Genomic DNA, 72,089 nt, shown 5'->3' on the forward strand with positions numbered 1-72,089 from the left:
TGCCACCTGTGCTGGCTCAGCACCGGATATGTTATCATATATCTCCCATTAGACAGCCACTGGGCGGTTTATCAGCAGCCCAGCACAGGGAGCGCAGCAGAGTTTGGCTGTGGTATCTTCACTCCGCTCCATCCTCCGTTACTCCCCTTTGCAGCTGCAAGGAGGGCAGATTTTGTTGCCTAGGGAACTGTGGAGGAGCAGTGTCCGTGTGTACCAGCCATCCTGGAGGAGGCAACTGTGTATCACCCCAAGCAAGCTTTTGTAATGCCATAACTTCTGTTAGGCCCTAGTTTTTATCTAAGTCTCTCCTTTTTCAGGCCATTCTTCCACAGACACTTAGCAAGATTGGTGAGCTATAGAACCTGCCTCAAGAAGAGCATTATCCTACGATGTTTCTTTTTTTCTCTCGAAAGGGGTGACAATGACCAAATCAAAAAAAAAAAAAAAAAAAAAGAGGAATGTCTCGACTGTCTCCAAACTGCTTATTGTGGGAGCATGTTTTGATAAATGTGTTTGCATTTTGTGGAGAGTCTATGACTCAATATATTTTAGTGCATTGGATAATACTGTGTCTTCACTTTTTGAGGAATGAGACAGTGGTATGAAAGTGAACTTAAAGCTATACTCTCACAAAATACTGTCTGGTGAAAATTGTAACAATTCTTACAATAGGAGGCATATAGAAGTCCAAAATGACAGAATTAAATAGATATTACTTAAAATGACTGGCATCTGAAATTATGAATCTCTGAACCTCTTGCTCTAATGCAGATTTCTTCTTTTTCAGTCAGTGCATAGAGATATACTTCTGCTTTATTCTTATATATTGTTTTTGGGGAGGATGCAGTTGCAGACTGAGGAGAGAGAAACCATCCATCTATAAAGCACCCTCTTCTTCCCACTCAAGGATGTTCTGCATCTCATGTTAATCTGCTTGCATGGAGAAATGGGAATAAGGTGTGATAGGATTTTGCTTCCTGTGGACAACATGCTTTTCTGTTCTCTGCCTTCCTGAACTGTAATAACATAAATTTTGGTAACACAAGTTGCTGCGTTCAGGTCAGTAAAGTAATAGCATCCTTAGGAGAAGGTACATCTATAGTTGCAAGTCAGGAGATGAGGTTCCTCAGTGGCTTAGATGTTTATACCTATATCGAATTTGTGAGAGAACCGAGTGATGCAGGATCAAGTCTTTATGACTTCTAGTTTAATTACCACATAGTTATCCTCCCATAATAATTGGAAAGACTTCTTCAAGTGTGAAGGTTATAGGGGAAAAATCATCTTTAGCTTTAAGATAAAGTTATGAAAGACTTTGCTACATAAATTAAATGTTTTCAATATTCTAGTAACTCTGTTAAAACATTTCTGTGTGTTTTTTACTCTTTAGTAGATAATCCTTTTCTCTATTCTTAATTAAGTCTTTTCTACTTTCTGACTCAACCAGAATGTCCATAGAAGAATAATGGAAGACCCTGAATACCTCGACTTGGATGAAATAGATTTTAGTGATGATATATCAGTAAGTCCAAGTCTTAATGTATTTATTCAAGTTGAGACAATCTTGGGTATCTTGGTTATGATACAACAAACAACACTTATTAGAAGCCAGATTTCTTTTTACCTCATATATAGAAAATTTTAAATAGTTTGAGTCCAGAATTAAAAAAAAAAAAAAAAAAAAAAAAAAAAAAAAAAGGTTATCTTGTAAGGGAAGTCTTTAGAGACTTTGGAAGAACTGGAGCCCTCCACCTCAATTTGTAAGTTACTTGCAAATCATTGCTTATGTACTCTATTGTCTTGAATGAGTTATATGCTCACTAAAGCCTTAGTCACCAAAATGATGGTTTGCCTGTTTCTTTTTAAATCGTAGAGAGTACCCAAAGTAAAAATATTTCTGCCTCTCTGACCTCAGAATTGCTACCCCTTCATATGATTTGTTATTCAGTCCTTTTCCACAGCAGCCATCTTCAAGTCCAGCAAAGTTTCTAAATAGGTGTGATGTAGCTACTTGTGACATTGTCGACTGCAACAAGAGGCTGAAGGACTTTCAGGGACACAGTGCCAAGTCTAGTCTATTGCCTGACCATTCTCCATCATCTTCGAGAGGTCATGGAGGACGAGGGAGGTGCCGGGGGACTGGAAGAAACCAACGTCACTCCAGTCTTCAAAAAGGGCAAGAGGGAGGACCCGGGAAACTGCAGGCTGGTCAGCCTCACCTCTGTTCCTGGAAAGGTGATGGAGCAGCTCATCTTGGAGACCATCTCTAAGCATGTCAAGGAAAAGAAGGTGATCAGGAGTAGTCAGCATGGATTCACCAAGCGGAAGTTGTGTCTGACGAACCTGATTGATAGCCTTCTACAATGAGATGACTGGCTGGATGGACAATGGGAGAGCTATGGATGTTGTCTGCCTTGACTTCAGCAAGGCTTTCGACACAGTCTCCCATAACATCCTCATAAGGAAGCTCTGAAAGTGTGGACTGGACAAGTGGACAGCGAGGTGGATTGAGAATTGGCTGGATGGTAGAGCCCAGAGGGTGGTGATAAATGGGGCCGAGTTTGGTTGGAGGCCTGTGGCCAGTGGTGTCCCCCAGGGGTCAGTACTGGGTCCAGTCCTGTTCAACTTGTTCATCAATGACTTGGACGAGGGCACAGAGGGCACCCTCAGCAAGTTTGCAGATGACACCAAACTGGGAGGAGTGGCCGACACTCCCGAGGGCTGTGCTGTCATTCAGAGGGACCTAGACAGGATGGAGAGTTGGGCAGAGAGGAACTTCATGAGGTTCAACAAGGACAAGTGCAGGGTCCTGCACCAGGGGAGGAATAACCTCAGGCACCAGTACAGACTAGGGGTTGATCTGCTGGAAAGCAGCTCCGCAGAGAGGGATTTGGGAGTCCTGCCTGACAAGAAGTTACCCATGAGGCGGCAATGTGCCCTTGTGGCCAAGAAGGCCAAAAGGATCCTGGCCTGCATGAGGAGAAGCATTGCCAGCAGGTCGAGGGAGGGGATCCTCCCCCTCTACTCAGCTCTGGGGAGGCGCCTGGAATATTGTGTGCAGTTCTGGGCTCCCCAGGACAAGAGGGACATGGAGCTTCTAGAGAGGGTCCAGTGTAGGGCCACGAAGATCATTAAGGCACTAGAGCATCTATCGTATGAGGAAAGGCTAAGGGAACTGGGCCTGTCTAGTGTGGAGAATTGAAGGCTGAGAGGAGATCTGATCAACATGTCCAAGTACCTGAGGGGAGAATGTAGGGAGGATGGGGCCAAACTCTTCTTGGTGGTGGCCAGTGACAGGATGAGAGGTAATGGGTACAAAATGAAGCACAGGCAGTTCCATCTCCATGTGAGGAAGAACTTCTTGACTGTGAGGGTGCCAGAGCCATGGAACAGGCTGCCCAGAGAGGCTGTGGAGTCTCCTTCTCCTTCTCTGGAGATCTTCAAAACCCGCCTGGATGCCACCCTGTGCCATGTGCTCTGGGTGTCCCTGCTGGAGCAGGGGGTTGGACTAGATGATCTCTAGAGGTCCCTTCCAATCTCAACCATTCTGGGATTCTGGGATTCAGATACAGCACTGATTCTAGTGTTACACCTAGCAGCTGTAATTGTTTTCAAAAATACTGCTCTTTTAAGGCAATAGTTACTGCTTCTTATAGCAAGCACTGCACTGATACAGTATATTCCCTTAGTAATACTTCTATCAATGTTTCTGCTTTATTTGGAACAGACCTGCTAATATGTTGAATGTCTGGTTAACCAGGGACTTGAATACATAAATTAAATCCATTGTTATCAGAATTTTTCAGGTCTCATTTACTGTCAAAGACAGAATGCCTCCACATTCTTTATATACATATAAATATATAATACATATATATATATATATATTAAAACAAAGGAAGGCCCTTTTTTTCCCTTTAGTATTTGGCACTCTTGATTCATTTTAAAACATTCCAGATGCTTTATTTGCAGATGTATTCCTTTTGGAAGAGGATTTCACTTTTACCTATTGTAGCACCACATTTTTATGAAAGTGGAAGAGGGCAAATGCCCAAGATATTACAAGACAAGGAGCCAGTCCTGAGAGGATACCTAATTCTGGACAACTTTCTTTTTATCACAGTTATATGGTAGATCTTGGTATCTGTTTCTATACTCAATTTTGTAAAACCTTAAAACATTTGGATGTAACATCTGCACATCTCCCATTGTAGCTGTTGCTGTATACTGGTGGGTTAGGTGGATATTTCTCAAAATAAGATGCTTATTTTGCAAACTCAAATGGTGCCATTGCAGATGAATTGGATATAGTTGATTTGAGTGTAGTGTAGACAGAATCGGTTTATGGAACTCTTGCTTACATTGCACAAAAATAGTATTCTGTTCACAGTGACATTAAACAGCCAAGCTGAATATTTTTGTTAATTTCTTCATGAGTTGGCAACTATTCACACAAAAGAGGAAATTCAAAAATTAGGACCTGTAAGCTGCATTAAATGTCAGATACACTTTAACGTAAAAATATATCTTATACTTTCCCCTTTTTCCCCATCACTACTCTGATTTTGCATGTAAAATTATACCTGCCGATAAGTCGTATAATGGTACTATAGTTAGTTGAAGGTTTCCTAATCCTTTTGCTAAAGTGCAGGATCTTTATTGCACTGGCATATTATGCAAATGAAAGTGATTATATTTATTAATTTACAGAAGTAATACCAAATGCCCTATAACGATTTCTAGTGCAAGATATTTGTAAAGTATTTGGGACTGAGTTCTTAGCTCTGATTATTCAAATAGCTTTGTGCAAATGACAGACTGGCTCTGTGATGGCAGTGCAGAACTGGACGTAACTTTAAAGTTTCTGGTATTTCTTGGATACAAATGCACCTTTCACTTGAGCAGCGCTGCATTGAATGGCCTTGCTAGAGATTGATGTTTTCTTTATCAAGTGTTACGTTGTATTAAATGCGTTCAGTGTGTTAAAATCTGAGAACCAGAATTTAAAAGGTTGACATTTTTATTTACTCAAAATCTGTAGCCTACTTTACATGTAGTCCAGTTTACATTTACCTTGTCTCTTGTTTGCTGTCATTTCTGTTCTTCCACCTTAGAAAATTTCCAAGAGATTTACTAAAATTCACTATGTCAGGTTGGAGGCATGCTTTAAAAGTGAAAACAACCCATCACCACCACCAACAGAAACCAAAACAAATAACCTAACCCCCCCAACAACAATCAAAATGCTATTAATTGCAAGCATTACCCTTTAAAGAAGCTCTTTTTTTTTCTGTTACTGAATTCCACTGTCAATCACAAAATATTTTTATAAAATATCAAAAGCCAATCATCTGATGTGTTTATTTCTTGCACTATCACTTATGCCTTGGGACATGGCCCTCAATTCTTTGCTGACTACTCTTTTTCTAATCGGGCTAAATAGAATAAACATCACTTTGGAGCAATGGGGCTTAATTTCGTATATAAGAATAATTTAAGATTATTGACTGTAGAGTAGAAAAGTAGAAAATAATTAAAATGCTATTCTAATGGCCATGAGACCAAAAAGGTGTAGCAGGGAAAGGTTGCAATTTCCACCTCTTTTGCTGTCGCTTTGTGACATCCCTAGCAAACTTGAAACTTTGGCTTGAAGAAAAGCTAACAATCATCACTGATAGTTCAGAACTGGAACTAGAGTATGAGAGAAAGTAATTTCAGAGGGAAGAGCTCCCAATGGATTATGCTTATGATTGGGAAAGGTCCATTTTAGAGAGCAAGTTCAGTTGTTTCCTGGCATCTTTGTAGTGTCTCAATTGAAAAACAGTTCTCTATCTTGACCGCAAAATACAGATGGCAGAAATGTAAATGTACAAAAGTCTTTTTGAGGACAGAGGTGAGTAGGAGGAAATCTGTTAATGAAATCAAATCAGTATGATTAAAATGTATAATCAAATTTATAACTTATTTAATAACTTTTTGTTGGTAGTGGGGTTGGTAATTGAATAAATTTTAGTGCAATGTTGAAACAGAAAGAAAAATTGTTTTCCAGGAAAGTATAGAAAAAAAAAAACAGTAAGAAAAATGGCTCTCTGCTTTTGAGGGTGCCTGACAAAACACACAGTGATGGAGTACAAAAAGCCTAATTCTAAATGAATTACAGACTGTGTAATAGCTTAAACTGCACCAGCTGGTCTTATGAAGCTACCATATTCCTTGGAGACATATTCCTTGGAGTCTTGTAAGAATCCAGTTCAGCAATGCCTTCTGAATCATGCTGAAACAGCTAGATGTATAGCTTAACAGCTCAATCTTTATTAAACAATAACTACACTGAAGCGAAGCAAAGTTTGTGCATGTGTGTGTTGAACTTGTGTTAATTTGTGTTTAATAGCATCTGTCTCCCTTCTTTTCCCATCTGTTGCCTTAGACTGTCAGCTCTTAAAACACTTGTCACAGCCTTATATCGAGCCCCACCTTTAATGGGGATAGGAGACACTGGGTAGTTCTGTGGAGTGCTGCCTTGTATTTTAATTAATAAATTCAGTGTTAGATACTGTGAATATTTATGAGACATTATTACTGTCATAGCTGAGTTTTCTCAATACCTCTCTGAATCAGGCTGTCAGAGACAAAAAAGGCATTGGAAGTATTTGAGTCTGAATAAAATAACTGTGATCCATTGAGTAACAGTCTTACTTAAGCTCACTTGAGTCAGAAGTAAATTACTTCTGCAATTGGTTAGATGAGCTTTACATTATATTATATCACGTTATATTATGTTATATATGTTATTACAATATATAATATTTACATTATATTTACGTTATTTTGAAGTAGATTGCCAACTGTGTGTTAGAAGCAAATTAAACTTCCAATGATGAACTGCCAGCAAAAAGCCAGCACAGTGTACGACCATTTCTTTTTTTGCGTGGAAAGCTGATGTTTTTATATATAATTGTTTTGCTTCACTGTTCAACTGCACACCAGCTAAAAATACCCATTTCTTTGAAACCATATGATGCTTATATATATATATATCAGTTGTGCTAATTCTAAATGTTTTTTTTCTGTCTTCATTTCCAAAATACTGTTTTATACATGCTTTTATACAGACAATGCCTTTGATTTTTTTCACACGCACAATAATTTTCATTTAAGTGAAGATTTCTGTAAGACTGAAGCATTAGATTAAAGAAGATTTGGTATTAACTTAATTTCTGTATGTCAGAATTTGTGTGCCTTATTCAGGTTATTTCACAAGTTATAAGAGGAAAAAAAATGCTGTTTAGTATGTATAAACATATGCTATCCTTGTTCTTTTCCTTTTTAAGGTTGAATTCTGAAAATAATGTATCAATCAATCAGTCACATCAAAGTAGTAATACGTTTGCTTTAATAAAATCTAAGTTAGAGAAAGGACCCTGTGGCCTGATATGTGTATGTACATGCATCACACTGAAATCAGTTCTCTAAGATGAAAATATTCTACATTACTTGTATATACTGCTTTATGAAGGCTTGAATTTTAAGTCCTTTTATCATGAAGTATTGTGCAAGATAAATGCTGCAATAGATGCCCATGTGGGTCAAATGAGACCCTGTCTACTGTCTAGCCTATTCTCACTTTTGTATTTGTGCATTCCATGAATTACTTTATATAATTTTTTGCCTTTCTTTCGGTATTTTGTAACTTCTCTCAAGACCATCCCAGAATTATGTAGATGGTATGATTCACAAAATGAAGACAGATCAGGTATGATGCCCACTTCTGCCTGTTGGGAATTGGCTACGAGAGCGTGGACATGAGTATGGTTCTACTGACTTTGGTTCAGGCCTGCAACTGAGCAAGCAGGGGCTTCTGGGAGATTAGGCCTCAGGAGAGAAGTGCTGAGGACGTGCTGGTAAGGCAAGGACACTCTGTCCTTGGCTAGTTTCGTAAACAACTTTGAGGGGATAAGGCAGGAAGAATGAAGAAGCTGCTTGCTTATCGACCGTAATCTGGGCTGGCCAGACTGAAGTTATCTTTCTAATAAACAATCAAATACCGTTAGCAACCAATCATGAGCTCAAGCTTTGTAATATGCATGAGGTTAATTAAGAAATGTATAAAAAGCAGGATAAACGACTAATAAACGAGTCTTGTTGATGACCAGCTGGTGTCGACAGTCTCCCTTTCTCCTACATCTGCCCACCTGTCATTTTCTAAGCTGCTTTTAACCATGTTCAACTTGGCAACAATTGCTTCTTGAGAGTGTTCTGTTGTTTTGTTTTCTTTCATTTTCATGCAACTTCCTGGAAACATAACTTTTTTTTTTAACAGATTTTAGTTCATTAGAAAGAAAAAGTTTATACAGATAAATGTAGGACTTCATCTCAGCAGTTCCAAACCACAGTATATGCAACAATTTATTTGAAATCACGAGAAACCATTGGTGACAAGATGTAATAGTGTAGGCGCCAATGAAAAAATGTTGGATACATGTTGCTACCCATATGGCCATGACTAGTTTGAGGGATGATGTTTTGACATAGTGTGAAACTCTATCAAGGATGCTACATGTTAAAATCTACTCTAAGGTATACTGTAATAGTCAAGACTAAAGCAGAGTTTTTGGCATATAGATGTGAACCAGATGGGCATCTTCTCCCCTCCCCCCCCCCTCCCCGATTAATCAGATTAATCCTCTCTTCTGTTTTTCTCTTCCTGATGGACCAAAATGAATTGGTGAGAGGAATGCTTTTTTGTTGAGCTATGAAAAGTTTATTGTGCTTTCATCTGATGCTTTAATTGCACTTCGTTAGTGTTGTTGAATTTAAGACTTTTATAACAGAAACTGGAGACCTGAAATTCTTGGGAAGATAGAAGGCTTTAAGAACTGTGCTATATTTTGGCAACTTTTATTTCTGTATTTCCTTTCAGAGTTGTAAATTACCAAGGTTTGTAACTAAATTGAAACTGAGAGCTGCTGCTTCTGCCAGAATCATTAAAGGCTGTCATCACAGCCCTATGCCACTACCCTGGGGAATAAAGGGAAGTGAAGCTTTCCTTAACATGTACACTCCGAATGTTACTGCCTGCACAGGGGCAGGCAGTGATTGCTCACATAGTGCTACCTGCTGCAAGTGGAGAGGCAGAGTAGAAAGGGAGAAGACCCCCGATTTTTTTTTGTTGTTGTTGTTCTCTCCCCTTTCTGTAGATGTAGATTCTACAGAACGTAGTTTCTACAGAGGGAGACTGAACAATGGATTCGCTCTGTTGCTCCATGAGCAAGGTGAACTGCAGAAAGAAGGCAAGAATAGCCACCAAGCCATTTTTTACTGGTTGGTCTTCATGAAGAGTACCTAGGCAAGAGTGGTGGCTCTGCTAAAACTCTACTAAACTCAACTAATCTCAACTAAAACTCAAGGAGTGTTTATTTAAAATACAGAGGTCATCCTTAAATTAAAATGCAAGCCAAGAGCAAGGATGAAGCATTGGTTGTAAGCTCTTCCAAAAGACCCTCAGACATTGACAACTTACTGTCAATTGCTCAATTGCTTCATGATTCTCTCTGCAGTCAGACATTTTCCAGTGATGATTTTAATTACATCTGCATTCATCTGTAGCTATAGACATTGCTGGAAGACAGTAGTTGCACCAGTCTGGCAATGAAACTTACGTCAGAGCTTTGTTTAAAAGTCTTGTATCAAAAAGGGAATTCTTAGCACTGATAATAGTTTTGGCAAACTGAAAATAGTACTAAAATCTGTTAGTTTTTTTTTTGTTTGTTTTGTTTTTTCCATTCTATTTATCACTTACCCATTTTGGTGAACTGAAAATCATACTGAAATGTTTTTTTCACTCTACCTATCACTGAATAAACATAAATACTGTTGAACAGGAAGGTATCACTCTACATCCCTGCTCAGATGTCATTGAAATATAATAATCGACTTTATAATCAACACTGTATAAGGTTCCCATCTTCTGTTTTTTCATAGTTGATTTTGATGCAGTCAAAATGATGCATATCATGGACCATTAAAAAATCAAACACATTCCCAAAGTTATTGTTGTTATATGCTGCTTTTGATCAAGTTAAATTTTATCATAAATCCTTAGTATGCATGGTACATCTTCAGTTGTGTATTTATATTACATTGACAATTTAAATGATTGCATATAGTGTAAGTAAGTCAAATGTTTTACCACAAACTGGTCCAGCCCTTTCCTTCATACATGCTTTCTCCTGTTTAGTTAGAGGTTATATTTTTCTTTAAAATAGAGAAGAATATGGAAGTAGAAATATCCAAGAATTATTTTAGAGGTGAACTAAAAGTTAAGTGTAAGTTACTGGTAGGACTACATAAATTGAGGTTCTAATACCCTAAAAATACTAATCTTTGAGAAATTTGTCTCCAAAAATATTTAGTTCACTGAGACAAGTCAGAAGTATAGAGAAAATAAGTTTTAACTTTATATTTAAATATATATATGAATATGTAGACAACCATATTTATCACGCGGTTGTTTGAACTGATTTAAACCAGACAGCTGCTCTTTGTGGTATTAATGTTTTTAGTTATCTTACAGGAATTATGGGGTCATTATTACTCATTGTTCACAGGTTTAGTAAATAGCCCTGAAATCCCATTTGTTTTCCCCATTTCATCTAAATGCTGAATAGGTTAGTAACAAAGGAAAATGTTAGATTACATTGTTTTCACATTGCTCTAAACTCCTTTAATCCAAGGCAAATATACCAGTACTTTCCCACTCTGTGTATTTTCTCATGGATTTCACATAGACTTTTCAACTCATTTTTTTTCTCCACTATTTCTTTCTGCCTGTAATTTTTGGTGAAATTACTTATTCTTTTGTACAAAAAGAGATTCGAAAGTCTGAGAGACGACTTCCCTTCATATCCCTGTTTCCTGCTTATATCGATCAGCTTCACATTGTCATCTCCCTTGACTGGACTGGACTGACTGAGGATCTGTGCCAGCGGGGAAGTGCTGTATTTCCTTCCTCACCTCTTCACAAGATTTGCATGAAACTCATACTGTTAATACAATCTCAGTACTGACTTCTCTGTGATCTTCCTTGCATATAGGAATTCTGACTCAGAAAAATTCCAAGGGATTCTAGAAATCAAAGATATCTCACTACCCCCAGATTACCAGGTGCAAGATTTACAGGGTAGAAGAGGTGTAGGGCAAATTCTGGCTTATCCATCTCGCATGTGTGATTAAGGGCAATCATAAATACAGATTAAATATGGATCTAGCTACCTCATTTTTTTTTTCTGAAATGAAATGACTAGCAGCCTGTCTGCTGATTTCCAGTATTGCTTAACACAGAATGATCAATTGAAACAGAAATCAGTGCTTTATGGGGTTTTTTTTGTTTGTTTGTTTGTTTTTTTATTATTAAGCATAAAATTGGTTGCTTGCTTTCTGGGTAGATTTTCTAAGGGCATTTGAACAAATGGTTTAGGGCCTCTGTGTTCAACAAGCTTCACTGAACTATATCATAGTGTTATTCTGTCAGTTAGGATGACTTTTGGTTGTATTCTGAAGGTGGCTTTCCTATTTGGGAAATTTAATCGGTGAATATGGTAACTGTATATTTCCAGTGTTTCACATTGCACACAATTCCTGTCCCAAGCTCTTGTTAGTATTTTAACTATAGCCTAATTTAAAGCAAAGCTTTGATTTGGAGTCAGCATTATTTATATAGCATTCATTTCTGAGAGTTGTGTTCCAAATATGTCCCAAGTAAATATGTCTGAAACAATACAAAAATGATTTGGTAATTCCAGACTTTGAAAAGATTGTAGAAGACTGAAGTTTTCTCAGGAAAACAACAACAACAACAACAACAAAACAGTAATTAGAATCATGAATATGCATTGAAGCTTGGATAGCTTTTCAGACTCTTTTTCCTAACTTGTTTTCATGTCCTTGCTCTTTCCATTTTACACATTATGTGCCAGGACGAGCTCTTCTGATTTTTCATTAGAACTTCCCTTGTGTTTATATCCCCAGATCAGTCTGGAAAAGGGTAACCCCAGTTTGTAATTGGGAAACCTGTTTGTTTTGAAAATTTCTTTCCTTCTTCTACATTCGCTACTTTAGAAGTGACAGCTTTTACAGTGTTCTTCTTCAAGCCAAGATAAGAAAAATGATTAATTTGATGAGGCTTGTATTAATGTATGGATCACCTGGAAAAGGTGCAGTTTGAATTACTATTATCCTCATTGCTCTTATTTCCTAACCCTTTCTTTCTTCTCTGCAATGTGTCCAAATTTCACTTACAAAAGGGAAGACATTCTGTTCCTCTCTGTGCAGAGTCATTCTGCTCCAGAACTTGCATTAAAGAAACCAGAAGTACTCCTGGGAGTTATTAATATATTAAAACTGTAAAACAGTGCCACTGTCAGTTAAAATTGATAAATATTATTTCAGTGATGTTAAGTAAATGGTAAGTAGGATAGTCAGAACTGTTTTTTATTATCTTAATCCTGTGTAAAGGACATCCCTTCCCTCATCTCTTGGAGATCCAATACTGCTGCCAGTATTGGAAATGAATCAGTGTTTAAAAGTGTGAGGAATTTTCTGAAAACTGTTGTCTGTGCGCAGACAACACCTTGGTGTCTGTTTTTTTCTTCCTGGAAGCACAGCTGACCATGAGATACTGCTGTTCATCCTGAAAAGGAACAGGGATAGTAAGCTAAAAAGGCTCAAAGATTTCAATGAGCGATATGGAATAGCAATAGTTTGCCAGATCTGATCCACAGAAGAACACGAGTAAGCTGATGATCATTTTCATTCCTGTTCAAGATAGCTGTGTAGCTGTCATGTGATTTATAAAACATGTCTCAATTGCCAGCTGATCTGCAATTGGCTCGAATCTTTGTATCTGTTATGCTACCTGCACCACTGCCATGTATGTCATGTATGGTCCAGTTGTTGAGAAGCAGTAATCACAACTACAGAATATTGGTCAAAGCTTAAACCTAAATGACTCTGTGGTGATGGTGACAGAAACGTGCAGTTTCACAATTAGTCAGTGCTCGGTGACTGGGAATAGTTCTTGATTCCTTGTTAGGTGGATCCATGAAAATCTTGCATTGTAGCATCTCTTTCAGTATCTTCAGGCCATTTTATGGTACTGATGTAGGATATGCATCCCTTTTTACCATCTCCTGTTTGTGTCACAAGTGCTGTAAACTGTAAAAGACCAACAGCAATAAAAGAATGTTGCTGCACCCTTTTGCTGGAAAGGTGACTGTTTGCATGCACATCCAAAAAGAATTTGAGTTATGCATTTCCTATTGATCTGAGTAAAAGTTGAGTCCTTTATCTTCCTTTATACTCAGGACAATTTAAAGATACTGTAACGTTCGAGCATTTCGACTGTAAGCATCACATAAATTGCCTGTCACAAGGGTAAGGTTTCATCTGTGTATGACAATCTTGATGACTGGACAAAACTCATAATTACCCGGAGGCACTCATGTACCAGATAAAACTCTCCCTCACACCTCTCCACTATCTCAATATAAAGATGGCATTGCCAAATGCTATGAAGTCACAAATCCTTACAGTTGAAAATGTTATAAGCTTCTTTTTTAGAAAGTTCCAGATGGATAAATTTTGATTTGTAAAATCAAAAATGATGAAGCAATTAAATTGCCATAGAAGTTTCTTCCTACTTGTCTGCTTTTCTGACTATTCACCCCAAAGCAGCTCTAGGATGCATACAAACAAACAAACAAAACAAACAAACAAAACAAAAACACCTACAGGTCTCTCTTCATTTCTTGTATTTTGCCTTCTTCAAGAGCAGAGAGCATAATATATGGTCAAGAACTACATTTACAAATTTGACCCTTGCAGGTTTTTATCAGGCACCATTTTCTTTAGTGTTGAAGAAATGCTTTGCCACCTCAGCACCATCAGGCAGCATTATACATCTTTATTAATGTCAATGAAAAGCATCCTCAGTTTTTCTGCCCTTTTTCCTTTGTACTTAGGTGATCCCATGGCTGTTTTAGCTAAGTCTCTTATCATGAGTGCATAAAAGTTAGCGACAGAATTTTGATAACATCTTTGGAAATTTTGGAAAAAAAAATGAAGACATTTTGTCATCTTTTTATAGCCGAGATACTGGTACACAGAAGCAACGATGTGGCTCATCCAAGATGATATTGGTATTATTTGATGGATTTTGGACAGTTAGTTGTTCCAGATTCCAGTCCCCTGCCTTAAACAGACCATCCTGTGCTGTTGTTTATAAAGAAAACAAACAGTATTTATTTGACCCAGACTTTTGGTGGCCCCTGCCTGACTTCATAAGTGTGGAGTGATGAGCAAAAAGCTTTTTCCATGGAGCAGCTGTTAAAGACTATCCATATAACAACCCTGGCCGTACTGGTGCTCTGGAGGATGTAGGCACTGCTTGCTTCTGCTTCCTCAGGAAAAAGCATCTATAAACAGAATGAAGAAGTTTTAGGGTTTCAAGCATGCCCTAGTCCACTCTGCTCTGTGGTATCAATCTCATGTATAGGAGGAGCCATGCTAAAACTGTTTAGGTATGGGTGCAGCATATACAGCACCCAATGAGTAGAAAATAGCTCAAAGAAAGATCAAGTCTACCAGTTTGATTTGTATTACTCCCTACTGCTTATGTGGTTAAATGCCATATTCTAATCTTTTATCATCAAAGGCACTGTAATTTCATACTCCTAATTAAGTAAATAATATATTCCTAAATTTGTAAAAATATTACTAATTGTTCTTGGTGTTCCAGTTTGCTTTCTTAGAGCCTGTGTTTGTAGAGTTGCTCCACCAACATATTGGGGAGAAAAGCAACAAAGAAATAGCAGTGCCTCACTCCACTGTAATTGTAATGAAAGAAGAGAGAAATGCATGAATATGCTGTGATCAAACAGATTTGTAACAAAGGTCAATGTTTCTTTGCAGTGTCAAAATTTACAGTTTTATTGTCAGTGGTTATGTAAATATGTGTTATTAAGGTTAGAAAATGGAAAAAAAGCCTGTTCAGGTGTTGGGAATTGGCTACGAGAGCGTGGACATGAGTATGGTTCTACTGACTTTGGTTCAGGCCTGCAACTGAGCAAGCAGGGGCTTCTGGGAGATTAGGCCTCAGGAGAGAAGTGCTGAGGACGTGCTGGTAAGGCAAGGACACTCTGTCCTTGGCTAGTTTCGTAAACAACCCTGAGGGGATAAGGCAGGAAGAATGAAGAAGCTGCTTGCTTATCGACCGTAATCTGGGCTGGCCAGACAGAAGTTATCTTTCGAATAAACAACCAAATACCGTCGAATAAACAATCAAATACCGTTAGCAACCAATCATGAGCTCAAGTTTTGCAATATGTATGAGGCTAATTATCTACTGTATAAATATACTTGCTTGTGGGACAATAAACGAGTTCTGTTGATGACCAACGGGTGTCTGCAGTCTCCCTCTCTCCGACAAATGGTGACCCCGACGTGATCCAACGAAGGGCAATCCTCTCTCGGACAGAAAAGAAATCGGGAGAAGGACGCACCACGAAGGAGAGAAGTATTAGAGAGTCGGGTTCCGCAGCGCAGCCGGGACGGTGCCGAAGCCGCCATTGGAGCGGAGAGGAACGACACCCCCCTTGGCCACATCGGTGAGTAAGGGGCCGTACGCGCCACCGAAGCCTGGAGAAAAAGTAACTGCTAGCGATAAAGAATGGATAGGCAAGTGGCGTATGAATTATTTACCCGTACCTTACAACAATGTAACGTACAGGGAATTGACTTAAAGAAAGAATTACCAGGATTATTAGCATGGGGGTACGCAAAAGGTTGCTTCATGGTGAAGCAGGGATTGTGGAAGTCCTACGGAAATTTGGTGAATAGGCTCGTGCAATCCCTGGAGCAAGCTACTGATGAACAGGCCCTCTGCAAGCTTTTGATCTGGTGCAGAGAGAATGGGTTCAAAGCCGAGCCCCACCTAGTATTCAAATCCGATGTGAAAGCAAAAAGCAAAGTGGCCGCCGGAGTCACGGCAGCCTTTGCAAGCACTTCAGGACCGGGACCGCCACGCCACCGACAACCGCTGGTGTTTGGAGATCCATCGCCAAAACCCCCCGACCTGCACCTGCAGCACCTGCACCATCTGCGCCCCCACTTCCGGACCCCCTGTCGAGCCTGAGGAACAGCCCGGCTGGGTCCAGGACTTGTTGAATCGCCTTGAAAAATTAGAGAAGGGAGCCGGGGAAGAGAAGGCGAATGAGATCAAGGAGACTGACGTTGCTGATGGCTTGACAACAGCCAGGGGGGAGGTGCAGGGGAATTTGATCTGTCTTTTAAAGTGGGGGTTGAAGAATTGTAATGCTTTAAGTGAGGACAGAAACCGTTATTAGGGCTATTATTTCTGTTTGCTATGTTCGTCTGTATTATGTGTTGTGTCCTTTGTATAATGATGCTGACACGAGGTATGGTTGAAAAGAGGAAATTTGTATGATCTGTAGAGTCATAATGGGATCTTGAGAAAGAAGATGTTTGCCTGCCCGGGAACTGCAAACATCCTCTAAACTAGTTTGAAGGTCAAACACCTGAGAGGGAGGAAGATGAGGAAGGCAGGAGCCTCAGACTGACGGCTGGGACCGCTTTCTGATATGCGCACTTGCGCACCCAGGAGGGAAGGTTATGTGACTGAAGGCGGAGTTTGTCCGCCCCCCGGTCTGCCTGCTGGCACGTACTGGCCCTACGTGGCAGGATGCACCGGGCTTAAACAGACAGTGCAGAGAGAGGGGGGGTGAGACTCCTAATACTGAGATCCACGTTGTCTCCGCGGGGACGCCCGCTGAGTTAGGAGCCTGTCAGCAACCCTCTAATCTGCCAACTCGAGAAGATGTTCAGTCTCAGTATCCTGCCGACAAGTATTACCTCAAGAGTAGTTATTCATACATTGCTTATTAAAGATGCTTTCACCTGAATAGAGGCTCGCAGTAGCTACATTGTTTTGGGTGATTATTGCCAAATCCCAAGCCCATTCGCACCTAATTGGCGACAAGGATGGGCTTTGGCAATTGAGACAGTGGAACTCACTAGTGAAGTGCACAGCTACGTGGTCGTGCCACTAGATAGAAACTATGTTTTTGCTGTTTGTGTGTGTAGTCTTTAGATCTTTATTGTATAATATATATCAGCAGAGAGGACTGACTAAGTACAACAAGAAAGTGCAGAATTTGAAAGCGGGAAAGCCAGGAGTAACTCAGACTACGGTGTACTCCACCCCACCCCCACCAGTGGAGGACTGGGAGTTGTACTCTGACTTGTATCCCTGGAAAGAGACTAGGGAAATACTTCAGCACAGGAAGTAAGAATGAAGAACCAAACGCTGAAATGCCATCTCGAATGGTTGTATACATCACTGCAACCACACACAACTATTCAGCAGAAAGTAGAAAACTTGGCGGAACTGATTATGAAAGGGAAAACACGAGTGGTGCAGATCACGGGAATGGAACCAGGTGTAATTAGAATTCCAATAAAAAGAGATCTGCTTGAATGGTACCTGCAGCATTCTGGAGAATTACAAACGAGTCTATTATCAACAGCTGCTGATATCAAAGTAGACTCTATAAAGTCACCGAAACTACAATGGGTGAGCCGAAATGAGTGGATTATGCCACATAAAAGAAGTGAAGTACCATTAGCGGACGCAGTCACCGCCTTCATGGATGCAGGGAAGAAATCACGACGAGCAGCTATCACCTGGATGGAAGGAGTGGAATGGCATCACCACCTGCTAGAAGCAGAAGCAGGGGACTCACTACAAACGCTGGAACTGGCTGCGGTGGTTTGGGCGGTACTTAGATGGCAAAATGAGCGGCTCAATCTGGTCACGGACTCTTTATATGTTGCTGGAATTGTTACGCGCATAGAGGGGGCGAGGGTCCGGGATGTTAAAAATCCGCGGTTGAATGAGCTCTTACGCAGGTTGCAAACCGCTTTGCAACAACGGTTGTGCCCGTATGCTGTGATACACATCAGGAGTCACATGTGGACTCAGGGTCTGGGCGAGGGTAATCACAGGGCTGATCAATTGGTGGCCGCGGCTGTACCTCTCAATGACTTCATTAAGGCTAGGGAAGCCCATCACATGTTCCACCAGAATGCTAAAGGCCTTAAAAGTCAGTTTAATATAACAATGGAAGAGGCCAGGGGAATCGTGCGCGCCTGCCCCGAATGTAGCCATCATGGACCGGGGTTGGGCATTGGGGTAAATCCGCATGGTCAAGGCCCTTGTGGGCTCTGACAAATGGATGTTACCCATGTTCCAGAGTTTGGCCACTTGAAGTACCTTCATGTCACTATTGACACATTCAGCCACTTCATATGGGCAACTCCCCAGGCGGGAAAAAAGGTAGTCCATGTAATCTGTCACCTGACGACCTGCTTTGCTGTAATGGGAGTTACTGGATGGCTCCGCAATGTTTTGCAGAGCTTGCTAATGTTTTTAGTAGTAGCTATAATTGTATTGTTATGTTTAAGCTGTATCTTATCCTATGTAAAACGCATGATAAATAAGAGCATGGGGGATGTCCTGCTCGCGCAAAAAGAAAAAGGGGGAATTGTTGGGAATTGGCTACGAGAGCGTGGACATGAGTATGGTTCTACTGACTTTGGTTCAGGCCTGCAACTGAGCAAGCAGGGGCTTCTGGGAGATTAGGCCTCAGGAGAGAAGTGCTGAGGACGTGCTGGTAAGGCAAGGACACTCTGTCCTTGGCTAGTTTCGTAAACAACCCTGAGGGGATAAGGCAGGAAGAATGAAGAAGCTGCTTGCTTATCGACCGTAATCTGGGCTGGCCAGACAGAAGTTATCTTTCGAATAAACAACCAAATACCGTCGAATAAACAATCAAATACCGTTAGCAACCAATCATGAGCTCAAGTTTTGCAATATGTATGAGGCTAATTATCTACTGTATAAATATACTTGCTTGTGGGACAATAAACGAGTTCTGTTGATGACCAACGGGTGTCTGCAGTCTCCCTCTCTCCGACATTCAGGCTACCAACAGAATAAATGTAAGCGTAAAGAAAGCGATGACAAACAAAATGTTGATGACTTTTTCTTTGTCTAGACCCATGTGATGAAAGCAGTGTTTTCATAAAAGTCGAAGAAAATTCATTTTCCAGACAGAGTGCTTAATAGTTCCTGTCAGAACAAAACATCCGGGAAACATATGGTATCCATTTCCCTGTATCATTTGGAAAAAAAATTCACATGTAAATAAAAAGAACATAAAAGCATAGGCCTTTAGACCTAGAATTTTATAAAATGCATAAATCATAGAATCATAGAATGCTTAAGGTTGGAAGGGACCTCTAGAGGTCATCTAGTCCAACCCCCTGCACACGCAGGGTCACCTAGAGCACATGGCACAGGGTGGCATCCAAGTGGGTTTGGAAGATCTCCAGAGAAGGAGACACCACAACCTCTCTGGGCAGCCTGTTCCAGGGCTCTGTCACCCTCACTGTCAAGAAATTTTTCTTTAAGTTCCTGTGGAACTTTTGGTGCTTCAGTTTGTGGCCATTTCCTCTAGTTCTGTCAGTGGCCACCACTGAAAAGAGGCCAGCACCATCCTCCTCACTGCCTCCCTTGAGGTACTTATAGACACTGATCAGATCCCCTCTCAGCCTTCTCTTCTCCAGGCTGAACAGGCCCAGCTCCCTCAGCCTCTCCTCATAGGGCAGATGTTCCAGGCCCCCGATCATCCTTGTAGCCCTGCGCTGGACTCTCTCCAGCAGCTCCACATCCCTCTTGTACTGGGGAGCCCAGAACTGGACACAATACTCCAGATGTGGCCTCACCAGGGCTGAGTAGAGGGTCCCTCGACCTGCTGGAGATGCTCTTCTTAATGCACCCCAGGATCCCATTGGCCTTCTTGGCCACGAGGGCACACTGCTGCCTCATGGTCAACTTGTCGTCCACCATGACGCCCAGGTTCCTCTCTGCAGAGCTGCTCTCCAGAAGATCGGTCCCCAGCCTGTACTGGTGTCTGGGGTTATTTCTCCCCAGGTGCAGGACCTTGCACTTGGCCTAGTTGAATTTCATGAGTTTTTTCACTGCCCAGTTGTCCAGTCTGTCCAGGTCCCTCTGGATGGCAGCACATCCCTCTGGGGTATCAGCTACTCCTCCCAGTTTGGTATCAGTACAGTGCATTGTTTGTATTGGCGCACTGTTACATGCCTATTGATTGTTATTATATTTTTTTTTCTTAGGAAATATATTTTTGAGCACTTTCAAAAGTATTAAGATAATTTTCAGACCATTGTAACTACCAAGCTATACTCATTTTTCACTTCAAATATTAATATTTTACTGACAGTACCTATATCTGTTTCCTTAGGAAGACGTTCATGGCAAATTGTGCTTTTTGACCACAAATTAGATCCCACTGATATGTAGTTAATGTGTCATAAATGCTATGCTATGTTTAAATTGTCTTCTTGACTTTAAGAATACATGAACTCTTGGTAAGCATTGAGGGCCATAGGAAGGAAAAAGAGTCTAAGGGCTGTAATGGTTTTAGTGGAGTCACCCTACTGAAAGTAACAAAAAGTAAACTCTTGCTTATGTGCTGCTGATTATGGAGATCAAGAATATCACAAAATGGGACTGTATGAAAGAGCGAAAGTTTAAAAGGAGTATGAATTCAGGTGCATTGAGGTCCCATTCTTCTCTGCAAGTCAGATTCCCTAGTTGAACTCTAGATCCCGCAGTGTACTGAAGATAATGCACTGGAAGTTCCAGAGCCCTGTGCATGTGTGTATATGTATGTATGTTATGGGATGGAAAGTTTGACTAAGAAGCCCAAATATAGAGAAATGGAAAATGAGACATGACTAAATAGGCTTAATTTTCAGATGAAAATAGTTTTTCCAGTTCTTGTAAGGAAAATCCATCTTCTGGAGAAAACAAGCCTTAAAAAAAATATTGTTGCTGTTGTAGTGGATTGTTAAAACAAATCCACTAAAAAAAAAAGTTCAAGGAAAAAAATCTGACTAGCCCTGTTCTTGACCTCCCAAAAAATCATTGTATCTCCATGGAATATTAATAGCAGAAGACAAGCTAGTGTAGTCTGGCAAGGCCAGCATGAATGCCACTAGGCTCTTACTGGTTTCCATTAGTTGATTAAAAAATTGCTTGTAAGTAGATCCTTCTTCCTATTTAAGAAGTTTTATTTTCTGCAGTGTCAAGTGCTTCAGCTATGGTAACAGAGTGGTTATTAAATGTGCTTAGATGTGAATGCAGCATGTCATATAATTCTTTTTTCTAGTGTTTGGCCAGGTATATCTTTAAAGATGCTGTATCATGTAATAAATAAGCAGTTCTCTATCCAATTGCTCTGTTTCTCTAGTCTCCAGCACCAGCTGTTACTGTGGAGTCTCAACTCTTATTGGAAATGCACAGAAACCAACAGGCATTACAGATACGTGCAATAAATTCAGACCAGTGAAGAGGGTTTCCCCATTAAAGCACCAGCCAGAGAGCTCTGAGAACAACGAAAGTAATGACCAAAAGAACCAGAAGGGAGAATACCAGAAAGGCAGTTATTCTCAGTCTGCACCTCCAAGTAATGAACAGAACCAGGGAGAGAGCCTTAAAAGTAAAAACATTGAGTCTGCTCTTCTACTTGGGGAGCTTGAGCACTATGACCTGGATATGGATGAAATTTTGGATGTGCCTTACATTAAGTCAAGCCAGCAACTTGATCCTTTTACAAAGGTGGATCCTGAGAAAAAAATTTTGGGTATATGTTCAACAGTGAATGGTGTCAGTGGTGAGAGCTCCTCTGCAGGGAACAGGGAGAATTTGCCTGCCAGCGTGACTGAGTTCTGCATTCTGTCCCCTGTGAAAGGCTCTCAGCTGAGAAAAACACAGCCCGTTGTCCTTGAGCAACACAAGTATTTAACAGAAGAATCGGAGCTTTCCCAGCCTTTAGTTAAGTGTAGCTCTGTCCATGAATCTGGAACCCAGGCCAAGGGCTTCTTCAGCAGGACATTTGTTGATCCTCAGGCTCATAAAACTGAGCAGAGTATGCCAAACTGCCACCTGAGGACTTTTCATCTGCAGACTGCAGTGGTAGAAAGTAAGCAGCTTGAGGAACTGCATATGAACTAGAGCATCACAGGCAGACCAGAAGAGAGGAATGAAGATGTGAAAAAAAAAGTAAGAGCATCTTATGCATTGTAAAGGAAGGCCAAATATCATTACTGGTAAGTAAGTACTGTCATTTTCATAATCCATGTAGAGTAAGAGATTTCAGTGAAGTAGTTGATAAAGCCAGCAAAGCTGATGAAGTGCATGTTTTGTACTGCTGCTCTATGTGACTTGTATTCACTTTAGAAGTATATGGTTATTCAAACAGCAAGGTTTCATCTTTAAATCAATCAAAAGGTGCAAGTTAACACAGTGATGCAGAACATGTGACCTTGTATTGGAGATGGAAATTTCTGTGATCTGTAGAGTCATAAAAATCTCCTGTGAGAAGAAGAGGCCAAACCTTGGGAAAGAAGATGTTTGCCTGCCTAGGCCGAGCGATAAGGAGCATGGATGAAGCTGCTCAGCCCGGTTCACAGGCAGCTCCCCCTGGAAACCTGTTGAAGTCGGCCGCTCGGCCGGGCTTGTAGCCAACTTAACCGCAGATGTCCTCCAAACTAGCTTTGGAGGCCAAACACCTGGAAATGAGGAAGAGGAGGAGGAAGGCAGGACCCTCGAATTGAGGGCTGGGACCCCTGACTGGTATGCGTGCCTGCGCACCCAGAGGGGAGAGTTGGGCAACTAGAGGTGGAGTTTTGTCTGCCCCCTGGCCTGCCTCCTGGGTCATACTGACCCTACGTGCCAGGATGCACCAGGCATAAAAGTGGACAGTACGGAAAGAGCAGCGGGGGGGAGAAGGAACTCCTGACTTTGAGGCCTGCGCTGTCTCCGTGGGAGACGGTCAGCAACTCTCTCTCTCTGACCTGCCGGCTCGAGAGGATCTTCGGGTCTAGATCGGCAGGTATCACCTCGTGAGTAGTTATCTGTACTTTGCTTCTTTTATGTGCTTTCACCTGAATAACTGCTCGATGTAGTCACCTCGTTCTGGCTGATTATTGCCGAATCCCGAGCCCATCCGGAACAGACCTCCACTCAGAAGGGCTGTTGGAGGCACAGTGTATGTGCAAGAACTGTTTTTTTTTTTTAGACTTTTTTGGCTTCTCTGTTTAACACCTAGCTCAGGCACAAAGTCATGCTATTAACATAGCAACAAAGACAAAGGCAGACATTCAAAGACTTAGACAGAGGCAGAAGAATATATTAGAGTGCTCAGTAAGTAAAAAAAAAAAAAAAAAAAAAAAAACCAGGAAAAAAATCACCTAAAAATGGGAATTAAAAAAAAAAAAGAGGCTATCCTAGGTAGATAGATAATATGGGCCAAAATATCTGAGTGGAGTAGACTGAATGAGTTGTATGCTGGCAAGCCTGTGCTACTCTAGGAACTTATCACTGTTACTCCTTAACTCTGTCTTACTTCTTCCATTCCCTTTCTGGAGTTTCTCAATCCACTAGCTTTGTTTTAAAATTATATTTGGGCAGGAATAATATATTAGGTCATGGTTGTGTAGTACTTTGGTCAATATTCCAAAAGAATGCTATAATACAAATTTTATTATGGAAACAAGCTACCAAATGAAAGACTTCTGTCTTGTGTTTTAAATATGTTTTAGATTGTGCTTAGCAAAAGCTGCTGCTTTTATGGTGTGCAAAAGCTGAATTTTTTTAGGAGTCATGGATGTTTTCTGTTAAATTACTCATTAATATAATGCCAAAAAGAAAGAAAAATAATATCAACTGCAAAAAAAAACAGAAATTACAAAAATGTGAGAATGTCTGCAGTTACATTGTTGAACAAACTAGGACAGAATCAGAAAGCTACACAAGACCTTGCAGTGCTACACAGCAATTACATTAGGATGAGAGGAACCTCATATGGTTCAAAAAGGGCAAGTGCAGGGTCCTGCACCTGGGGAGGAGTAACCCCAGGCACCAGGACAGACTAGGGCTTGACCTGCTGGAAAGCAGCTCTGCGGGGAGGGATTTGGGAGTCCTGGTTGACAACAGGTTAACCATGAGGCAGCAATGTGCTCTCCTGGTCAAGAAGGCCAATGGGCTCCTGAGTGCATCAGGAGGAGCGTTGCCAGCAGGTCGAGGGAGGGGATCCTGCTCCTCTGCTCAGCTCTGGGGAGGCTGCACCTGGAGTATTGGGTGCAGTTCTGGGCTCCCCAGGACAAGAGGGACGTGGAGCTTCTAGAGAGGGTCCAGCCCATGAAGATGATTAAGGGACTGGAGCATCTATCATATGAGGAAAGACTAAGCGAGCAGGGCCTGTTTAGCCTAGAGAAGAGAAGATTGAGAGGGGATCTGATCAACATGTCCAAGTACCTGAGAGGAGGATGTAAAGAGGATGGTGCCAAACTCTTCTCGGTGGTGGCCAGTGACAGGACAAGGGGAAATGGGTACAAGTTGAAACCCAGGAAGCTCCATCTCCATGTGAGGAAGAACTTCTTTCCTGTGAGGGCGCCAGAGCCCTGGAACAGGCTGTCCAGAGAGGTTGTGGAGTCTCCTGCTCTGGAGATCTTCCAAACCCTCCTGGATGCCACCCTGTGCCCCGTGCTCTAGGTGTCCCTGCTGGAGCAGGGGGGTTGGACTAGATGATCTCTAGAGGTCCCTTCCGACCTCAACCATTCCGTGATTCTGTGATTTTGTGAAACCACACAGTGAATCAAGCCAGTAGGCATCCTTCCTCTTTGTTCTGTATCTAATAGTAGCTAGGGAAGTGAAAAGCTCCTAGTTTTGAGAGTTATAATAGAATGTGCCTATAGGAAATTATCTTTGGCTTATATCTTAGCCAGTGAGGCTTAATGTTCTGTGTATGTTTTTAACTCTAATTGTAACTGATATAATGAATTTTTAACCATTTATTTTTTAACAGCCACATTTAGCAGCAGATAATCTGGATAAGATTCATGATGAATATGACAACAATCTGCTGCACGTAGCAGCATCGCAGGGACATGCAGAATGCCTGCAGTATCTCGCTTCCCTGATGGGAGAAGACTGTTTGAATGAACGAAACATTGAACAATTAACTCCAGCTGGATTAGCAATAAAGGTGACAGTCTCTCTGTCCTGATGTGACATAAAGGTGATTTAATCTATTTCTATAATGGCTGTAAGTAATACATCCATCAGAATGCTATTTTTCAAGCATTTTGTTAAATTAGAGCAGAAAGAACTTTTCTGCAATTGACTGGTACCACATAAGCAAATAAAAATACCTCACTATGCAAGATACAGTGCCTGTTGTAAACCTTTGGCACTTCATATGTTGTTGTCAGTGCATATACATTCACTTTTAAATCAGTTGACTGGCTCCAAAAATACTTGTTATATTTCAAGGAACTTATATTTAAATCAGACATTATTTAGTATAATGGTTTCTTTTTTTAATTTGTTTGTTTATTAGTTTGATTTTTGTTTGTTTTTTTTAAATGCATATATAACTTTGAAAGACAAGTGTAAGAATGTATTTGCAAAGCCTGATAACATTCTGACTGCTTCTAACATTTTTTGACATTGTGCCACATCTGAAGGTGAAACTTCTTGGGAGTCTAGAGCAATTGCATCTACAGCAATTGCATCAAAGTTATACTGTACGTCTTGCAGAACAACCTGTCCTAAACTGCAAAAATTAACACCCCAAATTGCAGGAAAACCTATTGTGTAGGAAATGGGGGAATGTACAGTGTTGCTGTGCTACAATATAGTGGTGTACCAGAAATCTGAGATTTTAACCAAACTAATTCTGGGTCTTCAGCAAGTAAGATTGAATGGTTGAATGCTATCCCTCAGCAAGAAACAGAAACAGGCCTTTCGGTTTCTTCAGGGTCTTTAATTGTAATTTTCTTTAAGTGTTATTTTTTTCCTGGAACAGGAAGGAAGGACAGTGAAGACTTTAGTGTGTAGGGAGAGAGTGTGGAAGAAGTGTTTGTGGAAGAATTGTTTGAAAGCAGGAACTGAGAGGAAAACTAGGGCCTAACAGAAGTTTTGGCATTACAGAGGCCTGCTTGGAGTGCTACACAGTTGCCACTTCCAGGATGGTTGGTTTGCACGGACTCTGCTCCTCCACGGTTCCCTGGGCAACGCAATCTGCCCTCCTTGCAGCTCCAAAGGGGAGTAACGGAGGATGGAGAGGGGTGAAGAGATGGCGGCCAAACTCTGTTGCACTCCCTGTGCTGGGCTGCTGATAAGCCGCACAGTGGCTGTCTAATGGGAGATATACGATAACAAGTCCGGTGCTGAGCCAGCAAAGGTGGCAAATCACTCCTTTCAGATGAACTTTGCTTGAACTTTGCTCATTATAATGTGAAAACCACACCTCCATCCCAAAAGTTACTTGCCTCTGAGGTACGACCACTCCTCACTGAGCATGCGCTCTAGATTTTCGGTTGACTGTACCTTTAAATGAAAGCAAGAAACTTTTTCACCAATCAATAACAATATTAAGTATGACTCTAGTCACTCAAGCTCCACCTGAATGTAAAGAAAAGTATAAAAGGTGAACTAAGGATGAAAAGGTTTGGAGGGGGGAAGAAACCATCGTAACTCCTAGGTCAGTCGACAGGCTGAGCCCCCCTTCAATCCCCTCGCGCTGGGACGCTGCCTGAAGAGACTAAGAAGTGAGAGGGAAGAATCCATCATAAATCCTGGATCAGTTGATGCGCTGATCCCCTTTTCCTCCCCTTGCGTCAGGATGCCACCTGAGGAGACTCGAGACTGAGAGCCCTCTCCCATCTTCTGGGGTGAGTGATGATTGCACATTTGTCCATCAGAGCTAGCTAAAACCCCACGCTCTAGTAGAGAATTTCCTGTACTGACATCTGAAACCTGCTTTGTAAATGTTGCATTTGAACAGCTGATCACACTATTTGGGAACTCGATTCGCTCCTAGGAAGGCGATCGGACCTACAGTTCACGAACTGTTCGTGAATCCGATACTGCCAGAGTCGAGTTTATAGTTGATCACACTATTTGGGAACTTGATTCGCTCCTAGGAAGGCGATCAGACCTATAGTCCACAGGCTGTGAATCCGATACTGATTTGATATCTCCTTCTACCCCCCCCACCACCACTACCACTACGACTTTCAAACTGCAACATTTCACAGGAGTAGAACAGTTTTCTGAAGAAACCTTCTCAACTGTCAAAATATGTTACAGTGTACATATTCCTATTACATCTTTTCTTAAGGCAATTGAAGTATTTCTGCCTATTTCCTTGAAAGATGCAGTCAGTTAGGCCCATACTATTCTAAATCTGATAAAATTAAGAGGGATTGAAAGCAAGGATTAATAATAGGAAATATGGGACAGATTTAGTAACAGGTGATGCTACCACTGTTCCTATAGTACATTTAACTTTCCATTATTTCTTACTTTTTGTGACTTTTCTTTCTCCCTCCCCCTAGTAGAAAATCCTTCTGTGGCTTCTTCAGTTTATGCAAGAACAAGGTATTTCATTGGATGAAGTTGACCATAATGGTAATACTGCTGTTCACGTAGCTGCTCAGCATGGCTATCTAGGATGCATACAGGTAGAGTATTATTAAGGTAGAATACCTTAAAATTTGCCAGAAGAAAATTTTTTAAATCAGTAGAACTCAGACTGAAACACCAAAAAGCTCTATATCTTGAATTCTATTCTCAGTTATGCTGTTGTAAATCTAAAGTAATCTTTGCATTGCAAGAAGAAAGCATCATTATGTTGTTCATACATAAGCAGCCAATGAGTTTGTTTTTATATTAAGAATGGGCAGCCAGAGTAGATAAGCGTGCCTTGATATCAACCTTCTTACTATTCTGAATTTGCAGCTCTCCAGCTTAAGGGAAATTTAAGTTATGGTTTATTCCATATTAAAATTTCCACTTAGAGCAAGCCATCCTTATCCTCTGAATATATCTGTACTAAACAATATGATGATTTCTGATAGTTCTCAATGAATGACCTTGACCACCTCAAAATAGTTGTGTTTGTTGTACAGAGCTGCTGAAATGGTTAATTTGCCCTGCTGAAAAGGCTAACAAAGCTACAGTGCTTTTAGGAGTTGGGTCTGAAAAACCTAGTTTGGATGCCTCTATATCATACCAGTGTTCAATGTAGACATACCAAAAAAGCTGCATAGTTGAACTGGATGACTAGGTCAAGCATCTCTACTTTGCACTGAATCATACAATACAGATGTACCCATTGTTCATGAGAGTCACTAGAATCATTACTCGCAGGAATACTTTTCAATATTTGTTGTTGTCATCACTTTGATTGAAAAGTGTTTGGAGAAAAAATAATAATAAAATTAACTTAAGTAAGTGATTGAAGAAAAATACTTGAGAAACAAAATAGTCACCAGAGAAGAACAGAGTAGATAACAACATGGCAGAAAACCAAGAAACAGAATTCAAGGTAGGATTAACTCAAGAGGGGAAAGAAAACATGTCCAAGAAGCAGTAGTAATTCTGAGAATCTGAGACATCAGCTATATACAGAAACTCTGAAAGCTTGGAAAAACATTTTAAATGTATTGCTGAACATGAGCTGATAGATGGCAACTCTTAGAGCATAGTAAATACAGGTAATATATGTTCTAGTTCAATCTTAAAAGAAATACAGCATCCAAGTCTAGCTAATTAACCTCTTTAGAGAGCTAAAAATATTTATGCATGCTGTTACATTGAATCTACTGCATCCACAGATGCTTATTACTATAGCAATTTATTTATATGCCTGGATGCACAGAGAAGACCTAACTATATGAAAAGTATTTTGGGAGTCTCACAGAATAAAAAAAAAAAAAAAGGAAAAATATGTGATAGCTGAGCCGAAGGAGTAGACTTAGAAGAAAACAGCTGCATGGGTTTGGAGGACATGGCCATCTCCACATTTTTCTCAACTGATGGGACATCTTTCTTTTAAAGATATGAGGAATTTCGGAAATCCTGTACAAACTCTTATGAGAATCAGAGTAAACAAATTAGCACATTTGTGCTAAAGCTAGTGTCTTTATTGTTATTTTCCAGATAATTACTATGATCAGTTGGAAAAAAAAATGGATGGAAGAAGTAGTTGAGAGCACTGTTGTGGTAGATCTGTGTTTAGGGCTACTCATTTTTACAGTTTCTTCAAGATACGCAATGGATTTGAAGAAGAAATGAGTAAATTATTTTGAACAGAGTGGTGACATCTGCAGGCTATTCTCATGGATAAAGCTAAATCAGAAAGAGGATAACCCTGCTTTCCCAGTGACAAATGAACTTTAGTAAATGACCTAGAATTTGTAAAACTGATTTTTTTATAGATCAATTTGAAAATCAGCAACAGGTGTTTTGTGTTGGTGAGGCAAAGCCATAGGAAATAAATCATGAAAATATCTTCTATTCATAGTAAAAAAATATATAGCTAGTGTATGTCACTTTAACACTTCAGGGTGCTAAGTACATCTGATACTCTGTTGTTCTATGAAACGAAATAACCCCATTGTCCAGTGAGTTTAACAGTCTAACTTAAAACAAGGCACAGTGAACAATTGGTAAAAAGGAAGAAGTGATAAAGAAGGAAGAACGTAGGCAGCAATACAGAAGATGCAGTATCGTACACTTTCAGTGATCCCTCAACCCTCTTGTTCACTCTTCTTGTGAGCAAGTGATGTTCTTGTCTTGTTCCAAATTATACTATTGTTTTTCACAGGGTCATAACTTGCCCCTTCTTGATTTTCTTTACCAACAAGTTAACCACAAATTGTTATCATGAGCTGTCATGCAAGACTCTTCAGAAGTTTTCTTTCTATACAGATTCAATAGACAAGAGAGACTACCATTTCTCTCTCCTGTCAGAAGAGATAATGGTCTCTGTGCCTGCTATTCTGAGTCAACAAAGCCACATTAAACTAGACTGACTACCAGCTCCCTGGTTCTGCCTGGATAAGTCAATCAGGAGCTGAATCACCCTCTTCCTCTTCTGCATGTGTATATGTCTATATTAAGGATGCTGTAGTTGATGGATACATTATGGTTTTGTTCAGCAATTTTTTTCCAAAATGCTCTGAGTAGTGTGTGTTTGAATATTACTGAATACAATTAGGTCCTATTCTAGGCACTACAGTAAAGCAAATAGTATATAGCAGTGATTATTACAAAGAAACCAGAATGAATGAGGGCTTGGTTTATGTGGGAAACTGAGAAACCATGAGAAACTGTGGGAAGCTGTGGGAACGGTGAAAGTTAGGAGTGAGAAACTGTGAAAGGTAGGAATAACAGATTAGCAGATAGAGAAACCCAAAACACAGGCCGGGCGCACTGATCTCTGGTTGGTTACCTGTTGTACGTTAGCAGGATTGGACCCAGATAGCAATAGAGTCAAGGAATTGGCTGGAGGCAGGGGGAGGGAGCGCATGGACAGCATGTGGACAGTGTATGCTCACATACTCGGAGAATATATGTTTGGTCTGGTGCTCAATAAAAGGGCTTCTGGCTTCTGGTCCAAAACCTTAAGCCCCTGATCCTTTTGATGATTTCCACTGGTTTTAATTTGTTTCAGTTATTGCATCTCTTGAGGTCAGCCTGGCAGAACTTTTTCCCCTTACAACACTCTCAATTCAAGGTCACCCAAATGCCATGTTCACATCCTGAACAGTTGTCCATAAGTAAGCTGGAGTTCTCCACTAGGACTGTCATACCACAGGGCTATGCATCAGACTGCGAGCATTATTTCACCTTAAAAGTCTGGATGCTAGCAAATATTTCAGGATCTTTAAAAAAAAAACAATTGGGGGAAAGCCAAGCAAGTACAAAGCAATGAGACTTTCAGCATTAAAAGAGAGAGAGAGAGAGAGAGAGAGAGAGAGAGAGAGAGAGAGAAAGAAAGAAAGAAAGAAAGAAAGAAAGAAAGAAAGAAAGAAAGAAAGAAAGAAAGAAAGAAAGAAAGAAAGAAAGAAAGAAAGAAAGAAAGAAAGAAAGAAAGAAAGAAAGAAAGAAAGAAAGAAAGAAAGAAAGAAAGAAAGAAAGAAAGAAAGAAAGAAAGAAAGAAAGAAAGAAAGAAAGAAAGAAAGAAAGAAAGAAAGAAAGAAAGAAAGAGATGGAAAATGTTATCGTACAGATTTCTTTCTACAAAAAAGGAAGTTGTGGCTGTGTGACCTACTGGAGTTGTTGGAAAGTATGCGGCCTACCTTACATATCTAAATGTTCCTTGTCTGAGAAGTCAGGATGTTGAGACCGGTAAGCTGATTGTTTTAAACACATGGATTCTGTTGTGGTAGGAAAATGAGAGCTAAACCACAAAAGGAGTCAGCAAATATTGTAGCAAAGGAATTCTGAAATTCAGATTTCTAGGATGTGTTGCAATGTGCTGAAATCCCCAGAATAGTAGGCACCAGAGCTTGTAAGCATTTACAACTCAGCACCACCCTTTAAAAAGTGGCTATCAATATGTTGGTGCTGCCCTGGACCCTGATGTTATCTAGCATGGATGTCCTCTGAATTGCGCTTGCTTGCATCTCCTGTGCTAGCATCAGCATGTGAAAAGTTAGCACAGTGTTCAGTCATATAGAGATAAGTTCACCTGAAAAAAAGTGTGTTGTTGTAGCTCAATGGAAAATCAATAGATTGCCAAATGCAAGTGCTCTGTTTACATTCAGTATTGCAGTATGAATGGCACAAGTCATGCTATGTCACACAAGTTAGCAGAAAAATGCCTTAATTAAAGTGGAACAGAGAAGGCAGGGGAAGGAAAAATACAGTCTTTTAATAATCATCTGAAATAACAGCACACTCTACTGTGCTAGACTTGCACCCCAGGGATAGATTTTTTTGGTTGTATGCGTTGAGAGTTCCGAATGCATGCAGACTTGTCAGGTGATTGATTTTTAAAAATAGTCAGCTTAGACCAATGTTTTCAAACATTTTACTCAGGAGTGCTCTGGGCCCAGCAATTCTCGTTGTTAACCAAAAATCACAGCAGAGATTTATGTTTACAGCTCTCAGTGTTACTTTCTGTGTCTTTACAGACATTGGTTGACTATGGAGCAAACGTCACTATGCAAAACCATGCGAGAGAGAAACCCTCACAAAGTGCTGAGCAACACGGGCACACCCTGTGTTCCTGCTACTTAGTGGTTGTAGAAACTTGCATGTCATTGGCCTCTCAGGTTGCGAAGCTAACAAAGCAAGTGGAGTAAGTTTAATTCTTAATAAAGGGATCATTGTGAAAACAATACTCCCCTTTGTCTTCAAGTTATCAGCATGGTACCTTCTCCCTATATGTGATATTTGACAGTTCATGCTTCTCAACTCTATGCCATTTTCAACCATTTGTCCCTTCACCTCTTTAGCAGTTCAGTTTTTCAGCTGTTCTCCTGTTGGCAATTTGCTGTGAATGTAGACGAAGCGAATTGGAGTGGAAAAGGGTATGTGTGAAATATTCTTCTTTATATGTATATATGTAAGCAATCCTCTCCCTTATCCCTTTAAATACCTTGAGATCACATCTTTGCTAATCATATTTTCTGCTCACATAGCATGCATTTATATATTATATACAGTGAGTGACTTCGTAGCAACAGTGTTGATGTTGGGAGGAAAGATGGAAATAGCAGCTGGAAGTTTTCTTTGAGTTTGGAAGGTTCCCAAAGCTCACGGTGGATACTCAGGAAATACTCTATGATGTATTTTTTCTTCATAGGAGGTGGCTTGTATATTTTTTTATCTGATCTTTAATAAATGATCTATAAAGAAGCTGGTGGGTTGAAACACCAAATATGCAATTGCTGTCTTTTGCTGTGGGTGTAGTTATTGTGACTGAGCATGTCAATTACCTCATAAGATGAAACTCTCAGAAGTCATCAGCATTGACCTAACTTTTGGTTGAAATTTATATTCCCTATAACAGGGGTCCTCAAACTTTTTAAACAGGGGGCCAGTTCACTGTCCCTCAGACACTGTCGGGGACCGGACTATAGTTTGGAAAAAAATGAACGAATTCCTATGCACACTGCACATATTTCATTTGTAGTAGTGCACAAAAAACAGGAAAAAGAATGCAATATTTAAAATGAAGAACAATTGTAATCAACAAAAACAAATAATATTTCAATGTGAACTATGGGCCTGCTTTTGGCTAATGAGATGGTCAATGTTAGGTTCCATATTTGTCACTGCTAGTCGTAGCAAGTGATGCAAGTGTTCATCAGTTAGTCTGGATCTGATTGGAGATTTCAGATGTTTCATTCGGGAAAAAGTCTGCTCACAGACATAGGTGCTGCCAAAGATGGTTGCAATTTTGAGTGCATGGTTCCTGAGATGATGATATGTCTCTGAGGGGAGAGATGCATAGAAATTAGTAAGGCTGCTTGATTCGAATGCATCTTTCAGCGAGTCACAAGTCTATAGTTTGGCCAATTCCATTTGGTAAATCGGATCAACAGTTTCAATGTCAACAGAAAATGGGTTCCGGAAAAGCTGTATGTCCTGTTCATGGAGACGAAGCTCTTTAAATCTAATTTGAAACTCCTTTTGCAACATTTCTAGTACATCCATACATGTTTTGTTTGGGAATGCAACTGCTGTTTTTTCTGCAGACAGGTTTTGAGTTGTGGGGAGATGGCAGAAGTTTTCCTCCTTTACTTGGTTAATGAGCAGGTCTAATTTGACTTGAAATGCTTTCACATGTGAATACATATCACAGATGAGCTTCCCCTTTCCTTGAAGTTGGACACTGAAATTGTTGAGTAGCTCTGTTGCATCTGTCAGAAACGCAAGGTGCCATTTCCATTCTGCATCTTTGAGCTCTGGTACTTCTTTGTACTTCTGTGTGGTACAGAATATCTTCATAGGCAACATTTAGCTCAGACGGAAATTCCTGAAACTGTCTGTGGTTTAGCGCATGAGCTCTAATGAAGTTAACACAAGAAACTACAATTTTCATGACAGAGTCCAGCTTCAATGATTTACAACACAGTGCTTGTTGATGGATGATGCAGTGTATGGCTATTGGATGTGAATGGTTGTGTTTGTCCATCTCTTTGTTAATGCGTGCAACCACTCCTTTCATGGACCCCACCATGCTAGGAGCACCACCAGTTGTCACACTGAATAGTTTACCCCAGTCCAGCTCCAAATCATTCATAGTTTGGCAAACTTTCTCATAGATATCCTCTCCTGTAGTTGTTCCTTTGATGCTTTTCAGTGCAGCAAGCTCCTCTGTGACTTCGAAAGATCATTTGTCCCACGAATGAAAATTAGAAGTTGTGCAGAATCACGAACATCATTGCTTTCGTCGAGTGCCAACGAGAAATAGCAACGTTTTTTTGAGGAGTTTTGCAACTGCAGATTCAAATTTTCCCCCATTTCTTCAATCCTTCGTGTCATTGTAGGTCCTGAAAAACTCACTGTACTAAATAAATCTGCCTTCTCTGGACACATCTCTTTGGCAACAGAAAGAAGGCATTCTTTAACAAATTCTCCCTCTATGAATGCTCTGCAAGTGCGCGCTATGAGCTTGGCAACTTGATAGCTTGCTCGAAGTGATGATATATTGAGCTGCTTTTGCTTCACAGAAGTATTTTGCTGAGTTGTCAATCCATGTTTCAGTCTTAATATTTTATCTTTTCTCACTTGTCCGACCAAAGCATCATATTTATCTTTATGTTGTATTTATCTTTATATTGTATTCCTTGAACACAGACACTGAATTCTGGCATATCAGACAAACAGCTCTTTCTTTGTACTCCGTGAAAAAAAATAATCAGAAGTCCACTTTTCTTGGAATACCCTGCACTCGGAGTCAATTTTTCTTTTTTTTTTTGACATGATGGTGCGCGCGCTTCCCACTGGTGCTGGCTTGCTTGTCCTGCCTGGGAGCTGGAGGGAGGGAGGGAGAGACGGGGGAGCCGCCCACCTCGCTGATGCCGCCGCCCTCCTCCTCAGCCCGGCCGCGCAGTCCGGAAAGAGTGGCCAGAAGGGACCGAAGGAACTTTGCCGCGCCGGGTCTCTGGCGATTCGCCCGAGTTGGCTGGACCTCGCAGTCCAGAGGCTGCCGACTGAACTTGCCCGGCAGAGGAGATGCCCGCGCCTCTCGCCTGCCGCGCATCGCAGAGGAGGAGGAGGAGGAAGAGGAGGACGGGGCGGCGGCGGCGCGGTTTGTAGCCGAGAGGCACCCCCTGGAGGGGGCAGGTCGAGGACAAGGCGCTGGTTTCAGCCCAGTCCCGGCGGGTGCTTGGGGGCTGCGGAGGCGGCGCGCGGATTAAGTGGCAGGAAGTCTTCTGCGGCTGCTTGGTTTCCCCCCCCCCGCAACCCCCAGCGGGGAGGGGGCGGGGGGGTTCTGTAAATACCGGCGGGCCGGATTGAGGACCCTGGGGGGCCGTATCCGGCCCGCGGGCCGTAGTTTGAGGACCCCTGCCCTATAACTTAGCAAAAATAAAAACAAGAAGTAGAAATGGCAACCATGAGTTCTCCATGTTTTATTGTCGACGTGGGGGTCTCGGACACCACGGACAAGATCAATGTGATCAAGCAATGTGATCAAGCAGTGCCAGTTTATTCAGGGTTCCAATCGCGCTTATATGCAAGGCTTCCCCGAACACACGAGCGCTTCTTTACTTAAGACCCCGCGTCCACGCGTCTGACTATACAGTGTGATAGGCTAACTAGCAGTGTCCACGCATCCTTACTTTTAACGACCGTCCCCCTCTAGTTGTTTGTCTCCACTCTTTGACTCCTTATCTGACTCTCCTTATCTGATCTCCTTATCTCTTAGTTAGCAGTCCTTCCGCCCTTTCAGCTAGGCCTGGCGCCCTTCTGCCCTTATCTGGCTTGCTCACAACATGACCGCTGGCCTTCAGAAATCCCACATTTTATTTCTATACAGTGCTCTCTCAATATTTGATTTAACTGTTACCTTTCATGTGGAAAAGAACGACTTGTTCTGTTAGTCAGTAGGCTGTTTACTCCTATAGAGCCTAGTTCAGACTTTCCTGACAAGAGCCCCCTCTGTCATCTCTTTGGGCTACAAGGATAGGAAGTCATTTAAATGATTCTTATTTGCTCCTGATGGGTTCCTTTGCTTGTCTCTGTGGCAGCTGCCTTTTCTTCCTCTCCTACAAAGGGCTGTGAGTCTCTTGGGCAACCCTGTTGCAGTTTACTGAGGCAGTGAAATATTCTATTTTTCTACTTGAAAGAGCAGCTTCTGCATGATTGTTTTGACTACCAGCCTCAGGCCCCAAGTAGGCTTTGATAAAAGCATTGCACCATGCTCAGAGACCTATGCTCAGGAGTCAGAGGGCATGGTGAAAGAAGGCTCCTGCCCTGTTTTGTAGCTCTATCAGAGGGGGCTACATAAAAATTCAAGGATGTATTCGTGGCCTGAAGGAAGCACTTGGCAAAGTTTCTTGAAAAACCTTACTGTCACCAAGATCGAGGAATAAAGCTGTTAACACCAATGCAGTATTAAGAAGCAGACATCCTCTTTATTATGGTTCTAGATGCATGGGGGATAGCTCCATCTATCATGCATACCGTACGTCGCCTTAGCCAAAACTTATATCACGCTGTTACATACATATGCATTAAATTTCCCAGAATGATCATACATATTCATTCTATTTCCTAAAACTAATTACAATATGCCCCACCCTTGCGCGTGCGCACCCTCTGTCCTTTTAGGTCCCTGGTGGTCTTTCAAGACTCCTGGTGCTCATCTTTCAGGGTCTTTCCGATGAACTCTGATAGCTCACTTCCGTATATGGTTTCATTTTGGCTCAGGGAGCTCTATTTGGCCTCATTGCCCAGTTTCAGCCAGTTCCTTGAAGATATGGTGGTCCTTATCTTCATTTTCAACTGATGATTGCTGTTTTGTCCGTACTCCTTCATGATGTACCAGCAGCAGCTGTGAAAATTATGTCCTTGGGTGCATGCTTGTCTGAGGCCTCTCATAATACCACCTCTAACATAGTAAGAAGATAGAATGGCTGTAGCACCTCTGAAGATCCCAGAAGCATCAGATGGCAACAGGCAAGACACCAATCTGCATTCTAAGGTGCTTTAAATGGCTATTGCGTTGGAAAGGCTCCAATTTGGGCAGCTATGCTGGGTTTACTGTATTTTCTCCACCTACTTCTAGTGTTAATGGATTTTGTTCTAGAGGCAGAGAAGATATGTCAGGATCATGACAAATTACTTACTTGACTGTTCAGGACAGCTCAATAAGGCCTGATCTGCCTCCCAACCTTTCTTCACCTTTTTTAAACATGAGAAAAGCTTTAGAGCAGCTGAGCATGCAATCTGTCTTTAGACATTTTCCTGGGTTCCTCATCAGCCAGAGATAAAGCCCTCCACCTGATAACACTGTACATCCCAAGATAAAAGTGGGAATCGTCTACTTTGCACTAGAATAGCATCACCCTTGAGCAGTCTTTCCTTAAGGAAAGCCCATATCAAGACTGCTTTCAGAACAAACTGCCTTATACTAGGACCTAGCAACACCTACCTTCATAGGCCCTAAAACAAAGAAGGGAGTGCCTCTGATATTCACTTTGAGCTCTTCTAGCCATCCCAGTCTAGCACGTTCTTTGCAGCCCTTCCTGAAAAAAGGCACAAAAACAAAACAGTAAGATTACAGTTTGATGAAGTATTCACATCTTGTGACTCCCGATGCAAAGAAACTCATATTGAAGATATAAAAAATAGCAAAACCTTCTAGGTTGGATCTAAGTCTCTATTCAGAGGGAAAAGGCTTGGAGAGAGGGAAAAACATGATAGCTAGAAATGTTCCATTGAATCTTCACAAGAGAATGAACTGAGACTTTGCCTCACAGGAGGAGGTGAACCAAGACATTCTTTCCCTAGGTAAACAGAAAAATAGTACACAAGAACTGCTTTTACTGGCTTTAGAATAAAAGCTTTGATTTGCCTCTCTTGCTAAGTAGGTTTGGTCAATTCAGTAGGATTTTTTGAACTAAACAGGGTACCCAAGACAGTCACACAAGTTTCTCACAGAACCTACATAAAATGTTGGCTTCCATTTTATTTTTTGATGTCTCTGCAGGTTTTTACAATTTTAGTTATTTCCTTACTGATCTCATAATTAGCATATTTATTATCTAAAAAAAGCCTTAGACACCAGAGCTGAAAATTCCTACTTGCACAAATACATGCTTTTCATCAATTATGATATTAAGTGATGTATTGTTTATGCTTTCCTGTCCTGAAGAGATGCAGTCAGAACCAGTGACATGAAGTAATGCTTCTCTGCACTTCTTTTACAATGCCATGTGATCACAAATCATCTTCCCAAGATTCCTAAAGGATTGGAGATGAATATGCAAAGCCACTGACTGATCTTTTTGATATGCAATCAAGCTGAAATATCTTGCAAGTCAATGGTCAAAATAAAACTTGAGTCAAAAGATGAGGATCAGAAAGTGGCTAAATATTCTCTGTCACCGCTTTGTTCTGTAGACAAAATCCATGATTCTCTTGAAACTTTATAGGAATAGCTATAAAAATAGCTCAATAAATAAAAATGATTATAGCATTAAAATATAGCATATGCATGTTGTTTGGAGGTTTTTTTGTGTGTGTTAATAGGATCTATATGAAAGTATATTAAGAAACTCAATATAAACTTTGCAATGTTTATCTCTCATTTACTTCGATGAGCTGTTTTATTTTCAACTATATAGAGTGGTCACTGTTTGTTTTATTTGAAATCAAACAAAGCAGTAAGTCAAAATACCATGAAAGACATTTCATTAGTGCCTAGTGCCTCAGCATGTTTCATGTTCAGTGACTGAACTCACTGACTTCATCAGGAGCAAGCTTGGGTCTATAATTATCTAAGGAGACACACCAACATCCTTATACAGTGCTTAGTAGGAACATTATCTAAACTAAATAAGACCTTCAGAATTTGGACATTAAATATCATAAAGTAAATCTAACCTTTAAAGCTATAATTATCTTCTTATCTACTGAATCTGTTTTTAATACTTAGCAATATTGCTGTTCTAAGAAGTTGTGATCCTTTAATTTTCAATGCTATATTAGATATATATATAAAGAGTTTATATATATATAATTTATATATAGTATATATACATATATAGTGTGTGAGTGTGTATATACACTATACAAATACTTCAGGGATCTGGTAACAGGCATCTTCAGGAATCATTCTGGAAGGATGTCTAGGTTTCCGTGCTGGAAAATATATACAAAATAGTCCAACTGAGAAAATGGAGGAAACAAATTCTTTTAGTATAATAAAATGTTTACCTAGAATGAGGGCAGTTGCTCATTAGAAAAAGTGTCAGGCATAAGAAGCTATTAACTACCTCTGGAAGAATTTTCTTTCACATTAATTCTCACTGTATATAATTACTAGACTTCACTATTATTTAGATATTCAGAAATAGATGCTGAGGAAATCATAAAAGGCAACTAAAACAGATAAAATGTATCACAATCTAATCTCAAATTAAAATTTCCCTGGAGCGTATCTGGAGAGTTGAAATATAAGCCAGTGCTGACAGATGGAGTGATTTTAAAATAGTATAAGGAAATGTGTAGGCGAGAGGAAGGAAGTGGGAAAATTAAAGGAAGAAAAAATATTTTACAAGTATGATATTTTACAAGTAAAGATTTTTTGTTTGTTTTTGTCAGCCCTGCAAGTGCAACCCACAGCCTAAAAAGTCATCTGGCCTCTTTCTGGCATTGATGTGCCAGCTATAAAGACTGCATTTGAAACTTAGTTAACGATTCTGCTGATGGCATATGAGCTAGGAAAGAATCTAGCTCACTGTCAGAGAACTGCAGTTCTCTGCAGGTCTAATAAGATGAAAAGTACTAAAAACAACTACAACAACAGAAGCAGAGACTGGAAGAAACAAAAAGTCATTTTCACATGATCGTTTTTTCTAATCAGAGCCTCACTCGAAATAACATATCTTTACCCATGAATGAAAGACAGGAAGTAAAACCAAATGTGCCATTTGTCTTCCAGATAAAAGATAGAATATATGTAGTAGTGAAAACCTGGAAGTCTCTCTCTTCCAGTAGTTTCCCAATAGTTTTATCTGTACAGTGTTTAGAGATGCTTGAACTTAAAATATGTTGCTAAATGAATAAATGTTACTTGTTGTAAGCCACAATTTAAAGTGATGTTTACATGTTAGAATGGAAGGTCAACATTGGATGGAGCAGGGAAAGGGAGATTTTTTTGTGGCAAATTCATTTATTCATTTATTTTTCTAGAAAACTTGAAGATTTGCAGAAGATAAACTTGCTAAACTAAGTTAACATTTTTTTCAAATTAACTTTTGTGTTTTTAAGTATGTTGTCTTTGATAAGGTTATATTCTGCTAGATAGATATAACCTTGATAAGGTTATATTCTTGTGCCAATTTATACCTCCTTTTTTTTAAGATTGTTCTCTAAAGTTGTTGAACATAGATCATGGTGTCACACTGAAAGTGATAAACTGCAATATGTACAGTTCTAATAAATCTAAGGTAGATATGCAGCACATGTAGGACCTTTGGTAAGATTGCACAGCAAGCAGATACAGCTTTTCCTACTGTGCTGGAATATAGGAAGGACATACTTAGCTCTGTCCTACAGGTTGAAGCAGATTGGACCATTCCTACACAGTACGCAAAAGCCCAATGCAGTAGGCAAAAGCTACTCTCTGAGTTCATTTGCAGGGAGAAAAGTAGTTCTGAGAGCTATTGTACAGCTGAGTAAAGGCCATTCACCAAATGTGGGAAGAGACTTCTTAATCTCTCCCCTTCCCTTCTTTTATTCAACTGAACAAGAACCAAGTGGCCCTAAGTTTGCTCTGACATGACATACTTGCTTCTGGGATATTATTTTTTTGTGACTCATTCAGTTCCAGCAAACTGCTGTTTGCAATTCCACATTTATCCTTGTAATAATTCCTGATAAGTAAGCATCTCTCAAATGTAGTGATTGCACAATGTGCACAGGGATTCAGAGACAACTGAGAGGAGAGCTAATTCCCTTTATGTTAATATTTAAAATCTCTCTATTTCCTACTTAAAATATAGGTGAATGGCGCTTCTCTTTTAAATACGAAATTGAACAAGTGGTATCATTTTAAGATATGGGCTAAACAATCTTATATTTTCGTGTAGGCAGACAGTGGAACGCATGACATTACAGAATCAACTGTGGCAGCTTTTAGAAGCCCAGCGGTCAGAGGGCAAATCACTATCCATGATTCCAAGGTAACATAACTGGAATTCTACTGTATCTCATACTTGAGAAGTTTCATGGTATAACTATTATGAGGAGAAGCTGTGACTTGCCTAAATATTAAATGTGTTCTGTCAAAGTAAATGTGCTTCTTTTACCTTGTGGGCTTGACATTGAGCTACTAGAATTAGACAGTTCATGCAATTACATAAATATTGGACATTTTGAGTATGAAATTAATAGTCTCTGCTCCCCAGAAAAATAAAAAATAAATTTACAGTGGAACAGAATATATTTTGTATTAGATGAATAGCAGAGAATTGCAGAAACCCCTAGGAAAATTGTAAAGCTTGACCTTGTAGTGGTTCACCATACATTCCTGCCAGCTGTAATTTATAAAGCTAGTTGCCAGCAAAACCTGCTTTCAGATTAATAAGGCTCCTTATGCTCATTAAATTTTGTCTGTAGTAGCTTGTATAAAAAGTCAAAGCTCCAGAAATTTTATGTTTCATTTATATTCTGTCAGTCCCAGTCCCAGTCTCCTGAAAGAGGAGGAAAGGGACCCTTCCAATAAAGGCACAGGACTGGACCTGAAGTCTCCTGATTCTACCGTAGACTTCCAGTATGATGTATGTAAGTCAAGTAAGCACACAACTTCATGTGGGTAGCAATCTTAAGCATACACTGAAAGGGAAAAAGAGTAACTCAGATGCAAACAGGACTTCACATCATTATTTTCTAATTCAGTTTCTCTATCTAGAAAATATATACCATGTTTTTCCTTGTTTTGGAGTTGTAGGGAGCTAAAGACATGTTAAAATAAAAAGCCAGCATAAAAGCTCCTGCTGACATCAATGGTCTGAGCTTTGGGCCATCAAGTGTGAATGTGCAGGAACAGTGACTTCTTTCTTTTCATTTTTATTAAATCTCATACACTGTGAGAAACAAGTGCTCCATGTTTCTGAAGTAAATCTGCCAGTGCTTCATGCAAATGCAAGTTGCTACAGAAATAGATGACAAATAAAAAGTCATTGGGTTTCAGGATGTATCTATATAGAGGAACATAGGCTAGGAGAAGACTGAAAATTAACTAGCAAATCCAAATTCTTGGTAACATAGAAAACCACACTGGGAAGAATTGTTCTGTCCTTTTTTTAAAAAAAATAGACTCATGGTCGTCCCTGTCTGCCAGCTCAGCAGAGAATGGGACCAAATGCTGTCTTCCAGCTCCTTTGATTTGTATGATTTTTGCTGGCTGGAATTTCCAAGTGATTCCACCTCTGAGTAGTGGTGAGCACCAGGACTGTTTCACTTTCAGTATCAGATAAGGTCAGGTGTCTCATCATACATTATTTCTGTAGAAGGGTGGGTTTCAACACCTTTTTAATTAAATGGGTTGATTAGTTTGAAAATGGTACTGTATTGTTTTAGCTTTGATTTCATAGTTGGTTGCTGACTTTCCTCACAGCTAGAACTTACTTGCTGATATAATCATCTTCCAAAGAGACAGTAGTAGATATAGTAAGGTCTAACCCTTTTAATAGAAATGTCTCTTCTAGATACATATATACTCTTTAGTGTCATTATTTCAGTTTGCATATCTTCCCACATAAAATAATAATTCATAATGGATTGAGGATGAAGTAGCTAGTAGTATATGTGAATTTTGTACACTATTGTAACTATGGAGTCAATAGAATTTTCTTGGAAATGGGAAGAAATGAGATTTGTGGATTTAGCGGCCCACACTTTAATTTTGCTACTTTACCCTTGCTCAGATAAAAAGTGGTTTATAAGAATAATGTGGAGTATCATGAGCTCTCAACTATGTCATGGGGAAATAAATGGTCTCTGTAACTTACATTATTTACAAATAGTCTTGAGACTGCTGTTTCCTCACTTTGTACCATTTGGAGTTGTAAATTTAATTTACTGTTCTAAGTACTGAAATTAATTCATGTCACCTTTTTAATGCCTTCAATTTTTCATATCTGAAAAGATCTTGAGTGTGAATGGCCAGACTTTTTATCTAGTATTATATGGTTATTATTAATACCCAATGAAGTTTAAGATTTATGAAATCACTACTATGCAGAGAGCTGGTATTTTTGCTGTATTTAAAATAGGCTACTTATGATGTGACTTGGAAAATAGAGCATTTCAGTTTGGTTTTGTTTTTTTGTTTGTTTGTTTGCTTGCTTTTTTTTTCCACCTTTTGAAACCTGCCAGCCTCCACAGAAATAAGAAATAGTAGTTTTTCTAAAACTATTCTCAGAATGTCATCTTTGATATTTAAATGACTATGACCTAAGTTTTGGGTTAAAAGAGTATTCTTTGTTTTAAAAAAAATAAAATAAAAGTAACTGAAATAGGAATGGAAGCAGGGTTACCTCCTTCTCTGTGTAATCTTCACTCCAGCATCAGAATAATGAATTCCATGTGAGTAACCATGAAGAGGATAAGTAACAATAATCTGAGACAAACATGAACACTGTAAATGACAGTTTCCCATTTTGTGTGTTCATTTATTTGGCTGTGGTATTGAAATTTTCTCCTCTCTTTTTTTCTTTAAGCTCATCCTCTTCTCCTGCTTCAGGCAAACCCCAGTGGAAACCCTCTGAATGAATTGTCAGATGAATTGTCTCTACCAAAAAGTAAATTGAACACCCAAGATAGGATTCAGATTCTTGGCAGCATGGGGACTTCTAGCTGCACTCAGGCCAAAATAAAAGATGAGGACTCAGATAAAATCCTGCACCAATTGTTGGGAAAGGAAATCTCTGAAAATGTCTGTATGCAGGAAAAGCTTTCTTTGGAATTTCAGGATGTGCACGCTTCCTCCAAGAACGTGAAAAAGATTCTGCCAGAGAAAAGGGAGCTGAAGTTAGCCAGACTGAGACAACTTATGCAGAGCTCTCCCAGTGAGTCTGACATAGACTCAGCTAATTCTGAGGACCATAAGAACACTCTTGTGAAAAGAACTGACAAACCAAGGCCTCAACCTATAGTGGAAAGTGTTGAGAGCACAGAAAGTATGCATCTGATGATTAAGAAACATACTTCAGCAGCAGGGCGTCGCTTCCCTTTTGGTATCAGAGTTTCTAAGTCTGTGGATGGCCACAGTCCTTCAGAGAGCAGTGACCTGGATAGTAAATCCCAGTATAAGTCTGGTACTGTATCTCAGAGCCAGTTTTCTGGAGACAACTCTCCATACAGCTCTGACAGTGGTGCTACTCAAAAGGTTGCCACAAGCCCCAAGAGTGCTCTCAAGTCTCCATCTTCAAAGCACAAATCCTCCCAAAATTAGAAACTTAGAGTAACCTTTGAGGAACCTGTGGTACAGGTGGAGCTAAAAGGGACAGAACTGAACAAGGAAAAAGATAAAGACTAGGGAAATGCATTTTTGCCGATTCCACCTAGCACTGGAGAACCAGCTAGGGACCAACCAAAAAGGCCTTTTGGAACCTTTAGATCCATAATGGAGACATTAAGTGCTAACCAGAATAACAACAACAACTGCCAAACAGCAAACATGATCAAAACCTCATCAACACCGCCTTTTACCTTGTTAGGAAGGAAGACAGCAGATAGCAAAGGAAATCCAGCAACTCCCATGAAAGGAAGAAACAATACAGTGGAAGAAACAAAACACTGAAAGGAGGAAAGGCCTTTTCTTCTTTTCTAACTAATGAATGCAGGGTCCTGCACCTGGGGAGGAGTAACCCCAGGCACCAGGACAGATTAGGGCTTGACCTGCTGGAAAGCAGCTCTGCGGAGAGGGATTTGGGAGTCCTGGTTGACACCAAGCTTCGCATGAGGCAGCAATGTGCCCTCCTGGCCAAGAAGACAAATGGGCTCCCGGCCTGCATGAGGAGGAGCGTTGCCAGAGGGCAAGGGAGGGGATCCTGCCCATTTGCTCAGCTCTGGTGAGGCCGCACCTGGAGTATTAGGTGCAGTTCTGGGCTCCCCAGGACAAGAGGGACGTGGAGCTGCTAGAGAGGGTGCAGCGTAGAGCAACAAAGATGATTAAGGGGCTGGAGCATCTATTTTATGAGGAAAGACTGAGCGAGCGGAGCCTGTTTAGCCTAGAGAAGAGAAGATTGAGAGGGAATCTGATCAACATGTACAAATACCTGAGGGGAGAATGTAGGGAGGATGGGGCCAGGCTCTTCTCGGTGGTGGCTAGTGACAGGACAAGGGGTAATGGGTACAAACTGAAGCACAGGCAGTTCCATCTCCATGTGAGGAAGAACAACTTTACTGTGAGGGTGCCAGAGCCCTGGACCAGGCTGCCCAGAGAGGTTGTGGAGTCTCCTTCTCTGGAGATCTTCCAACCCGTCTGGATGCCACCCTGTGCCCTCTGGGTGTCCCTGCTGGAGCAGGGGGTTGGACTAAATGATCTCTAGAAGTCCCTTCCAACCTCAACCATTCTGGGATTCTGTGATTTTGGGGACCGACCTTCTGGAGAGCAGCTCTGCGGAGAAAGACCTGGGTGTCATGGTGGATGATAAGTTGACCATGAGGCAGCAGTGTGCCCTCGTGGCCAAGAAGGCCAATGGAATCCTGGGCTGCATTAAGAAGAGCATCTCCAGCAGGTCGAGGGAGGTGATCCTGCCCCTCTACTCAGCCCTGGTGAGACCGCATCTGGAGTATTGTGTCCAGTTCTGGGCCCCACAGTACAAGAGGGATGTGGAGCTTCTGGAGAGAGTCCAGCGCAGGGCCACAAGGATGATCAGGGGCCTGGAACATCTGCCCTATGAGGAGAGGCTGAGGGAGCTGGGCCTGTTCAGCCTGGAGAAGAGAAGGCTGAGAGGGGATCTAATCAGTGTCTATAAGTACCTCAAGGGAGGGAGTGTAGAGGACGGTGATGGTCTCTCTTCAGTGGTGGCCACTGATAGGACTAGAGGAAATGGCCGGAAACTGAAACACCAAAAATTCCATAGGAACTTAAGGAAAAATTTCTTAACAGTGAGGGTGGCAGAGCACTGGAACAGGCTGCCCAGAGAGGTTGTGGAGTCTCCTTCTCTGGAGATCTTCAAAACCCGCTTGGATGCAGTCCTGTGCCACATGCTCTAGGTGTCCCTGCGTATGCAGGGGGGTTGGACTAGATGATCTCTAGAGGTCCCTTCCAACCCTAAGCATTCTATGATTCTATGATTCTATGAATAGTTTTGAGAGTGGCTTATTTCTGCCTTACTATAGCAAAAGGATACACATAAATGCTCTACTGTATTTGACCAGTAGAAGGCCAGTCCACTGTCTTAATTTTGGAAGGCTTTTTCAAGGAGTGGAAGATATTGCTTGTATGTAGAGTCTGTACTCTAGCACATGCAGCGCATTTGCTCTCTATCAAAAGCTCTCCACAAAGATGTGTTTCACCGGGAATGGATGTTTGGTGTTGTGAGAATGTCAAACTTGAATCCATGGGATTTCTAAGTAGTAATTAACTGAAGGACTAGACCAGAGGGCTATACGATAAAAATAGATGTCAGAAATAGGAAAAATAGCAGAAGGGGGTCCTTCTTGCTTCTATGGGTGGTATAACCATCCACTAGGTGCTTCAGCTATCAGTGCTCAATCTCTTTTGCTCACCCGCTCCTCACAGTACACAGTCTGCTCTTGGCAGAGCATATGGATGGTCTATAGTAACATGTGCTGAGTTCAGGTCATCCCCTTACCACAGACAAGAGAGTGCTGTTTCTGCATTCACAATAGAAAGAGGGATTGTTCTGGTCAGAAAGCTGGCTCTGTGTCCCGGGGAAAAATAATACTCTGAACAAATATCTCTTGCAAGAAAAAGGAAGAGGTGTTGAATGAAAACAGAGGTGGGAAATACTGTGAGCACAGTGTGTGTATGGCAAAGAAGCATGGATGTCTGGAGATAGAATAAAGAATTGAGTGAGAGGGAGTGGTGCATCACTTAATCCTCTGTGAAAGTGAGGGTGGAGGGAAGGGATGGATGGAAAGACCTAATGTAAAAGAATAGTTTCAAGATGAAAAAAAAAAAGAAGATAAAACAGGCCAAAGTAAGGAGGAAGAGGAATACTTGCACTGTAAAATGCATGTTACCTGTGAAAGGGCCACATTTGCATGTTGCTGTTGTCAAACAAGTTACAGAAAAAATAAACTTTCATACCAGCTCAAAGAATCCTGGCACATACCTTAAAGAGGTAACAGGTTTAGTCTTGTTTTATAGCTTAAAAAACAAAACAAAGGAAAAAAATGTTAAAAAGTTACTGTGGCTATTTGACTGCATGTTTTGATAGACTTCCATATTATGTATGCGATTAGCTCATTGCATGTTTTCAACTGATTTGTATGTTGTACTTCCTTGGGGGCCTTACTTCCGCTACACCAGTCTTTCCTCTAGCATGTTGAATGAGGAACATCTGTGTAACTATGCTTGATATATGCTTATGCATGCAGAAGTTCAGCCTCTCTGTCACTTGTTTTCTCTAATTGCATATTTGCTAAAAGTATTAATACCTGACATGATTGGTTGATTGGTGCGCAAGAGGGGAATGAATAGATTAATAGATATTTAAAATCCTAGGAAAAATATAAATTTATGATAGATTTTTGATGATGTCACCAGTGAACTGGCTACAAGATTTCAATTCTAAGAATGTATAAAAACTAATCATAGTCATAAATCCACTGGGGAGTTTAGCTTACTTTGGCTGAGCATTCAGCATCTGCTGAATAGAAGTCATGTACCAGATGAAAATGGAAATTAAATTTACTCTCATGAAGAGAGTAAAAAACACCACAGATCTTCTCTAGCTATAGAGTACAGAAAAGAACATGAGACAGAATGCTGAAGTGCAGTGCTCTCCTATTTTTGCTCCTTTTTCTTACTCTCCCTCAGACTTTTGAAGTTAAATCTATTTTTTAAAAGTCTGATAACTTTGACTGTATTTAATCTCCTGAGTTTAGATATATGCTGTCAGGAGTATAATGCAAATAGATGCCAATCTTTCAAGATCTAAAAAGACACATTGGAAAAAAAATATATTTATTTGACAAGCATATGTTTGTTTTATAAGCAAATACTTTATAAGATTTCTCTGTCACTTTTGTGCTACTGTAACAGTTCCAGAACTAATGCAATGATAGTTTTTTTTCTTTCTTTTAAACTGAGATGTAAATCCTTTCATGAAGCTTGAAAACAATTGTTGTTCATACCAAAATTATACATTCAAAGGTACTTCTGTGAAAAAGTATAAATTAATCATTCTCTAGTTCAGGAGCTTGATTTACTTTCAAGCCATTGATTTCTAAATGTCTAAGAGAATTCTTTTCTCCATTGTTTTCTAATGCCAGGAACTTCCCATATTTAAAACCACCATTTTCATAATTCAAAAATGAGTCTTGTTCTGAAATCATTGACATAGTGTATGTGAAACCAGAAACACAACTGTAAAGTTTCCAGAGTTTCCATTCACTCCTGAAAATATAGGGAAATCCCAGTGCAGAAAACTGCCTGTACTGTAGCAGTTCCATGTAGCATCTGTGAGCAGGCTCCAGTCAAAGTCCCAGTTCTCCATCCAGACAGTGGGGAGATGCAAGTTCATTGATCTGAACTGTATGTTAGAGCATTCACACGGATGTAGCCGGTTCTTGCAATAGGGTGTTGCCCCATGTAAATGCTCCTTTGTGAGAAGTCCCTGGGAGCATGGCATTTGCTCTTTTCATTGTAAGAGATACTAGAGGTCTGGCTGCAGCTTTGAGAGTCTTGCTGGGAAAACAAGGGTCAGGGTTGGGCCTGTGTTTCTAACCATCCTGGCAGGCACAGCTGAGCCACCATGTCCCCAGTCTACTCCCCTTTATGGTGCTCCCCTGGCAATCAAATCAAAGAGTCAATTTAAAGCAAATTTCCAGCCACCCCCAAAGTAAAAGGACTGGTGTAGGTGGTGGCAGAGAAAGCATCTCGAGAGCAAGTGTATGCCTGATCTATTCCTTCTTTCTTGTTTAAGGGAGGGGGAAAGGGGTTGAGCAGGACTGTCTGGGGCTCTGAAAGGGACAGGAAACAAGCAGCTGGATACAGTGAAAGCACAGCTGGAAGAGGTTCTCTTCATACCCATTTACTAGGACAAAAGTGGGCTAATTGCATGCAACACTGTGTTGTGTGAAATTTCCAAAATTCACATAAAAATGGAAAACGTCCTGTGCTTGTCAGAAGTCAGAATGCCTACCTGAAAGTGCTCAGAACTTCCAAGCCACCTTTTGAGATATTTGTTTAGTCTGTTTCGTGGTTTTTGGATGAGCAAAATGGGTGGCTGCCCTTTCTCCACTGCATACTGTAGACTGTGAAAATTAATTTTTGAAGAACATTGCCATCATGTGCACTGCATATCCCTGGACACAGTCTGAACTTTTCACTGGATGGTCTCGGGAGACTGTGTCATTATCATTTCAGAGCTACTCAAAGAAGAACCTTTGTGCAAAATGGTGCAGTCTTTACAGTTTCAAACCTTTGTAGATGATTATATTGATGAGTTATATTACTGGACACAGTCCCAAACCCATTTTAACACAAACTCTTATAAAGGGGGTTTTATGAGAATGTTCTGAAATCTGAAAGCATTATAGGAAATCTACCTGGAATCAAATGACATTCTTGTCTACCAGATTACAGATGCTTTTTGTTCAGCTTCTCTTTTGTTTGTTTTATTTATTTTTTTTTCATTCAAAATTCTCACTTACCTCAAGGTCTTGTAGTTTACTTCTTCAAATTGTTCACAGCTTAATAGTGGAAAATTATATTAAATTTTCTAGTGTCCTTTTAAAATTAGATATACCCTATTTCTCTTAGGAGCCTAAGAAAGAGCTGTGGAGGATGGATTGGGATTTTTTTCCCTTTTCAAAAGATTTGCTCTTTGTGTGTGCGTGTATTACAATTCCAAGCAAATGTTTATAGTTATTTCCATCTTGTGTGTAAAGTGAAAGGACAGTGAACTGTTCTTTCTTTCCGACACTTCAAATCATTTGAGATCTGGGGTACATTAACATGAGTACTAACTCACCTTATCAGTACAAAGTCTTGTATTAGCTGCTTCAGGGTCAATCAGCAAAATCTGCCATCAGGGTTCTGACAGATAATAAACTGGACACTCTTAAAATTATAAATGGGTCTAGTGCAACAAATTTTCCACTGCCTGATCTAGTGCTGAATAAATTACAGCTTTGGTCCAAATCTGTGGGCTAGAAAAAAGTCCTGTTGTGAACTCTTAAGATTACGTATCAGTGCCAGTTGTGTAAGGAGATGGTGAGTACTTATCTGGTGACACAGGCACAAGGAGATACTAGATTTTTGGTTAGTAATTAACAATATTCCTAATGTATTTCCCTTAGATCAAAAGGCAGAGGAGACAGTTGTAAAAGACATGTCTGTTCTGTGTTGTCACCTAGAGATAGGTCACCTAGCTAGAAATAACCTGCTTAAAGATCATGGTGCAACTGCAGGGCTGCAGAAACGGGGTGTGTGGAGTGCCAGTGCAGCTTCTACATGGATGGAGCTATGGGGACTCACCCATAATGTATTTCAGTGCTGCAAAGCTAAGATGATAGTTAATTGAATTGTTGCAATCTTATGAAACATCCTTTAACAGAGCTCCACAGTTAACACATATATACTGTTGATAACAGCAATGCATGGTGCCAAAAAGTTATTGTGGCAAAAGCTTCAATGTTCCTATTTTTCTTCCTCAAATTATTTTCTACCAATTCTACCTCATAAGCAGGATGAACTGGAGATCTGTGTGCGGTCCCAGCGTCATGATCTCATCGGAATCACAGAGACGTGGTGGGATAGCTCGCACGACTGGAGCGCTGCCATGGAAGGCTATGTGCTCTTTAGGAAGGACAGGCTGGGAAGGCGAGGTGGTGGAGTTGCTCTTTATGTGAGAGAGCAACTGGAATGCATGGAGCTCAATCTGGGAGTCGAGGATGAGCGAGTTGAGAGCTTGTGGGTAAGGATTAGAGGGCAGGCTAATGTGGGAGACACTGTGGTGGGTGTCTGCTACAGGCCACCTGACCAAGACGAGGAGGTTGATGAGGCCTTCTATAGGCAGCTGGATGTTGCCTCACGGTCACAGGCCCTGGTTCTCATGGGGGACTTCAACTACCCCGACATCAACTGGGAGGACAACACAGCCAGGCATAAGCAGTCCTGGAGGTTCCTGCAGAGCGTCGACGATAACTTTTTGACGCAGGTTGTGGAGGAGCCGACGAGGAGAGGTGGGCTACTGGACCTCGTGCTATCAAATAGGGAGGGCCTAGTAGGAGATGTTAAGGTGGGGGGTACCCTCGGCTGCAGTGACCATGAGTTGGTGGAGTTCAGGATTCAACGAGGAGGAGGCAGGGCTGTAAGTAGCCTTGCGACGATGGACTTCAGGAGGGCCAACTTTAGCCTCTTCAGAGACCTCCTCGGTAGAATCCCATGGGCTAGTGCTCTAGAAGGCAGGGGGGCCCAAGAGAGCTGGTTAGTTTTCAAGCGGCACTTCCTCCACGTCCAGCAACAGTGCATCCCTGAGTGTAGGAAGGCAGGCAGAGGGGGCAGGCGACCTGCGTGGATGAGCCGGGAGCTTGTGGCAATGCTCAAGCAGAAGGCAGTGGTATACAGAATGTGGAAAAAAGGACAGGCCCCCTGGGAGAAATACAGGAACGTAGTCAGGGAGTGCAGAGATGCGACAAGGAAAGCTAAGGCACATCTGGAAGGCAAGCTGGCAAGGGACGTTAAAAATAACAAAAAAAAATTCTTCAAATACATTAACAGCAAAAGGAAGATCAGGGAAAATGTGGGTCCGCTGGAGGACGGGATGGGCACCTTGGTTACAAATAACACAGAAAAAGCAGAGTTGCTCAATGCCTTCTTTGCTTCGGTGTTTACAAAGGGCAGCCCTTTAGAGCCCCAGGCCCTAGAGACAAGAGAAGAAGCGGGTGGAGAGGAAGACTTGCCCTGGGTAGAGGAAGATTGGGTCAGAGAGCACCTAAGGAACCTCGATACCCACAAATCCATGGGCCCTGATGGGATGCACCCCAGAGTGCTGCGGGAGCTGGCAGATGCCATAGCTAAGCCGCTCTCCATCATCTTTGAAAGATCCTGGAGAACGGGGGAGGTGCCGGAAGACTGGAAGAAGGCCAATGTCACGCCAGTCTTCAAAAAAGGCAAGAAGGAGGACCCAGGCAACTACAGGCCAGTCAGCCTCACCTCCGTCCCCGGAAAAGTGATGGAACGGCTCATCCTGGCCATTGTCTCCAGGCACATGGAGGACAAGAAGGTGCTCAAGAGTAGTCAGCATGGATTCACCAAGGGGAAATCTTGCCTGACTAACCTGATAGCCTTCTATGATGAAATGACCGGCTGGATAGACGAGGGGAGAGCGGTGGATGTCGTCTATCTCGACTTCACCAAGGCTTTTGACACCGTCCCTCACAACATCCTCCTGGGCAAGCTCCGGAAGTGTGGGATAGATGAGTGGACAGTGAGATGGATTAGGAACTGGCTGGATGGCAGGGCCCAGAGAGTGGTGATCAGCGGTGCAGAGTCTAGTTGGAGGCCTGTGGCTAGTGGGGTCCCCCAGGGGTCAGTCCTTGGTCCAGTCCTGTTCAATTTATTCATCAATGACCTGGATGAAGGCACAGAGTGCTCCCTCAGCAAGTTTGCTGATGACACGAAACTGGGAGGAGTAGCCGATACCCCAGAGGGCTGTGCTGCCATCCAGAGGGACCTGGACAGACTGGACAACTGGGCCGTGAAAAACCTCATGCAATTCAACAAGGCCAAGTGCAAGGTCCTGCACCTGGGGAGGAATAACCCCAGACACCAGTACAGGCTGGGGACCGACCTTGTGGAGAGCAGCTCTGCGGAGAAAGACCTGGGTGTCATGGTGGATGATAAGTTGACCATGAGGCAGCAGTGTGCCCTCGTGGCCAAAAAGGCCAATGGAATCCTGGGCTGCATTAAGAAGAGCATCTCCAGCAGGTCGAGGGAGGTGATCCTGCCCCTCTACTCAGCCCTGGTGAGGCCGCATCTGGAGTATTGTGTCCAGTTCTGGGCTCCACAGTACAAGAGGGATGTGGAGCTGCTGGAGAGAGTCCAGCGCAGGGCTACAAGGATGATCAGGGGCCTGGAACATCTGCCCTATGAGGAGAGGCTGAGGGAGCTGGGCCTGTTCAGCCTGGAGAAGAGAAGGCTGAGAGGGGATCTAATCAGTGTATATAAATACCTCAAGGGAGGGAGTGCAGAGGACGGGGATGGTCTCTTTTCAGTGGTGGCCACTGATAGGACTAGAGGAAATGGCCGGAAACTGAAACATCAAAAATTCCATAGGAACTTAAGGAAAAATTTCTTAACAGTGAGGGTGACAGAGCACTGGAACAGGCTGCCCAGAGAGGTTGTGGAGTCTCCTTCTCTGGAGATCTTCAAAACCCGTTTGGACGCAGTCCTGTGCCACGTGCTCTAGGTGTCCCTGCGTATGCAGGGGGGTTGGACTAGATGATCTCTAGAGGTCCCTTCCAACCCTAAGCATTCTATGATTCTATGATTCTATAAAACTCGATTCTATGTCTTTTGCACTTGCTTTTGGTGTGCAGACCACAGGAATTGAGATGAGTGGAGGAGACTTAAAATTAAATGGTGCCTCATGCCCACTTATTCAGAACTGCAAGTACAGTCTCTGAGAAGGTCAGCTCCTAACAATCCTGTAGTAACCACAAGTCTATTTAAGCACACTAAGTATCAGTCTTTTGCGGGCATTTAGCTCTTTGTGGCGATTGTAGACTAGAATAAATTAAAGCAATCTGGTTTACACAAATCAGACTCACAAATATGTGAGCTTTGGGCAAGTTTTTATGCACATTTCCCTTGCCCTTTGCTGTGGGTTTTTAACCTCCTTGCATGATCTGTCCTTTGCAACAACCACCAGTTAGTCATGATTGTATAGTAGGAGTTTTGCTGTTAAGCAGTAATAACTAAAAATAAGACACTTAACCCTTTTGAAAGATGCTGTGGCCTGGATGCTTTATCCAAAACCCTTTACCTGAAGGGAAGAGTGGGGAACAGGTTAGGGATTTAGAACAAGGTCTTATGAAACAAAATGAGGAAACTTAGATGTTACAGATTATCAGGATTTGTTTTTTTCTACTTTAATTGGAAAGCTGACATTTGTGTCACAAACAGAGTAGTTTTTTGTTTGTATGTTTAATGTACATGGTGTGGAAATTAAGATATATTATAGAAAAAAGGTTTTTATCTGTGAATCTAATAAAATCTTAATGACTTGAATGCCCATGCCACCATCTTCTACTTAAGCAGACACATAAAGTAAGACCATTTCACTAAAGGATGTAAGCGTTTTTGTACATTCTGCCCATTATCGGGACATTTTGACAATGTCCTAATTCATGATTTGACTCACAAAGCTCCTGGTCTTTCCTTTGTTTTCCTGTTTTCATTGCAAAATGGTAGCTAAAAGAAAGTATTGAGAAATACTGTGTGTAATACATGCCTAGAGAAATAAGCCCAGAGAGAAAGATTAATTCAAAGTTCAAAATTTGCAAACTGAATAAAACAGAATAAACAAAAACAAGACAATTCCCTCTATATTTTTACTGTACCATAAGTAATTTTCTTCTTTTCTCTTCAGGCATGATGGCATCAATAGGAAAAGTCAGAAATTTTACAGACAAAAAAGTACTGAAGAACCAGAGCTGCAAGAATTCTTCCTGTAAACCACATCTCATGATGTTTCACTGTGTTTGAAATGCCCAAGATATATTCTTTTGATGAACACTAATATTAGACATATTCCTCACCAGCAAAACAGCAAACTGTTAGGATGCCTTAGTTTGTAGCAGTTAGACCATATACAAAACTTTTTTTATGATATATGTGTATATTTAACTTGCTTGTAAGCTGTACTGTGTAAAAGCATGGGTGAGCAAGAGTAATGGTTTGAAAATTGTTATGACACAGGCAACCCTCCAAAATGTTTGTTGGGCCACAGAACACATTTTGTACTTCATCTATTGCATGGATATTGTGTCATATTTCTTTATTTCCCTTTCTCAATGATATATACTGTAAAAGTATCAGCCAGGACTCTGCCTCCTCAGCTCTTCAATGAGACCAAGGCAAAAACATTGATTTTTTTTTCAAGTATGTTTTGTTTGTTGTTATTTCTACTTTTGTATAAAGGTAATAAAGATGGTGTTAATAGGACACACTGAGTGCAGATACTTCTTGTATTTCACTCTTCCTTCATTCCAGTTTTAGGTGTATTGGTCTTTTTGGTGTTCTTTTTGGTGATAATGAGGCAATGTCCAGCACCAGGACTTCAGTACAGAAAATCAGTTGGGTCAAGAATTACGTTAATGTTTAACGGTCCTTTTACAGCTTTAAAATGTGAAGAAATCAAAAACTGCATAAATGCAGTTTTAAATGACCATTTATTGTTATTTGTTGAACACTGGCAACGTGCTTATCACTTTTCAAATCACCTGGTGGTCCATGAAGATCCACTTTGATTTCCTCAAAGTCATTGTGATCCTTTCATTGAATGCACTTAGAAACTTTTGCGAAAAAAAAGAGTGAGTCTTTAATCTCATATGGAATTGACTGTTTCTTGTAACTGTCAGTATTTGTAAGATCTGTCATACAACACAAGATCCCAAAGCAGGTTACTAGGCGATTCTTACTTGACATATTTATTTGTACCAAATATGTATGTATATACTCAATTTATGTTGATAATACTGATCTGTTTCCATTTGAAGACTGCTGTGGTTTGGTGAGAAAGATCTTAAGACATAAAAATTTGTTTCAGTAACTGTTCTAATAAAACAGAGGGAAATCATAGGAGATTAGCCAAAGATTTTTTTTATCCCAAATAAAATGTACCACAATTCTTAAAGTATACAAATTAAATCCCTGTAGCTACAGAACCAGTTGTAAATAATGTGGAACCCCAAGAGGATTTTGATGAAATACAATGGAGTCATTTTCTGTGTTCTCTTGCCTATCTTTTCCTGTGTAAATCTTAATCATTGGGCTTCATCTCTAGTCAGTGGGGAGAGGTAGGTACTTCCTGAATGTGATTCACCTCCCCTATTTTAGATACCTCATTTATAGAAGTTCTGGTCCAATCCTACTGACTACAGGGGAAGTCTAGGTAGATAACTTGGAAGAGTTACTTAGCATTTGGATACCTATAATTAAATGAGGACCATCTTACTTTGTGTCACTCTTCAGAGTGACATCATGTTTGGCTTTGCAGTTGCCATAGACCAAGACGGAATGCCACAGGCCTCCTGCTTACAGGCTCTGGATAAACACCAAGTACTATTGGATAAAATGGAGGCAATTTGAGAGATTAAAAAAAAATGCTGAGTTTTTGTTTGCAGCCACAGTTCTTATCTGTCACTTGGCAATGCTTTGTTTTTTGAGATAGAAGTTGTTGTGTTATTTAAAGAAACAACGAAACATCCAAAAATATCTGTCAGACAGGAACAGCAGAACCTCTAACTGGGTCTCCCCTCATCTGTGTGCACATGAAAAATCTAAATATGCAAAGCAGCGCTATGCAAATGCAGCACACGTGCTACGGTTGGCAGTGTTGAAAGAGAGCATGAGGAAAGAGATCCTCTGTCTGATGAATAGGCTCAAAACAAATTGGTAATTTGTATTTTTGAGAATGTGAAGAGTGCTGACTATGACCTTGTGAATGGCAGAAGCAGGGGTTACATAAGGGCATAGTCAATTTAAAAAAATCAATTATGCAATATGTTTGAAATGTCTTAATCCTCAGCTATGGCTATTTTGTTAACTACAACCTTAAAATGACTGATCTGAAATTTTTTGCCTCATGAGACAGTGGACAAAAGCTTGAAGGACAATTTGAACTATAGAGAACACTGAGTTGACAAAAAGGTAAAAGTGGTGATCTTGACTGACTGGGTATGTTTAAAGCCCACCACAGCCATCTGTAATACTAGCTGCAGCAGGGGATTGAACTTGAGCTTCTGCAAAAGGATTTGCAATGGACTAAGGTGTAAATATCATCAGATTCTGAAATAAGAAGATTGCCTCTTGTGGAGACTAGGAATTTAAAAGTCACTTGTTCTGTGCTAGGTTGCAGTTTCTGCAGAGTATATTTATTCTCTTAGAGCATATGGTAAATCAAAATATGTAAATGGGATATTACTGAGGTGGGATAGGGATGCCAGATGATGTTCAGGGTTTGTAGTTAAAGATATCCACTAGGTGATCAATGTAGTGTCAGACTCCCATCCCAGATAATTTGGACAATAAAATACAGTGGGAAAGAGATGGATGCTCGCAGAAGAGCTGCACATACTGTTCATATGCTTATCTGAGCACATTTGGGCAAAGGGGGAAAGGACCCCTAGGTAGCACTAAAATCTGATGGAAAGGATTAGGGTCCGATGGAAAGGACCCCTAAGGAGTGCCAAAGTCCGATGGAAAGCACTAGGTCCAATGGCAAGGTCCATTAGGTATTGCTAAGTCCAACAGAAAGGAACACTGAAGTCTCACTGGTGAGTACTATGGGGCAATGGGGGGAAAAAGAGGGATGCCCAGGGAGGGCAGTAGTGGTAGCTCCTTATAAGGTTGAGAGTCCTCTGTACACACAGGGTGAAATAATGTTATAGCATTTTATTTTATTTTATTTTATTTTATTTTATTTTATTTTATTTTATTTTATTTTATCTTTCTTTGCTTTGCTTTTTTCTAGGACAAGCAAGTTGTGCTATTTGCCAGCTGCTAATTACTAATTGGTCTGCTCATCCCTGTAACAATTGTGCCAGTTCATGGCGGATGTTGTTTTCACAAAGATCTTGCACTGGTGAATAAGAATCAACTGAAGCCCCTCTGGATTATTTTATTGTCTCCCTTAATCAGCCAGCACGACAGTAAAATTTGGCATAGTCGACAAGATAAGAGGGGCCCAGCAGGATGTAGGGAACCAAGGTGTGAAGTAACTGAGAGAGTGTGTGTGTGTGAGTGTATGGTCAAGGACTGTCTGCTTTCATTCATCTTCACTGCTATTTTTGGCTCTGCTATCTAGATTAGCACTAACACAGATCTGAAATCAAATCACATGTGCTAAAAAATAAATTCTTGACTACATACCCACTGCTCCTCTGCTCTGTTGTTTGTAGAGGATCTTTGTCCAAGGGTGCACCCTTACCTCTTTGCACTGAGACAATCTTACCTCTTTGCACTGAGATGGCAGAAAATTTTCCAGTGAGTTATTTATGCTGGAATTTGTCATCTGCTGTTTGTACAGAATTATTGAAAGGATACTAGAGTACAGGAGAGATTTCTGGCTGTTTCCCACTACAAAATTCATATTATGATCTTTATTCCAGGTATGACTATTTATATTTTATTATATATTTATATTTTTCTACATGTAGCTGCTAAGAGTTTTCCTTTTGTGTGTGTGTGTATTTGGCAAAGGATGTAATAAGGCTTAATTTTGCTTTATCAGATTAATTTTTTTCCACAGTCCTGACTATGAAGTATGCAAGTATGCATATAATTAAGATATTGTGTTGCAGTTAGCTTTGACAATAGGAATTACACTTCCCCATCAGCTTTTGTGTGTGTGGTGTTTTTTTTCCTTCCTGTTTGTTGTGTTTAATTTTGAAATACTAAAGGGGGGGAGGGGCAAAGCTAATCTGTATTGAAGAACATAGTCTGAAAAGATCTGTTACAGAATCCCAGAACGGTTGAGGTTGGCAGGCACCTCTACAGACCATCTAGTCCAACCCCCTGGTCCAGCAGGGACACCCAGAGCACGTAGCACAGGGTGGCATCCAGACGGGTTGGAAGATCTCCAGAGAAGGAGCCTCCACAGCCTCTCTGGGCAGCCTGGTCCAGGGCTCTGGCGCCCTCACAGGAAAGAAGTTCTTCCTCACATGGAGGTGGAGCTTCCTGGGTTTCAATTGAGTAGCAAATCCTTTTCCTGTGTTTTTTTTTTTTTTCCTCCCCCCATCTTATTTAACAAAGACAATGCAGAAAAAATGGCTTAGGGCATAGAAAGATGAATTCATACAAATGCTTTCATACCACAGAAATACATCACATAAATGCTATTATGTTCAAAGAAAGAAAAATACAAAGTAGACTATAACAAGGCATATGCTTCTTCTGAGTTTTTCAGCCTGGTGGAATTTTGCAGTTTACTTATTTGCCAAGAAAATATTTTGTCTCTAGACAAATGAACTGAAATAAATAAAATATTCCCTCATCTTTACTTAAACTGTTCTTTAAAAAGATGGTGTGTGTGGGGTATTGTGTGTTTGTTGGGGAGGGGTGTTTTTTTTTTTTTTTTTAATGACTGAGCTTGACACCCTCCTGAGTAAAAAGAACAGCCTTGGTACATTGGATGCAGCACAAAAATGGAAGTATATATCTACAAAGCCTGATTTTTGCACCAGGTGATTTCGAATAAATTATTTTTCATTTATCCAACTATGAAAGAAGGATATTAGAAAGCTGGGATAGCAGATATTTTTAGTAGAAACATTCTCTTTAAATGTAGAGATCTAACAGTGCCTAATGCTTTTTGTCATAAAAACAGAAGACTTGGCCCTTACTTAAACAACGCCAGCATCTTTATAGTTTGAAGCAGATAGCTGGTAGAATGTTTTGAAGTCTGTAATGTTGTGGGGTGTCTGTTTGTTTGTTCGTGTGTGTGTTTTTTGGGTTTTTTTTTTTTTTTTTTTTTTTTTGCATGTAGATTATATGGGAAACTTCTTTTTCTGGATATGTGTAAGAGACTGTTATGGGTTGTGTTTGTCTCGACATCGTTGACGCACCATTTACCTGGACAATGCCCTGGCATCTTATCTCTGGGAAGGTCCCTCACCATTCTCTGGGAAGGTCTCTTACCATTTGCGCCTCGTAACCCTGGCACCTTATCTCTGGGAAGACTGTAATAGCAGCTATCTACTTGGCGTTGAAAGATCAAGCTCAAGACCTGAACAATGACAACAATGACAGTGCCCACCAGAGCAGTTTGCGTAGGAATCAGAAGTGAAGAAGAATACAAAAAGCACACAGCACGTACAACACAAACAACACTTACCGGAAAACTTCAAGAAAATGGGAGGACCCTTTGAGAAGGGGGACATAAAAGGAGCACATTTTCCCCTCCCCGAGCAGCACGGAACATCACCTGCACCAGCGTGCACGGCCTTCTGGCAGCGCGGAACATCACCTGCACTGGGACCTGCACTGAAGCGGAGCCAGCGACACTTAGCCAGACTGCTGGTGGTGGTAACTATAATCTTGTTGCATCTCTCCCGCTTGCCTGCTTATCTTTCTTTCCCTTTTATCTTCTTCTTCTCTGTTGCCGCTGTTGTTCTCTCTGTCCTATTTGCGCTTATGAGAATAAAGCTAACAAGGTTGTATGGCATTTGACCCCGTTTGTGTCTTAATCTCGCTCTTGGGATCGTATTGAAACCTCCCCCGACACCGGATCGGGACAGTACCTCAGAAGCTCCTATGGTTAAATGGTCTTTGAACATAAGTATGGAAAACAGTGGCTCCTATGGTCTGTTGAATAAGTGACTATTAAAATAAGTAACTGTTCTATTTATTCTTTGATATACTTGAAAGTAAGCCTTGACCTCATTGAAATAAACTGATACTCTTATGTTATGAGAAACCCCTAGAAGAGAATGCACCCAAGGACATGTTGTTGCCGGAAAATACAGACAAAACAGCAGATGTTCCTGGGACATCATGAGAGGATATGGACAAAAACAGCAAAGACCGGTTGAAGACAAAGATAAGGACCACCGTATCTTCAAAGAACTGTCTGGAACTGGGCAGTAGGACCAAAACAGGGCCTCTGAGCCAGAATGAGTCCATTTATGGAAGTGAGTTCCAGGTCCTCATCAAGTGGACACAGCGAGACGACCACCAGGGATCTCAAAAGACCACCAGAGACCACCAAAGGGACAGAGGGCACATGCGCATGAGGGTGGGGTAGATTGTAATTAGTTCTGGGAAATAGAATGAATATGGTCTCCCATCGGTCCCATAGAGTATTCCATGGTTCTGGCCCCCATTCAGGGCATTCCCATGGAGGCGCAACCTCCCTACAATTGCTAGTGCTGCCTGCAGCTCTACCGAAAAAGAACCATTGCATGTCACACATGCAATAAAGACCACAAACACAAATAGCACAAACACAATTTCTATCCAGTGGCACGACCTCACGTAGCTGTGCACTCCACTAGTGAGTTCCACTGTTTCAATAGCACAAACAATTTCTATCCAGTGGCACGGCCTCACCTAGCTCTGCACTCCACTAGCGAGTTCCACTGTTTAATTGCCGAATCCCATCCTCATCGCCAATTATGTTCCGGATGGGCTCGGGATTCGGCAATAATCACGCAGAACGAGGTGACTACATCAAGCCTTTATTCAGATGAATGAACATAAAAGAAGCAAAGTATGGATAACTACTCACGAGGTGATACCTGCCGGCGGGATACTGGACCCAAACATCCTCTCGAGCTGGCAGATCAGAGAGAGAGAGTTGCTGACCGGCTCCCGGGGAGACAGCGTAGGCCTCAGAGTCAGGAGTTTCTCCTCTCCTCCATTCTCTCCGCACTGTCTTCTCTATGCCCGGTGCATCCTGGCACGTAGAGTCAGTCCGACCCAGGAGGCAGGCAGGGGAGGCAGACAAACTCCGCCTCTAGTTGTGCAACTCTCCCCTCTGGGTGCGCAAGCATGCATACCAGTTGGGGGTCCCAGCCTTCAATTCGAGGGTCCTGCCTTTCTCCTCTTCTTCCTCATTTCCGGGTGTTTGGCCTCCAAAGCTAGTTTGGAGGACGTCTGCAGTTAAGTTGGCTACAAGCCCTGTTAGTCCGTATTCTCAATAACCACCCGCACGCTCAACCTGGTGGGTTGAAAAGCAAACTTTTAGTAGCCGACCGGCGGCGGATCTCTTACAGTGTGCCTGAGATCCGCGCCGTCTTAGGAAAAAGTTCGTTTTTTTATAGACGGCTGCAACTCCTTCATACATTATTTGCAGTTACCAGTTCTTCACGGCTGATATCTTATCTCATGGTTGCAGCAAGAGCAGGGTGACTCAGCATAAGTAGCAAGCTATGTTCACAGAAGCAAATAGCAAAATTAGGTACCTAGTCACCTCAACCTTATTAACCTCTTACATGGCCCTCTTTGCACAGGGTCCTACAGCCCGACCGAGCGGCCGGCTTCAACTGGTTTTCGGAGGGGGCTGCCTGTGGACCAGGCTGAGCAACTGCATCCGTGCTCCTTATCGCTCAGCCTAGGCAGGCAAACATCTTCTTTCTCAAGGTCTGGCCTCTGCTTCTCACGGGAGATTTTTATGACTCTACAGATCACAGAAATTTTCATCTCCAATACAGATTGACCCCTTCATCTGTCTCTTGGGGGGGGTCCCACAAATCCTCGTGACCCTCTTCTCAGGGATTGTATACACTGGGCCATAATCCTTGCCTTCGTCTTTACCTTTTCCTCATCCCTTCTCACATATACCTGTGGGAAATTGAGAAACCGTGAGAAACTGTGGGAAGCTGTGGGAACAGTGAAAGTTAGGCGTGAGAAACTGAAAGTTAGGAATAACAGATTAGCAGATAGAGAAACCTAAAACACAGGTTGGACGCACCGATCTCTGGTTGGTTACCTGTTGGCCGGTAGCAGAATCAGACCCAGATAGCAATAGAGTCAGGGAATTGGCTGGAGGCAGGGGGAGGGAGCGCGTGGACAGCGCATGGACAGTGTATGCTCACATACTCGGAGAATATATAAGTTTGCTCTGATGCTCAATTAAAGGGCTTCTGGCCCTAAACCTTAAGCCCCTGCTCCTTTCGATGATTCCCACATATACCTGCTGTGCTCTCTTTACCAATTCCTCTAACCGTCTATCCTGCCATTCTTCATCCTTCTGCATCCTCCTTCTTATATCAGGCCAAGATTTAGTGACAAACTGCACTTTTGGTTATGTGTCAAAGGCTGGTCGCTCGGGGTCCAATCCTCCCTGTTTCCTCAACCAATGAGAGGGGCTCTCATCCTTTTCTTGTTCCAAGGACATTGCCTTTGACATATTATTAGTTCTGGGGACTGCCATTTTAATGTTTGATAATCCTGAAGGCGGGCTAAACTGACTCGAACATTTGGATCCCAATGGGGGGGTCTCCTGTTGGGATCATATCATCCACAGTCTATCGCATTTTGGCCTGCCTGCAGGTGCTCACCCTGCCGTAATTGATGAGCTTTTTGCAAGATCATCCTCTTTTAATCCCAATCCTTACAAGTGTCATTTCCTAGATATTCATCTATCTTTTTCCCACACTCCTATAGGATCATCTAAATAAGGGGGCAGTTCTTTCTTTAATCCCCTTTTATCTTGGGTGGTCAGGGGCACAATTACAAATCCAAATCCCCGTCCTGACCTCTCAGTGAAACCTGCTGTAGACGCATATGCCAAATTTTTGTTTGAACTTTGAGGGCTTTTGGGTCCTCATACTGGGTTCCTTTTCTTGTTTTTGAAAGGGACAAAATGTCCCATTCCTCCTCTTCTTCACTATTGCTAGAAGCAGGAGGTGCAGAGGAGGCAGGAGCAGCGGTTCCTGATGGTTCTTTCCCCCTCCTTCAGATTCCTGCTTCCCTTTTTCTCCTCTCCCTTTTGTTACATAGATTCCTCTAGGTGTTGCCCTTAACCATACTGACCCACATTCTTTCTTGACGGGACCCTTCTCAGTATCGCTGAGATATAGGCACAAAGCAAGTCCTCCCCCTCCCCCCTGCATATACTCCTTTGTCCCGCTCATCAGCCAAAAAATGTGGGGTAACTCCCTTATTTGTAAAGACACAAACTTGTATGTTCTGCTCAGGGGGGTGTTGACGAGTGCTGTTGCTGCCCCTGAAGCAGATGTGCATCTGGCACCTACACATATGTTATGAGAAACCCCAGAAGAAAATGCACCCAAGGACATATTTTCGCCATTTTTGCTGGAAAATACAGACAAAAGAGCAGATGTTCCTGGGACATCATGAGAGAATGTGGACAAAAGCAAAGACCAGTTGAAGACGAAGATAAGGACCACTGTATCTTCAAAGAATTCTCTGGAACTGAGCAGTAGGACCAAAACAGGGCCTTCTGAGCCAAAATGGGGCCATATATGGAAGTGAGTTGCGGGACATCATCAAGTGGACACAGAAAGATGACCACCAGGGGTCTCAAAAGACCACCAGAGACCACCAAAAGGACAGAGGGCGCACGCACGCTGTTGCAGATAGTTAGGGAATGGCGGCCGGAAGATATCGTGCTGTACGGAAAGATAGGGCCCCTAATAGCCAATAGTGTTTAGTCTATGGTGTAAGCAGACGGATGTGACGTTGTAAACCTAGCTATATAACACCTTGTTACCCATCAATAAACGCCATTTGCCGTCCACCACATTGGTGTCAACTAGCTGATGGCCCGAGTGGCTTGGGGGTGGTCGCCGTGCCGTCCCTGAACCAGGTCGCTGCAGCCGTTTGAACTGCAACAAGTGGTGCCGAAACCCGGGAAGTCATCGCCTTGACGGGTGAATGGCGGCCGGAGTGAGTGGACCAGCCCGGCAGAGAGGACGCTATCAGAGCAACAAGGAGGATGGAAGCCCTCGTGAAGGTCGTATCGCAATTACATAAGCATTGGGGGATTGATTGTAAGCCAAAGATTTGTAAGCCAAAAGATTTTACTCTCGCAGTTGCGAGGCTTTTAAAAATTAAGGTTATAGACCAGCCGGTGGATATTCTGAAGTCCCTGAAGCGTGTCCCTGAAGTGTGGGACAAATGTACTAAGGCGTTGGCTGAGGAGATTATGTCTTCAGGTTGTGGGAAAAACCTTAAGGTTTGGGGAAAAGTTGTACAAGCCTTGCAGAAAGCTAGAAAAGAGCAGGAGACCTGGGTGGCAATAAGGGACTGTTTGTTAGCCACCCCGAAAATGGGAGTCGGGGCAGCCGCACAGACTTTGCACCCCCCAGATGATGGCAATTCTGCTGAGCCTAAAGGTCAGCAAGAGGGTGATACATCCCCTCCATCCCCGAACCCCGCCCCGCTTACAGAGGAGCAGAAACAGCCGAAATCTGTTTGGAGCGAGCTAGCCGAGGAAGCTAGGAACATTGAAAAGAAGTCAGAGCATGGTGACGTCTGGGCCAGGCCACCACCCTATGCCCCTCAAAATGGCGCCGAGCCGCAGGGGGTAGGGTGGGGCGAGGGTGCCCCTGGCGCGAGTGAGGCGCCGAGAACCAATGGGAGTGACCGGACAGGTGAGGGACGCGCGAGTGAGGCGCTGAGAACCAATGAGCCTGACCGGACAGCTGAGGGAGGCCCGAGGGAGGGGCGGAGAGGAGGCCCGAGTGAGGGGCCTGGAGCAAGCCCGAGGGAGGGGCGGAGAGGAGGTCCGAGGGAGGGGCCTGGAGCAAGCCCGAGTCAGGGGCGGAGAGGAGGCCCGAGGGAGGGGCCGGGAGCAAGCCCGAGGGAGGGGCGGAGAGGAGGTCCGAATGAGGGGCGGAGAGAAGGCCCGAGTGAGGGGCCGAGAACTGATCAGACATTTCAAAAAACGCCGAAGCCCAACGAAAAAGTACCGGAGCCCGGAAGTGACCAGTCAGTCGAGTTCCGACTCCGGATCAGACACTAGTCAGGACGAGTGGCTCACAACTGATTCAAACTTAAGGAAGGAGAAAAAGAAGGTAAACATCCGAATTAAAGAAAAACCAGCGGGGGCAGACATGATTAAGCATGTTGCAAAGGAAGAGCATCTGACCCCAATTCAGGTGGCTGTTACCTTCAAAATAAAACTAATGAAAATTGTGAGTTTCTGTTCACAGGACCGGATCATCGGACACCCCCGTAACCCATACACCCCGGTGACAAGCGTCCTGCCCGAGCCTGTGAGTTCCACGCTGACCGAATCCAGAAAACAACAAAACAGCCTCCGCAAGAGGGGGCCGCGATGCCTTTGCGTTATCTTAATTTTGCAGCTTGTCACTATAGGAGAAGTAGAGTCACACCAGCCCTTTAAATGGGGTACTTGAACAGATCGAACAATCTTGAGCAATTAGTACAAAAATAACTACAGGGCCACCAGTTTTCAGTGTCACGCCTTGCCAACTAGCACCCATTGAACCCTGTTCCAAACGCAGCTGGTACGAAAATTTGTTCACCGGTTCGCCGTGGTTAACCACCCTGATATCCACCTTGATAGGGCCGATCACAATGATCATGATGACGCTAATCTTTGGACCCTGTATATTGAATAAGCTCATGCCGTTTGTCAAGAATCGGCTAGAGAAGGTTAACATCATGTTAGTAGAACACCAACAACTGCTTTAAGAATATATCCACTCAGTATTACCCCCAAGTTATCCCAAGGTACACCCTATTCCTACACCCTGGTATTACCTGTCATCCCCTACCTTCTACGCGCCTTCTTCTTTGTGCCTTATGTTTTATGTCAAGTTTATGATATGTAATTTTAAGATTGGTATAACTATAAGAATAGAATAAGATAGTAATAAGAATAAGATAGTTGTATTTTAGCTAGTTTTGTTATGCATAGGGAGGGGGGAAGTTGTTGCAGATAGTTAGGGAACGGCGGCCGGAAGATATCGTGCTGTACGGAAAGATAGGGCCCCTAATAGCCAATAGTGTTTAGTCTATGGTGTAAGCAGACGGATGTGACGTTGTAAACCTAGCTATATAACACCTTGTTACCCATCAATAAACGCCATTTGCCGTCCACCACATTGGTGTCAACTAGCTGATGGCCCGAGTGGCTTGGGGGTGGTCGCCGTGCCGTCCCTGAACCAGGTCGCTGCAGCCGTTTGAACTGCAACAGCACGCGAGGGTGGGGTAGATTGTAATTAGTTCTGGGAAATAGAATGAATATGCATGATTAGTCCTAGAGTTTAACGCATATGTAGATAATAGACAGGACAAAGGACTATATGCAGGGGGGAGTACTGAGGGGAGCCAAGAGTCAGTGTCTTTACAAGATTTGTAGATGAGGCACTTAGGGACATGGTTTAGTAGGCATGGTGGGGATGAGTTTATGGTTGGACTTGATACTTCCCACTCAGTTTAAGCTGCCTCTGTGAGGCACTTTTTCACAACTGTATCCATAAATCAGAATTGTCAGTATTGCTGAAATGCTAGCAATACAATCAGAAATAGTCACTTTCAGGAATATCCTCTCCATGATGTCAATTAGTGTCAGAGCCCAGTACTCTCTGACCAGGTCCTTCCTGATATTCCATGTATATGGAGAGTGCAAGGTTTAATATTAAAGTTGATTTTGAAGTTACTTCATGTTACACAGGCTCTTTGATTTAGCAGAATAATTCAGCAATATCCTGAAACCACAATACAAGTCTACACTTTGACAGTGCAATACCATTACCAGTGTGATTGCCATTACCCATCTCTGTAAAATGACACTGGTGACCCTGGGCACCTCCAGTGGCCGGGAAGGAAGCTCAAGCCAGCTCAAGCCCATTGCTCCCTCCCAATTTCTTTTGCTAGTTGTGCAGGTTTTATACCCTTTTCTGGGCTGTGCCACATAGACACTTCCCTTATGCAGGTGCTGCTCTGGCTAACCTCAGGGAGACATTCACCTTCTTTTGATCAACTCCGGAAGAAACATTTACACCACCTGATCCACTCAAAAGATACAGCTGCTTATCTAACACAGAGGTCATCCTCTAGTGCCTTGTGTCTTGAGATAGTACCAAGAGAAAGCTGAACTGTTGACAGATTGCTCAGTTTTTATTATTAAACAATAGGAGATGTTTGCACAGAGGATGTCTACCACATCTGATCACCTCTTGCTATACTATGAGAAACAAGCTAAAAAGGCTTGTTTAGCTTCTAAAATATATGGCCATTTCTAACAGTGATCAGAGCCTAGAGGGTTTTACTATGTGAAAAACACTTGCCTCTATCACCTCTCTATCACTTACCTCGCTTGTTCACTACAGGTATTAGGATGGAAAGCCTTCTATAAAAGGTAAGTTCTGTCTTTGAAGAACTCTCAGTGACCCCACACAATTGTCATGACTTTTGACTAGCAGCCAGCTTCATCAAATGCAGCTGCCAGCTCCAGAGGCAGCACAGGGTCTCCAGGCACCCAGGAGGGGAAGACGACACCTCCTGGCATGCCCTGCAGACTAAAATAGCTGCCTGGCTGCACAGCCCATGGATGAGTCATGTGCCCCATTCCCAGCCCAGCCTTGCTCCCTGCTCCTGGCCCCACCATGGAGCACAGCCCCACCCACAGTACCCCTCACCCCCAGGAGCCTCCCAGCTTCCCCCCAGGCCCCACGTGTACCATGGACCTTCCGTTTCCCCCCAGTCCCCATGGTGCCTCTCATCCCTAGGCCCACCTCATGGCCCCACAGTGTCCACAATGTCCACAGCACCCTCAGGCACTTCTGAGAGCATCCAGTTTCCTCAGACACCTCTCAGTGTCCCCAGTGTCCCTGGGCAAGATCCTGTGCTGGGATCTTCTGACCCCAGTGCCAACCCTGGGGATGCTGCCATCATCCATGGAAAAGGAGGGTGCGTGGGAGTGTTTGTCCGGCGCCGCAGCAGGATCAGCTTTTGGGGTGGGGGCGGAGGGACCATCTGTCTGCAGAGAGTGAGCTCCTGTGCCCAATCGCAGTCCTGCCCCAGGCTCCATTGTGTACAGTTGATCTTCAGCCTCCAGACCTTTTGAGGGGTGACTCTCTGAAGGCCCAGCCCCCGACCCCACCCCCTCTGGGCAACTGAGGGGAAGAGGCCTCCAGGCTCCAGGGGTCTTTCCTCTGGTTTCCTCCAGAAAGGAGGTTGCCGCAGAAACACACCCCATGCCTGTGCCTGCCTGTGTCCTTCCCTCTGTCTCTCTTCCCTCCTCCAAGGACCTTTGCTCCCCTTGGGAGGCCACAAGAGAATTGGGCAGGAACCCCAAAGCCATCACTGTCCCAGTTGTGGTGGAAAACCAGTGACATGGAAAGGAGAGAGACCTGGGCCAGAGTCTGAAGGAAAATCTAACGAGTTCCCACTATCCCCCAGGGGCTATTGCTTCAGCAGAGAGGCCCCTTGTCCTTTGACCACCAACTAAGCCTTCTTGGTACCCAGGCCTTGATGACATCAAGCCACCAGCCACCAGGTCACACAGGCTGCAAAGCTGCTCTCCACTTCCTTGGGCAGCTGGGAACACAAGCGTTTTTTCAGTGTAGCAGTACTTATTCATTACGATGGGTGCAATAAAAGCTGGTGCAAATGGAGGGCACCTTTCTGCCCAGATTCAGGAGTTTCAAAGAACCTCCTTGTCTCCATGAGTTTATCCAAAGGAGACATGCAGTAGAGCGGCTTTCAAGGCCTTTAGTCCATTCCCTCCGCCAGTACTATCATTTTGGCAGCTCCCCATATTACAGGAGCGCTCCTGGTTGTCCAGAGAAACCCCTGTTGCAAAGGTCACTCTCCTGGCCCAAAGCATACCTGCTCTTTCCCTCTCTGTCTCTTTTTCATTATCGCTCTTTCTCCCTTGCTCTTTCTTTCCCCTTCCCTCTTTCTCTCTGCCCCCCTCTCCTCTTCCTCACCCTTTTCTCTACTTCTTTATCTCTCTTTCTTTTATTCTCTTCTCTTTCTCTACTTTTCTTCTCTCCCCATCTTTCCTTGTCTTTACCCTTTTGCCCCTCTCTTTCTCTTATTCATTCTTTCTTTGGTTCTCTCTCCCTCCCTCCCTTCCATTCTCCCTCTACCTTTTTCTTTCTCTCTCTTCTCTCTCTCCTGTTTTTGTCTCCCTCTCTCCCTTACTTTCTCTTCCTGTCCTTCTGCATTTCTCATCTCATATGCTCTTTCCCTCTCTGTTACTGATCCACTCTTTCTCTCCCTCTCTCCCATTCTCTTCCTCACTTTCTCTTGCTTTTCTCTTTGTGAAATGTTGCAGTTTGAAAGCCGTAGTGGTAGTGGTGGTGGTGGGGGGAAGAAGATATGAAATCAGTATCGGATTCACAAACAGTCCGTGGACCGTAGGTCCGATCGCCTTCCTAGGAGCGAATCGAGTTCCCAAATAGCATAATCTCCCAGTCACAGGGAAGAGTTGCAGTATTATTTTTTTCATAATAAGTGCAAATTGTCTTATCAATAGTAGAAAAAATAAATGGCTGACTAAACTGCACAGCAACTCGCTCTCTCTTTGGAGAATAAGGATTCACTATATGGAGAGTACCTGGTGTACTCCACAACCTCAGCAAGCTCCCTGCTATGTCAGTGGGAAGGATACCCATAGGAAGGGGGTCTTCTACAGATTTAGGTAGAGGCAAGCAAGCGGTAATACTAGATTCATTGAGAGCAGTTGCAAACCCCTTTATTAAAGTTAGGGCTAAGTTATCCTTCAAACCATGGGTGGCAGAGTCAGGGACGGATAAGGTTTGTGAGTTGTCACTATGAGTATCTCCTTGATTCCAGTGCACTAAACATATCAAGCCAAAGCATATCTTCCCAATGCAAGTTGTAAATATCATATTTGCTAATCCTAACTACAGCTCTATAACCCTATTACAAATATCTGATTTACAAATATCAAAACAACACTATGCAGGAAACTAACAATCCCGATGGATACTCAAGATCAGCATAGGAGAGTCCTTGGCTCCAGGTACAATTGTCCAGCATTCCGGGTTTTTGATATCCTGGAAAACAAAAGGAAGATTGCTCGGTCTCTGCCTTGACTGGCACGAATTGCATTGTTATTGATTTTGCAAGCATAAACAAGCAATTACATTTGCTCAGAAGTTGGGAATGATCCACCGACTGCTTATGTGGTGTATCTTCACCTGTATCTGTATCTGTATGCCTGTATCTTCAGCATTATCTTTAGCTAGCTGAGTGCACAGTCTCTCTCTCAAATCATCATCCTCTACTTGTTTTTCTAATGATGTAGCAATTCATTCAACAAATTGTAAGAATGGCTCTTTAACCCCTTGCTTGAATGTTGTATATTTAGGACGGGGCGAGGCCAACTCCATGGTTTGTATCAGAGCTGACATACCTAAACGTTGTGCCTGTTCAAGAATGCTAAGGTCCCACTGAGCTTGAAGATCAGGGTTAGCAAAAAGACCCGTTCCCATCAAAGCGTCAACCCCAACTCCCTGCCGCGGATCTCCTTGCGGCAATCTCATGTTGTCTAGTGCAGCCCGCTCAGCTAATCTCCTCCAGTGTGCCATAAACACTTGATTCTCTACAGGCTGGAACAGAATCTGAGCAAGATGGGATATATCATACGGGGCTAAAAGATCCGCATTAATAATTCGGATCAGCCGCAATACCTCTGAAGAGTTAATACCATATTTTGATGTACATGTCTGCAGGTCTTGCACTACTTTCCAGGCAATCGTGCTATGTTCATCCCTTCTTCCAGAGTTGGGGGCCGCCTTAAACACAGGAAAAGCTTCCAAACCACAGCCGACAACTTGAGTGGAGGCCTCTGAGGGGTAACCGATCTCATCTAACAAATCCCATTGCCCCATTTCGGCTGCCTTTTTTCTAACCTGATCCCAGAATTTGCCAGGCTGCCGCGGCAACACAGTCACCGTGACGGGCGGGAGAGTCCAGGGTTCAGCTGCTAATCTCAAGGTCTGACATTGAGAACTCCCTATAGCCTCTTTCACAGAAGGACGAACAGCA

At 42.0% G+C, this 72,089-nt stretch overlaps 1 pseudogene across 1 annotated transcript; it reads left to right on the forward strand.

The window, feature by feature from the left end:
• The first annotated feature begins 7,683 nt into the window (after window positions 1-7,683).
• Window positions 7,684-56,127, forward strand: LOC104569718 (synphilin-1-like; annotated as a pseudogene). Its single transcript, XR_015913872.1, has 6 exons — window positions 7,684-7,753; window positions 21,411-22,269; window positions 25,029-25,214; window positions 42,669-42,679; window positions 43,924-45,016; window positions 55,000-56,127. The product of XR_015913872.1 is annotated as a synphilin-1-like (transcript).
• The last annotated feature ends 15,962 nt before the right edge of the window (window positions 56,128-72,089 follow it).

This window comes from Tinamus guttatus, unplaced genomic scaffold, assembly GCF_059628265.1.
Source record: "Tinamus guttatus ecotype Peru unplaced genomic scaffold, ASM5962826v1 Tinamus_guttatus_pri_ptg000498l, whole genome shotgun sequence".
NCBI classification, from domain to species: domain Eukaryota; kingdom Metazoa; phylum Chordata; class Aves; order Tinamiformes; family Tinamidae; genus Tinamus; species Tinamus guttatus.